This window comes from Rhineura floridana, chromosome 12 (genome assembly GCF_030035675.1).
Source record: "Rhineura floridana isolate rRhiFlo1 chromosome 12, rRhiFlo1.hap2, whole genome shotgun sequence".
NCBI classification, from domain to species: Eukaryota; Metazoa; Chordata; class Lepidosauria; order Squamata; family Rhineuridae; genus Rhineura; species Rhineura floridana.
This window is the reverse complement of record NC_084491.1, coordinates 10068528-10140616: the sequence shown is the minus strand read 5'-3', so window position 1 is coordinate 10140616 and position 72089 is coordinate 10068528. Positions and strand designations below refer to the sequence as shown.

At 42.7% G+C, this 72089-nt stretch overlaps 1 long non-coding RNA gene across 1 annotated transcript; it reads left to right on the top strand.

Moving 5' to 3' along the window:
* The first annotated feature begins 23744 nt into the window (after positions 1 to 23744).
* Positions 23745 to 66845, top strand: LOC133368653 (uncharacterized). Its single transcript, XR_009758723.1, has 4 exons — positions 23745 to 24120; positions 37173 to 37214; positions 38183 to 41870; positions 63987 to 66845. It is a non-coding gene; the product is annotated as an uncharacterized LOC133368653 (long non-coding RNA).
* The last annotated feature ends 5244 nt before the right edge of the window (positions 66846 to 72089 follow it).

The window sequence follows — 72089 nt, the reverse complement described above, 5'->3', positions numbered from 1 at the left end:
AACTGTGTACATTAGTCAAAACTGCATACAAAAATGTGTTTATTTAGGAGAAATTCACACTAAATTGTTAAGGAATTTTCATGAGGATTAAGACACACACCCTGCAAATTGCTGCAGAAATGTGGAAACCTGAATTTAAGGTTGGAAAAATGAAAAACTGAGAGAACCAAAACAGAGAGATTCTTCCATTCCTACCTCTCTGGAGACCTCTTATCCTGATGGTGTGGTGTAACATTTTCCCTTTCTGCCTATCTCTGGACATTCTTGTCAAGAGAAAGGCTTGCTCCCTTGAAGGTAAGGTGGGGTCAATGGGCCTCAGGATTTGACCCAAAGTATCAGGATTTTAGCATTCACTTTCAGGGTCATCCAGAGAGAAGCTTCTATTCACTGTGAGGGGCTATAACCAAGGTGCCAGGATATGTTTTCTGTTTAGCTTCAGAAGGCTGTGCCACTTGAAAGAGTGCAGCTAAATGAATCAGGATGGAATCAAGGAGCTCTGGGGACATGTGCAGAGTTTCAGCTAAAATTAGCACCTCAATAACAGGAAGGCATGGGGGGGGAATTCACTTCAGCTTCTGTTGAAAGATGAATTTACCTAATTGGCACTTTCTGAAACAATACAAGAACCAAAACAGAGCTGTCTTTCAAAATTTGCACCTCTCGTCTGAACTTTACAATCCAGTTCTCCAGCCAAGAAACGTACAAAAAGGCATATACTCTGTTAATCGAGACAATATGGGTGTGGGCATAAATTCTTATTTGAACGAACCAACGTATGCTTCTCTGAACATTGCATTTTGTCATGACCCCTGAATCTAGCAGGGATCCAGACGTGGAGGCTGCAGGGGAGCACCACATGGGCTCTGAGCTGGCTGCTGAAGATAGGGAGACCATTGTGCTTGGGCAATTTGGGCAGGAGCCCTCAGAGGAACCTCCCAGATCACCAGGACCTGTAGGGTCAGAGCCCAGACCCTCACGGGCACCTTTCCTTGAGCAACCAGATGCCTCCCACTGCACATTATCAGTCTGGTGGCACAGGAAGCACACCACGCGGGAGGCTATGGAATGGAGGAGAAATGCCTGTCTTCAGGCCAGAGGTCTGGCTCTTTAAGGCTCTGGAAGAGGTAGTCTGAAGACAGAGGCTTGAAAGGCCTTCATCTCCTCCTAGTCTTTGTTGGAGCAAGTTGCTCACCCAGATCTATCTGTGGTCCGGCAACCTTGACCAGCCTTTCCTTTCCTTTCCTCCAGCCTTGTTGCTTTCTCCATGGGATCTGGCATCAGACCATTTGGTGCTGCAAGTCCCAAAGCCACTGTTGCTTTTTGACCACCATTTTAACTCTGTAACTAAATAAATAATAATTCCTCGTAGAAGCCAAATTGGGCTGCAGTGGTTCCTGTTAAGTCCTCCAAGTAATTTAAGTAATTAAGATAACAGCACAATCTCCCTCGTTGCAAGCAACAAACTCTGAAGGAATGGTCCCAAATATCACACCTTCATGGTGACTTGTGAAGACACGCAGGTCAGTGAAATGTGTAAATCTGGATGTGGGCAGCTTTAGAAACAGCACCGTTGCACCTTTGAAAACTGGGTCAAAACTGCAGAATATTGAAAGTGCAAAAGGGTCCTTTTATATGAAGGAAGCTTCAAATATTTGACTCCCCGTCAAACCTGTCCTGTCCAGAGCCAAATATATATCATGTACATTTTTCTACTGCTGATGTATTATCCTTAAAAACAAACAAACCTGAAATAACAAGTTTAAAAACACAACTTTTCTGGATATTTCCCTACAAACTAGAGGAAGACATAAAGCACAATGTTGCCATCTTGTGGCCTAATTTTTAGCCATCTCTCTCTCTCTTCCCCTCCCCCCCGCCACTCCCTGCCCAATCCCCAGCAAGATATCAAATGTTTTCCCTCAGAATTCTTTTCAACAATGAAATAAGAAAGAGAAAGTGGGAAAGGGAGAAGGGAACTGAATTGTTTCCAGAGATTGTTCTGAATCCATAAAGGCAAAAAATTAAATCTCTCTCTCTATGTCTGTCTCTGGTAGCATCCGCACTATATGTTTAAAGCAGTATCATGCCACTTTAAATAGTCAGGGCTTTCCCCAGAGAATCCTGGGATCTGTAGTTTTAGGGTGCAGTGAGGAAACCTCTGTTCCCTTCACAGAGCTACAATTCCCACAATTTCCTGGGAAGATGGATTGATTGTTAAACCATCTGAGAATATAATATGATACAAACATTACAGGGGCATCACACAGCTCCCATGTATGTCCATGCACAGACGGTAATGCTGAAACATTGGTTCATGTGTGTCTCTCTCTGACTTCTGACTCTGTGTTTTATCAGCTTGCACACAGACAGAGCAGACTTTCTTATGGTTCAGTTGCAATTCAAGCAGCTTTGTTTCATAAGCTACTGTAGTGCCTAGTCATTTTTTTTATTTAAAAAAACACTCCTTCCATTGGCAAACGTGTTTCTTTTTATCCCTATCTTCCACTGTTAGTTTTATTTTCTCCAATAAACTCGGGTCATTCCATATAAGCCCCTCATCTCCAGTCTTAGATTGGAAGCTGATGTTGTGCTGTGCCTGGGGAGTGCAGGGAAATTTAGAACTGTCAGTCAATTAACCTGCTTCCTTTTTGTGACTGACACAAGCCCAGTGAAATGAAAGGAAGCCATATGGCAGAAGGGAGACAAAATCTGCTGAAGATTCTGCACCTTCTCAAGCCCTCGTATCAGAAGCAGTTTGCCTAGCAGGGCAGAGCTATAACACTAACCCAGCAGCAGTTTCCCTAGGGATGTCAGAGAATTCTGAAAGTGGGAACGAAAATTGCCAATGTTTGCTTCATAGATTCATAGAACAGTAGAGTTGGAAGGGTCCTATAAGGCCATCTACTCTAACACCCTGCTCAATGCAGGAATCCAACTTAAAGCATACCTGTCAGGTGGCTGTCTAGCTGCCTCTTGAATGCCTCTAGTGCTGGCGAGCTCACCCCCTCCCTAGGTAGTTGGCTGCATTGTTGTACCACTTGAACAATTAGGATTTCCCCCCTGATGTCTAGCCAAAATCTGGCTTCCTGTTACTTGATCTTGATTCTGTGTTCTGCACTCTGGCACGATCAAGAAGAGATCTCACCCCTCTGTGTGACAACCTTTCAAGTACTTTTTATTTATTATTTATTTATTTCGTTCAATTTATATACCGCCCATAGCAAAATAGCTCTCAGGGCGGTGAACAACAAGAGTAAAATACAGTACATCATAATGATAAAATCACAAAAACATATACTAGACACAAATAGGAAAACAAAACATCACTCAACTAAAGATGAATGTTACATCTCCCCTCAGTCTTCTCTTCTCAAGGTGAAACATGCCCAGTGCTTTCAGTCTCTCCTCATAGGGCTTTGTTTCCAGTCCCCTGATCATCCTTGTTCTCCTCCTCTGAACCCGTTCCACTTTGTCTGCATCCTTCTTAAAGTGTGCTGTCCAGAGCTGGACGCAGTACTCAAGATGAGGCCTAACCAGTGCTGACTAGAGGGGAACTAGTATTTCACTCGATTTGGAAACTATACTTCTTTTAATGCAGCCTAAAATAGCATTTGCCTTTTTTGCAGTCACATCACACTGTTGGCTCATATTCAGCTTGTGAGCAACAATAATTCCAAGATCCTTCTCGCACATAGCATTGGTGAGCCAAGTATCTCCCATCTTATAACTGTGCATTTGGTTTCTTTTTCCTAGGTGTAGAACTTTGCCCTTATCCTTGTTAAATTTCATTCTGTTGTTTTCAGCCCAACACTCCAGCCTATCAAGATCACTTTGAATTTGGTTTCTGTCCTCCAGGGTATTAGCTATCCCTCCCAATTTTGTATCATCTGCAAATCTGATAAGTGTTCCCTGCACATCGTCATCCAAGTCATTAATAAAAATGTTGAAGAGCACTGGACCCAGGACTGAGCCCTGAGGTACCCCACTTGTTACCTCCCCCCACTTTGAGAAGGAACCATTAATAAGCACTCTTTGAGTACAATTCTGTTTAATCATCCCATGTCCAGAATGGAAATCAATCCTGTGAATATGATGAGTATTTGCTGTTGTTGTTGTTGCTTTCAGTCTGCAAATGATTGATAACATTGCATTCTCCCCCCAATTTGCATTTTCTTTCCTTTGCATTGAAATGAACGGGCGGAATAATGCAATGGCAATGTAACTTGGCATTTAATTAAAAAAAATCATGAAGTTATGTAATTTCATCACAATGGACAGTGAGATGAATAACGTTGTTTTGGGTAGAGTTCAAATTGCAGTGGAACGGAAACAGTGCTGTATGGAATGAATACAGGGTGGAATGGAACGTGATCCCTTCTTACATTCCTAGGTGTTGCTGCTACGGGGGAGAGGGGCAAGGAAGCAGGGAGGTCAAGATTGTGCGGGCGCATCATCAGAGACAATCTGATGCTTCTACCTGTGTGCCTGGGCAATCCCAACCTCCCCCCTTGCCCTTCCCTCCCTCCCTCCCTCTCCCACCTGGTAAGAAGCAGGGACCCTGCTAATGGGAAGCTAATGTCATGGCTCTGTCCCCCTGGGCAAGCCACTTCACAAATTATGTTTAAATGGGGACCATGTTTTGAACTGATACCTGAAGGACCAGAAGCATCAGCTCCACCTGCTGGATCATTTTTGAACTGACTTGTGCAAAGGGGTTTTTAACTCTGCCTTTCCCCATGTGAACAGTGACAGAGGCTCTGCTTATTTATTCAACTCAAGTGCACACTCCTGTGATGATTCCAGGATGTCCCTGAATTCCAGTTGCTGGGGTTCAAAAGCAGGGAGTGCTGTTGCACTCAGGTCCTGCTTGCGGGGTTCCCATAGGCATCTGTTTGAGCTCCTCTTGTGTAGATAACTTGAGGAGGCGGCTCTGTCACAGCCTCCATTGCTCTTCATGCTGCAGTGAGGAGAGGGTTAGATAGAGCTTTGGCCTATAAATTACCTGGGAGAAAGCAGTGGAGGTGTGTGTTGGGGGCCATATGGAAAGCCCCCAGGGGCCGGATTGAACCCCTTGGCTACCACAGGTGCAGATCCCTACCTGATAGCAAGGTTGGGCAGCTGAGGAATAAGCAGTAGGGATGGATGATCTACCCCCTTGCTTGGCACACAAACCATTTCTTGTGAGTGCTCTAAAACCTTCAAGGAGAAATCTTGGTGGTAACTGGCGATAGGAGGAAGCGCCAGGCTTCATACGAGGCAGGCAGACCTGCTAGCTGGCTCCAGAACTTGAAATTCTGAGCATGATTTGATTGATTTATTACATTTATATACCACCCCACAGCCAAAGCTCTCTGGGCAGTTTACAGCAATTAAGATGTTTTACATTGTTTTTAGATGTTTTAAACATTCCTGCCTTAGGATAGCCTCTCAGGGGCATCTGAGGAGCCAATTTAACAGAAGTATTAAAAGACTGGATAAAATATATTTTTTCCTGTGGCATTGTAAAGCCCTTAATTTATAGTTAGAGCACCAACAGAAACATCCCAAAGGTGTGGGAAGAAAGTATTTTACAGGCATGAAGACAGCATATAAATATTTTAAATTTAAAAAGAAGTTACATATTAACTATAACATTCCTGAAGCCAGAGACAGATTGAGTGCACCATTCTTGTTTGTGGGCTCCTGCAATCCATCACCCACTTCTATTTTAGTTTAGTATCTGGGGCCCACAGATGAGTAAATATGTCTTCTGAGGGCTAATATTATGCATTTAAAAGACCTCGTACATGCACATTCTCAGATATCAAGAGTATAAGCTTCATTCTCTACTGCATAGGAAAAGAGCTGTCATCTGCTGCCAGGATCAAAGGGTTTGTTGTTTTCTCTGGGCAGGAAGTGCGTTTATCAATCAATGTGATTTTTAATCACATTTTGCTTGAAACACCAGAGAGGCTGGGGGTGGTTAAGTGAGGTCGTTGCATCATACTGGCTAGGACAAGAACTGGAAATGGAATATCCCCAAGTGATTTTGGACCGCAGTGTCTGAAGGACCACCAAATCCTCTCTGAGTCTGCCCAAGCATTAAGATCAGCAACTGAGATTAGAGATGGATGAATCTGTTAATTTCAGTTTCTCATATTTCTTGGGTGGAGCTGGTTCCAGGCATGACTGGGCCCTTGGGCATCAGCCTGCCTGGGCCGGCAGCGCCGTAAGGCTGAACACCCCCTGCCTGATACAGGTGATGTAGGGCTTAAATAAGTCCACCTGCCACACCTACATCAGCATATCAGTGTGTACACCCTGAGTGCTGTGTGGCCACATCTGCCATCACCCAAGATGGCGGCAGGGGTGTCAACCTCTTAAGGATGCCCCCACTGCCATCTTGGGTGATGGCAGACATGTGCTCAGAGTGCATGGGGTGTACAGCTCATGCAACAAGTAGGTGGGCTGGGCTGGCTTATTTAGGTCCTGTGCCTCCTATATCATGGAGATGGGGTGCCTGGGAGTTCTCATAAGCTCCTGCTTTGTGATCCGCAGCAGTGTTAGATCACTAAGTCACACAACCTGACACTGCCACAGATTGCCAAGCGGGATCTTCACCTTCCCACCCTAAAGAAGGGGCCCCTCAGGGCTCTTAGCCAGGGCCCAACCTGACTGCCCTCTGGCACTGGGCCTGTTCCTGGGGATCATACTTTGCATCAGTTTCCACATTTCTGCATCAGTTTGTGATTTTTTAAAACAAATTCCTCAAGAAAATTCATCATCATTTTAGTGCACATTTTCCCTAATATATACATTTTGTATTTTATAATTCCCCTAATATAATGTATTTTCATATGTTATTCTCACTAACATGTATGTTTATGCACATTTTCCTCTAATGTACATTGTTTTGTGCAAATTACTTGGATGAAGAACTGCATCATAAAAGTCAGAGAAGCGTAGATTTCTCAGGGCAGCTGCATTTTGCTTTGTGTATTGTTTTAGAAAGTACAAATTAGGGAGTTCTGCATTAAAATACAGACTGAACCAAATTTCTTACCTATCCACATATTACACTTTGTGGCCTGACAGAAGAGCTGTTATGCTGGTGGATCCTAGGGACAGGGGTTTCTCAGTGGTGGCTCCACATCTTTGAAACACCTTCCCCAAGGAGATACATGTGTATGCATGCACTTTTTAACTTTTGTTTTCATTTGTTTTAAAGCCTTGTAAGCCACCTTGCAGTGGGCAGTGTGCCCTGAAAGTCTTTTTTTAAAAACCAGTTTAAATAAATACACAAAACTGCCAGTAACATAATGCCTTGATATTATTGATCTGTGGTGCAGCCACATTTAGAATACTGTGCACAGTTCTGTTGGTCCAGTCTCAAAACAGGCTATCACTGTGCTGTATTCAGTTTCAGGGACCATGAATTAACTGTCCACTGCCCCCTTATGCACAACTCAGCATCCAGCTCTCCCCATCCTGTTCGCCCCTTGACCTTGCTGCAGACCTTGCTGTTTGCCCCTTGACCTTGCTATGAATAGATCCTTGCATGAAACCTAGTTAAGAAACCTGTTATTAACATTTGCATGGAGCCTAAATTCCATAGTCAAAGTTCAACAGGCCACGTGACCCTTGAGCTAGAAAAAGTGGAGATGAACGTGTCCCAAGAGTCTGGAGAACTGTCTGTAATGGAAAGGCTAAACAGTGAATTGAGATGCAGCTATCTTTTGACATTTGCACTACTCTGAATTTTGTGATGCAGTTCTCTGACCATATAATGTGTATACAAATGCATATATTGTTGATTAAAACCGGTATATATCAGTAAAATGAAACATACAAAAATGCATTATATTAAGGAAAAGTGATAGGAAAAATGTGTACGTTGCACAACATTGCATACAAAAATGTGTTGATTCAGAGAAATGTGCACAAAAATGCTAATTAATTTTTATGAGAACTAAGAAAGAAAGAAAGAAAAAGAAAGAAAGAAACAAATTGCTAACAGATGCAGAAATGTGGAGAACTGAACCTCAGATTGGAAAAATGAGAAATGAAGAGAAAGCAAGTACTTCTTCACACAATGCATAGTTAAACCATGGAAATCGCTTCACAATGTAGTGATGGACACCAACCTAGATGCCTTTAAAATAGGATTAGAGAAATTCATGGGAAGATAGGGGCTATCAGTGGCTACTCAGGTCCTCCTTGTGGACTCCCCATAGATATCTGGTTGGCCACTGTGAGATGATAATAATAATAATAATAATAATAATAATAATAATAATAATAATAATAATAATAATAAATTGGAGAGAGAGAGAGACAGATTATCTGGCCTTCACCTCAAGGTTCCAGGGAAGGTCACCACAATTTAAAATGCAACATTAAAAACAGTTTAAAACAAACTAGTCAAGAGAATAGAATGGGATGTCTGTCTGCTTGTTAGCTGTCAAAGGCCAGGGTAAATAAGATGTGTAAATAAGATTAGGAGAAATTCCTTGCAAACATGTGTATGTTAGTCAAAGATGTATACAAAATGTGTTCATCAGGAGAAATTCACAATAAAATGCTGAAGAATTTTCATGGGAATTTAAAAAAAATCCACAAAATTGCTGCAGAAATGTGGAGAACTTAATTTAAGATTGGAAAAATGAGAAACTGAGAGAAATAAAATGGACAGATCCTTCCATAGTCTAGTCCAGAGTCTAGTCTATAACCTAGTCCATAGTATAGTGGTCTATAGTCTAGGACAGCCTTGTCCAACCTTTGGGCCACAGATGTTGCTAGACTGCAACTCCCATCAGCCCCAGCCAGCATGGCCAATGGTCAGGAATTATGGGAACCGTAGTCCAGCAACATCTGTGGCCCAAAGGTTGGACAAGGCTGGTCTAGGATATAGTCTAGTCCATAGTCTAGTCTAGTCTAGATCTAGTCCAGTCTAAAATGACCTAATTGCACCACTGTGTTTTGAAGGTTCTGGAGCTGTTGGTTGCAGAGCTACAGTTTATCCTTTAACACACTTACCTTACATCCTTACACACTTTGAAACAATCCGGAAGCTTCATTTTACATGTTCTCTCTCTGTCTCTTATTTTTTTCCCCATTCAAGGAGAAGCTATAAAGATGTTACCTTACATCCATATCAGATACACCATGTATCTGCTGCAGTTTGCCTTCTGCCAAATCGATTACATGTCACGTGAGGACTGAAAGTATTCACTGGATTGATTTCTGTTCCAGACATGGGATGGACAAGTAAACCTTGGCCATTTCCACTTCCATTTCTCTTTTTGTTGGAATTCGTTGACATCCCTTGGTGGGGCAAGGGGCAGTGTGAAGAATTTATTTTGATCGAGGGAGCAAGAGAGCCAAAGGCCAAAGACCTGAATAATGCCCCCCCACAAGCTATGTTGCCACACAGTTGAAACAAAGCTCCCCTCCCTGCAATTTTCCAAATTCCCCTCTGCAAATTTTGAATGTGCATATTCTCCAGATCGTGTCTGCCTACGTGAGATTTTGCTGAACGTTTCCCAGTATTTGACATCTGTATTTGATATCTGAAATGAAATGTTATAGCGGTTCATGTGCTTTTCTTTTTGAAATGAATTCAGAATTGGAAAGTATTGGATAGCTAATGTCTAGTGGAGTGGAGTTTAATGTCTGAGAGAATTTGATGGAAAGCAGGCCAGAAATGGTCTTTAGATCTTTGGCTGGTATCCCATGTAAGAAAGTAGAGACCTTCCCCAGCTTGAAGGGCAGGAGCAGCTGGCGAGGCGGTGCATGCCAGGGGAGGGAGGTGCATTGCTCTCCTGACTTCCCAACATTGTTCATTGCTACTGATTACCAAGACGAGGAGGGGCCAGGCATCAGGGAGCTTGGCACAATAGCAGAGCCCATTCAATGCTCTTGATGCTGCGCTTACACCATGCTGAGTTTCCTGCTGCCTTACCCTCCCCTCTCAGTAACCATCAGTGACGCATGGCATTGGGAAGCCAGGAGAACATATCAGTCCCACCCACGCAGCCCCACTGGTTGCTACTGTTGGACGGTGCAAGTAGGGCTGGAAGGATCTGTCAATTTCAGTTCTCTCAGTTTCTCAAATTTTCCAAATTTGGTTCTCCATATTTCTGCAACAACAACAAAAATCCTCATGGAAATTATGCAGCATTTTGGTGTGAATTTCTCCTAATAAGCACATATTTGTATACAGTTTTGACTAATGGGCACATTTTTTGCAAGCAAAGTACCCAAATATAATGAATTTTTGTATCATATTTTCCCTAATGCATTTAGTTTCCCTAATATAATTTTTGTAAACATTGTTTGGTCAGAGACCTGCATTGCAAAATTTGGACAAAATTCCTGACAGGGTCTCCTGTGCACCTCCAGGGGGTCCTCCCCCCATGCTGCTCCCTCCCCCTGTCCCCTTTCTCCCCCGCAGGTTCAAGTCCCTGCTGCAGCCTCAGCCTGACTGGTTGGGGGCATGAGGAGGGGAGCACGGGAGCTGGATGGCAGGATGAAGAGGCTGCAGTGGTGGAGATGATGACTAGGATGACTGGCCCCCACTGCCCCTGAGCCCAGCCCACTGAGGTGAAGGGGTCCAGCAGCACCATATTCCTCCTCTGTATCCACATAAAGAAAGCAAAGCTCCATGGGCCACCAGATAAATTCAACACATACGTGACACTGAAGGTACAAAATGTGAAGAGCACAACTGTTGCTGTTCAAGGGGACCAGTCATGCTGAGAACAAGGCTTCTTTTTTGAGATCAGCCACCTGTACTTGGGCTTGATTGTGGAAGTCTGGAACAAAGGGGTGATCTGGGACACCATGGTTGGGACAGCATGGATTGAGCTGAAGGCCATCAGGCAGTCGGATGAGGAAGGCCCTGGGGAGTGGGCTACACTGGAAGCAGAGGCCTTGATGAAGGGCCACAAGGTCTGTGGCACCAAAAACCCAACACCTCATAAATGATTTTGTTGGATACAAGATTTGACTTACCTTTTGGTGAGTGAAACTGACTAGTAGCAGCACCCCTGAACCCACTGTGAAGGTCAAAGACTCATCTTTTTTCTTTGTTCTCTGATACTGGCATCCATTCTATGGGCCCATTTGTAGTAGTGGTTTCCTATGAACAGTTAATTCCAGTTAAAACAGGCTTCAGATATTGCATACATGCTTTTATTGTAATATACATGTGAATTTTCAGATATATTTTATAATTGTTCTATTCCTTTTTTTGCATGTGGTTCACTTTGTTTTCATTTTATGTACGTTGCTTAGAGATTTATTGTTCAATCATGTTGCTTAAAATATGGATTATTGTTATTCTTATTATTAGCAACTGTGCTGAATGTAGAATTTATATTGATTTTTGTTGAAATGTAAACCACTTCGAGATTTTTAAAAAATATAAAGTAGTATACAAGTTCAATAAATAAATAAGTGTGGATTTTGATGCTGGGTTTGGGTTCCCAGGTTGTTTTGGAAAGTGTGAATTTGATAAATTCAGCTTTAAATGCGATCTGAATCTAATTTCTCCCCCATTCCAAGAAGACAATCTTCTTCCACAGTAATTCACTTTTGTTGTCTACATCAGGTGCACCTGTTCACTTGGGGGTTTGGTACTGCCTGATGCTATGCTACAGTTTTGTATTCTGTTCTCCTGCTGTAAAATGAGTGTGGAATGCATTATCTTGCTGCTGCTTTAGTACAGAGGTGGGCGCACTCCAATTTTATTTAATGTATTTGATCTTGCAGATTATTGTTTGACACTGTTGTATTGTTTTACAATGCGGGATTAACTTCTGAGTAGACATGTCTTGGATGGAGCAGGAAGGTGTCCATCCCTTCACTGTTGACAACAACAAATTTGTAAGCATTTAGTGTTTCTCGAGTTTGGCTTCTGCTTGGACCTGCTGTTGGTGGCCCAACTTCGCCCCTATCTGGATAGGGATGACCTTGCTTCAGTTGTCCATGCTCTGGTAACCTCTAAGCTAGATTACTGCAATGCGCTCTACGTGGAGCTGCCTTTGAAGACGGTTCGGAAACTGCAGCTCGTGCAAAATGCAGCGGCCAGATTGATAACGGGGACCAGGCGGTCTGAACATATAACACCGATTCTGGCCCGCTTGCATTGGCTGCCTATATGTTTCCGGGCCCGGTTCAAGGTGCTGGTTTTAACCTATAAAGCCTTATATGGCGCGGGACCATGATACCTGATGGAACGCCTCTCCCGATATGAACCTACCCATATGCTACGCTCAGCATGCCTACTCAGAGGGAGGCTCAGAGGGTGGCGACAAGAAAGAGGGCCTTCTCAGTGGCGGCCCCCGAATTATGGAATAGTCTTCCTGACGAGGTACGCCTGGCACCGACATTACTATCTTTTCGGCGCCAGGTTAAAACTTTTCTCTTTTCCCAGGCATTTTAGTATGTGTAAAAATGTTTGTTTTTAAATTTAAATTTTAAGCTTTTAAAAATTGTTTTAAATATGTGTTTCATTGTATTTTATTGTATTTTATGTTGATTGTTGTGAACCACCCAGGGAGCTTCGGCTATGGGCGGTATATAAATTTAATAAAATGAAATGAAATGAAATGAAATGCTGTATGCCTATGCCTGTCCCTGTCCCTGAACAACTACTGCAAGAACACAGGAAAATTAATATACCGTAAGCTGAGGAAGATGGTGGTGATGCTGCAATCAATCATGGTGTGTGCATGCAATAATGTCAGCTATCTAAAAAGGATTCAGTGTGAATGTGTATTTAGGGGGTAGCCTTCCAGCAATCCCCTTGGACTGATGTGCTGTTTTTGCTGACCCACTCAATTTTCTGCTTAAAAATAGAAAAGAAACCATAGACTTGGCCGTTAACTGTTGGAGCGAGCAGGAATTTTGTTGAGGCCTCCAAAAAATGAAATTCTACCCTGCGGTCAGTTGGAAAGAATGGATGTCAATTACCCAGCTTGAAGTGCTGACATGTTCCAATTCTCTAACTCATTTCCACCCCCATCCCTAATTTACTCTAAGGGTCTTTTGAATAAATCCACCGAGGGAGGTGTTGCTGCTTTCACAGCAATGTGCCTCAATGTTTTAGTGACAGGGATGGAGATTGGGACAGAGTAAGGTGAGAAGGACGGACAAAAACACAACATGGGGTCTTTATCATAATGGCCCCATGGCTATGGAATGACCTCCCAGTTGAAGTCGGGAGTTATGAGACATTCCCCACCACCACCTCAGTCTGCCTGCAAAAACAACCACTTGAACCTTATTCCAGAGAAGTTTAACAGTCAATCCCTCTTCCCAGGGAACTCTGGGAATTGTAGCTCTACTAGGGGAAGAGGGGCTCTCCTAACAACTCTCAGCGCCCTTCACAAACTTTACAGGTCCCAGGATTCTTTAGGTGTAGCCATCACTGCTTAAAGTGTACTGATATCGTACTGCTTTAAACATATAGTGCAGATGAAGCCACGGGCTATGGAACAACATCCTCAACTGAACGTGAGAACAGCAGACTAGGTCACAGAGTTTGCATTGCCAAAGACAGAGAAGTGTGAATTTCTAAGGAGAGCTGCATTTTGGTTTATGTATTGTTTCTGAAAGTGCAAATCAGGGAGTTTTGCATTGAACAGCAAACTGAACCGAATTTTCTCATCTACCCCTAGCTACTGGGCAAGAGAGGGTTCAAGAATATTTTGCTTCAGTTGTAGTTTGTGTGAGAGTAAAGAAGAGGACAGACCCGATGTGACTGACCCTCCAACCTTCTCTCAGCCATGAATATACTTTCTGTCTGATACAGTTGGCCAGGGCGTAGGGGTTGGGCGTTTGAAAGGCCTTGTTTCATTGTCAGTTTCAAGAGCTGGCATCTCTCTGCATTGTCAATGCACAGATGAAGGGTGTCCATGCCTTTGACTCCCCCACTGACCTTCACCTGTTGATCCAAGGCCCTGCACAGAGCTGATGTGTATACAGGCAGTTCATGCAGAGCCTTCATATATGTAGTCTGTATCCTGGCAGGTTTCAGGGCTTCAACAGAAGTTTTAGGAGTTTGGCCCCATTCTTGATGTCTCAAGGACTTAAATCTCAGAGGAAGAGGCCAGAAGGAAGAACCTTATCAGGCAGTTTTCTCCATGGCCCAGTCTCAGCCTCCTCTCAATAATGGTTTCTAAATAGTACCATCAGGGGCAAATAAGAGTGTTTATTGAAAAACTCATATTATTGAGTGCTTTTGTCTTAGAGCAACCTTAAAGCTGCTTGCATCATAGTTCAGAACAAGGGTGAAGTTAGACATGAGATTAAATACATGTGTATTTAAGGCACATTTTTAAAAGAAAAATAAAATAGTTGTACTAGGTATGTGGGCTGATAACGGTCAGGATTTCACAAGTGAAATTCCTTCCTCTCCGGTTGTCCTAATAATGATGATCTGCTGGTATTTGAAGCTGCTATTTGGATTGGGAGGAAATCCCCCATCAGTGCCAGTGCAAAGGCAGATTACAAAGATGCACTTAATGTCATCCTTGCTTAGGCCCCGAGAAAGGCTGTTACAGAGCAAATGGAGATGGGCTGAAGAGGTTTCTGCAGTTGTAATTAGTGGAAAGCATGGAAACAATAAATTCTTTGTGGGGGGAACAAGCAGGGCTGGCATCAGACTGCAGCGGGCCCTTGAAAGTGGTGGGAGGGGGTGAGGGAAGGAGATGTTGTGTCTACTCCCCCTCCCAGCTTAGAATGGGGTCAATTCTGTGCAGGTTTGCAAGGGACTTTCCTGCAGAAACGCCCCTTGCAAAACAGGGCCCTGCTGGATTGCTCCCTTGGCTCATCAGCTCAACAGCTGATGAGCGGAGGGAGCAATATTGCCTGATGCATGCACCCTTAGCTCAACAGCACCCATGCACCCTTGGCTCAACTACACCCTTGGCTCAACAGCACCCATCCACCCTTGGCTCAACAGCACCCATCCACCCTTGGCTCAACAGCACCCTTGGCTCAACAGCACCCATGCACCCTTGGCTCAACTACACCCTTGGCTCAACAGCACCCATCCACCCTTGGCTCAACAGCACCCATCCACCCTTGGCTCAACAGCACCCTTGGCTCAACAGCACCCATATACCCTTGGCTCAACAGCACCCATGCACCCTTGGCTCAACTACACCCTTGGCTCAACAGCACCCATGCACCCTTGGCTCAACAGCACCTTTGGCTCAACAGCACCCATATACCCTTGGCTCAAAGCACCCATGCACTCTTGGCTCAACTACACCCTTGGCTCAACAGCACCCATGCACCCTTGGCTCAACAGCACCCATGCACCCTTGGCTCAACAGCACCCATGCACCCTTGGCTCAACTACACCCTTGGCTCAACAGCACCCATGCACCCTTGGCTCAACTACACCCTTGGCTCAACAGCACCCATGCACCCTTGGCTCAACAGCACCCATGCACCCTTAGCTCAACAGCTGTTAAATGGAGACACTGATCTTGCTTAGTGCTGCTTTGCAAGTGGCTTTCCTTCAGGAAAACCACTTACAAACTAGCTCTCCTACCCTGCAGACTCAATGTCTCTGCTCATTAACCTGGATTACTTTCAGTCATCCATCTGACCTGGAGCAATCCATGGTGGTCTGAAGCCGACTTGGTTAAGGCTGAAACCCCTCCAGATAAGCCTGATTTGGCTCAGGCCTTGGCTGAATCTGGTGCACAGTCCTAAACAAAGCCTGATGCAGAGACAGCAGCCGGGGCCTTGAAGATGCCCATCAACAATGAGCACCTGGACAGCAGACTGAACAGGCATGGAGATTACCTGGTTGCAGCCTTCCCCACTATGGTGAGATGGACTGTGTTTCTAGTTACATCATAACAATTACTTTGCATCTATTCATGTATATCAGCATATGCAAATTTTATGGAATTCTGTGTCCTCTTCTATCTTCTTTTTTCTGATGAGCTTCTTTTCTTTGGTGATGCATCAGCAGCTACCCTCAGCTAGGTGGTCCAGCGGCCTGACTCTGCATAAGGGAATTCATATGCGTTGGCACCATAAGCACTATACATTTAAACAGTATTATACTTCTTTAAACAGTCATGGCTTCCCCCAAAGAGTCCTGGGAACTGTAGCGTCTTAGGGGTGCTGAGAATTGTTAGGAGACACCTATTCCTTTCACAGAGCTATAATTTACAGAGTGGTTTAGCAATCATTCCCTCTTCTTCCCAGGAAATTCTGGGAATTCTCTGTGAGAGGAATAGGGCCTCTGAACAACTCTCAACACCCTGAATAAACTACACTTCGCAGGATTTTTTTTGGGAAAGCCACAACTATTTAAAGTGGCATAATACTGCTTTAAATGTGTGGTGCAGGTGAAGTATCAGTTTTGGTTCTCATTTTCCCAAGTTTAAGTTCAGGTCTCCACATTTCTGTTATCAGTGTCCGATATTTTTTTTAAAGTCCTCATGAATGAATAATTTATTTCGGTCAAAGACCAGCATATTCAGAACACACAAATTAGATGCGTGCATAAATATGTACAAGAGTAAAGAATTAACCAACAGTAATAAAACCAATAAAACATTTTAAAGTCCTCATGAAAGTTCATCAGCATTTTAGTGGACATTTCTCTTAATATACACAATTTTCTATGCACTGTTGCCTTATGTAAATATTTTCACAACCAATTCCCTGTAGTGTAATGCATTTTTGTATGTTATTTCCACTAATGTATGAATTTTGCTCACATTTCCCTAGTATATGTATTCTTATACTCATAAATTGTTTGGCAAACTGCATCACGAAATTCGGAAAAGTGCGGATTTAAAGGATGGCTGAGTTTTAGATTACATAGTGTCTTGGGAAGTGCAACAAACTAAGTAGATTTACCTTAAAGTGTGGACTGAATTGAATTTCATCCCCATGCTTACTTCCATCTTGGCAGAAGCTGGGTCTGTCAGCTACCTGTGAAAGTTGTTTATATGGTATGGAATGAAAAATGAAGTCAATGAAAAGAGAAGTACATAGATCTTGTTTCCCCCTTGCTATATTTCATTTTGTCTTTATTTATGATACCCTCCCAAGGATCTATAATGAGGAACGGCAACTTCCTTTTGGTAAATCTAATTAAACTGACATTAAGGTGTAGGCATTTGCACCACTACAACAAGGTGGCCTGAAGCTCCTGCTAATTGTTAATAAGATATTCCCTCCCTCCCCGCAACTGCTGTTTAATGGGGAACACACTGGAGCACTTTTATTGATACTGCCTTTAAATTAATACACTTGTTAAAGTGCTTTGTGTCGTACAAAAGACTGAATAAATGTGGGTCTAATTCTCCATCAGCAACAGAGCTTTGTCATGGTCCTCTGTTTACTCATTTAGATGGCTACATGCCAAGGACTGGCTTAAGTGGGAACAGCACTGGCAAAAGCCTGTGGTGCTGAGGCAATCCAAACTTTGAATGAGCTATCCAAGGTGAAGCACCTTGGACAGCTGCTTGAAAGTTCAGACTAAAACCTGGAAGGATTCCATTGCCCCACTGATATGGGGCCACCAGCTGCTACTGATAAGAAGAGCCTGGCTGGATCAGATCAAAGGCCCGCCTAGTCCAGCATCCTGTTCTCACAGTGGCCAACCAGATGCCCATGGGAAACATGCAAACAGGGCATTCATACCATAACAACTCTCCCCACTTGCAATCCCCAGCAAAAGTCTTCAGAGCAGCGGTGGCGGCTGGTGGCCCCATGACAGTAGGGCGGTGGAGTTCACTCTGGGTTTTAGTCCAGACTTTTTTTTTTTACAATAATTTTTATTCAAATTTTCATAAAACATACAAAACAAAATCATAAAACATTCAAAGACAAAAAACAAAACAAAACAAAAATGATTAAACAAAAAAATAAAATGTTGACTTCCCATTTGTCGCAGATCAAATCAGTTATAGGTCTACAATATATAACAATCCTGTCTCTTAAATTATATTATAAAATCACTTTCCTCCAGTAGTTATCTTAATTAATCATCAAATCTTTTTTTTTTACAATAATTTTTATTCAAATTTTCATAAAACATAGAAAACAAAATCATAAAACATTCAAAGACAAAAAACAAAACAAAACAAAAATGATTAAACAAAAATAAAATAAAATGTTGACTTCCCATTTGTCACATATCAAATCAGTTATAGGTCTACAATATATAACAATCCTGTCTCTTAAATCATATTATAAAATCACTTTCCTGCAGTAGTTATCTTAATTAATCATCAAATCTCATAAACATTACTTTATTCTTTCCACAAAAAGTCAGAGAGAGGTTTCAATTCTTTAAGAAATATATCTATCAATTTTTCTCCAAATAAACATGTCAATTAATCCATCTCGTTAATAATTATAATAATCTTATTGTCATAACCATAGTCCAAATAAACATTTCGATTAATCCATCTCATCAGAATCTGTTAGGTCCAATAATTTCAATAGCCATTATTCCATTATCCCTATTAGTTCCATCTTCCATCTTCAATAGTCCTGTTAAGTCCAGTAATTTCAGTGTCCAATCTTCCATTATCAGTATTCCATAATAATCTTGCTGTTGTAGCCATAGTCATATAATAAGAGTCTGATGGGAATTTCCTCTATCCCAAATATCTTCTTGCCATCCATTCTGAATAAGTTGCTGAAATACTGTTGTAAAGTCATATCTGTGTTCTTCTTTTTTACAAAATGCACTGGCTCATCTCTTAAGAGTTTTTCCATTGTCACATGGCTGCAGTTAATTCCATAGATTTTCTCTATATCAAGCTCCATCACGTCATTCCAGTCCAGAAGATTATCCAAGCCATTGATAACTTTATCTCTAATATCTTCATTAATTTCTTCAGAGATAACGTTAAATTCCAAACAGTAGATTTTATTTCTAAAATCCATAAACTCCAGATCTTTTTCCAATTCCACATTTGTTCCAATCTCCAGGGCTTGTATCTTCCCTTTATTTTTTCTTTTCTCATCTCTGATCTCATTCTCCTCTCTCACAAGATCCCCTATTTCTTTAAGCTCCTGCGTCATTTTGCTCAGTTCAATTTTCAGCTCCTTACTACCCTGTCGCAGGGTTTGTTTCGTTATCTCAATCTCATCCATTATTTTCTGAAACATAGTTACTTCCAGATTCTCAGCCACTTTCTTGATTGCCATTTTTAAAACCATGAAAACAAAGCAAAACAAAAATAAAGAAGAACCACTTCTTATTTCAGCAACAATTGGGTTAATATTCCAGGCTTGATGACATCACAGTATAAACAGAACAACCTGCCTTATCTCTCTATGTTCAAGAATGCAAAACAAATTTAGTTCCCAGCATCAAAACAGTTAGTGGCGTCGTGAAGAAGCAGATTCGTCAAAATAAAATAGACCAAAAAGAGAATAGTCCCAGACAATATAATATTCCTCGGAATAGAAATCAGGAATAGAAATCCCTCTTCTGTTTATTATCTTTAGAATGCACTTCCAGGACAGCTTTTTGCGACAGAAACAGAGATAAGCTGTTAATTTCGTGAATAACAGAGAAGAGCTATATCTCACCCAGAAGTTGTCCAAAGCCGATCAATCTGACAAATCTCCTTTTGCTGCAACAATTTAAACCAAGTAAAAAAATAATAGAAAGAAGGGTGCTTGCCTGTTAGTCCGTTCTCTCTTTAAAGAAAAGATAAACGTATCGCTTAAACAGATAGAGCTTGTTAGGAAGTCCGTCCGGCATTGTTGGCTGGACCTTATCTCATAAATTAATGAAATCCAGTCCTCCCAACAAAAACAGGCTTTTGAGGTTGATCTCTACGTTTCTCCCTGCCCGGGAGAAATTTCATCAGTCAAAAAAAAATGTTCTGACTGATTTATATCTGAATAAGCTTCTTTTGAGGCGGGAGCCCGTCCCAAAAGCAGGCACAAGCGAAGTCACCCTTCCCGGAAGTCCTATTAATCATCAAATCTCATAAACATTACTTTATTCTTTCCACAAAAAGTCAAAGAGAGGTTTCAATTCTTTAAGAAATATATCTATCAATTTTTCTCCTAATAAACATGTCGATTAATCCATCTCATCAAAATCTGTTAGGTCCAATAATTTCAATAGCCATTATTCCATTATCCATATTAATTCCATCTTCCATCTTCAATAGTCCTGTTAAGTCCAGTAATTTCAGTGTGCAATCTTCCATTATCAGTATTCCATAATAATCTTGCTGTCATAGCCATAGTCATATAATAAGAGTCTGATGGGAATTTCCTCTATCCCAAATATTTTCTTGCCATCCATTCTGAATAAGTTGCTGAAATATTGTTGTAAAGTCATATCTGTGTTCTTCTTTTTTACAAAATGCACTGGCTCATCTCTTGAGAGTTTTTCCATTGTCACATGGCTGCAGTTAATTCCATAGATTTTCTCTATATCAAGCTCCATCACGTCATTCCAGTCCAGAAGATTATCCAAGCCATTGATAACTTTATCTCTAATATCTTCATTAATTTCTTCAGAGATAACGTTAAATTCCAAACAGTAGATTTTATTTCTAATATCCATAAACTCCAGATCTTTTTCCAATTCCACATTTGTTCCAGTCTCCAGGGCTTGTATCTTCCCTTTATTTTTTCTTTTCTCATCTCTGATCTCATTCTCCTCTCTCACAGGATCCCCTATTTCTTTAAGCTCCTGCGTCATTTTGCTCAGTTCAATTTTCAGCTCCTTACTGCCCTGTCGCAGGGTTTGTTTCGTTATCTCAATCTCATCCATTATTTTCTGAAACATAATTACTTCCAGATTCTCAGCCACTTTCTTGATTGCCATTTTTAAAACCACGAAAACAAAACAAAACAAAAATAAAGAAGAACCACTTCTTATTTCAGCAACAATTGGGTTAATATTCCAGGCTTGATGACATCACAGTATAAACAGAGCAGCCTGCCTTATCTCTCTATGTTCAAGAATGCAAAACAAATTTAGTTCCCAGCATCAAAACAGTTAGTGGCGTCGTGAAGAAGCAGATTCGTCAAAATAAAATAGACCAAAAAGAGAATAGTCCCAGACAATATAATGTTCCTCGGAATAGAAATCCCTCTTCTGTTTATATCTTTAGAATGCACTTCCAGGACAGCTTTTTGCAATAGAAACAGAGATAAGCTGTTAATTTCGTGAATAACAGAGAAGAGTTATAGCTCACCCAGAAGTTCTTTAAAGCTGATTCATTTGACAAATCTCTTTTTGCTGCAACAATCTAAACCAAGTGAAAAAAATAATAAAAAGAAGGGTGCTTGCCTGTTAGTCCGTTTTCTCTTTGAAGAAAAGATAAACGTATCGCATTAATCAGATAGAGCTTGTTCGGAAGTCTGTCCGGCATTGCTGGCTGGACCTTTTCTCATAAATTAATGAAATCCAGTCCTCCCAACAAAAACAGGCTTTTGAGGTTGATCTCTACGTTTCTCCCTGCCCGGGAGAAATTTCATCAGTCAAAAAAAAAATGTTCTGACTGATTTATATCTGAATAAGCTTCTTTTGAGGCGGGAGCCCGTCTCAAAAGCAGGCACAAGCGAAGTCACCCTTCCCGGAAGTCAGTCCAGACTTTCAAGGACCTGTCCAAGCTGCTGAAACCGATCTGCACCTAAGTCTGGGCTCTCCTCTGCCCCCACTGAAGTGGACCAACCTCTTTGCTGTTGCTCATTCATTATTTCTCCCTCTAGGACAGGGATGGGGAACTTTTTTAGCCCAAGGGCCACATTCCCTAATGGACAACCTTCCAAGGGCCACATGCCAGTGGTAGGTGGGGACAGAAGGACAAGTGGGCGGAGCAACAAATGTAACCTTTTTTTGCCTCTGTACACTAGGCAAGTTTCCACACACACTCACACACACCTCTTTATCTTCTATCTGGGAAGTTCAAGAGCACATTCCAGCCAGGCACAAGCTTTTTGGGTACAAAGCAGGATCAATGAGGGGTGTGGCCTGGGAAGAATACTGAGGGCCAGAAAGAGAAACACGGAAGGCTGTATTTGGTCCTCAGGCCTGAATTTCCCCACTTCTGCTGTAGGCCTGATAGACACCACTTCAGAGAGAGAGGACAAGGCGTATAGCTATTCCCATTCTTTGTCTTCCCTCTGACACTACTGCTCACTCATTCAGAGAAGAGAGCTAAATAAGCATCAACAGCAAGGAGAAGCAACAGCAAGCCTTTTAAGTAGAATCCTAGTCTGTGCCTGTGTTGTAATTGCTTTTTGAGATTTTTTTTAAAGATTTTTTAAAAAGATGTTTTAATGTTTTTAAAGAAGTTTTGTTTTCATATGTTTTAAAGTTGTTTGTTTTTAAAATGTGTCAGAGTGCTTTTAGTGTTTTTGTTTGCCATGCTGGGCTCCTTCTGGGAGGAAGGGTGGGTTATACATTTAATAAATAAATAATAAATTAAAAAGCATCAGTGCCAAGATATTCCCAGGATTGCTAGTGGGGCCCTTATTTGGGTGTGGGCAATGGCAGGTGCCCAATGATGTTAACTCCTGGCACCTGCCTTACATCCTTGATGGAACACTACCAGAGAGACCCAGATTCACAGTAGCATGTCGTTTGGGCCTGAGCAACTAGAGTTAAAAAACAACACAGAAATGGTCCGATGAACTAGCTACAGATTTGAAAGGCACAGATCCCTTTGTTTTAGAGCAGGGGTGACTAACCTTCACTGCTAGCATTGCTATAGTTATTCAGAGGCATTATGAATAGCAATAAACATTCACAAAATATGCTATGTACTGTATGTTTCTGTAAAAGTCTAATTTATCCAAGCAAGGGCCCTTTAATCTCCCTGTGGTAACTGTCATGAAATTGTAAATTTTTGTGAATTTGTTAACCTGGTTTGTGTATCATGGCTCAGTTACAAGGGACCATGGGAGTTACATCTTGGAAGGAGACAGGCCTCTGTGAGAGGAAAATTTTAAGTTTTATTTCCAGCTGTAAGCAGTTGGGGAGGCCTGAACAGAAACACCTGTTTATCTCTGCTAATCAGTAGAAGCCTGGTACTCAAGGCCATGCAGGCTTGAGAAGGTTGAGATCAGTGATGGGAGGGGGGCCTGCAAGGCGCGAAAAAGTGAAGAAGCTTCGGGAAGAGGATTACATCAGAAAGCCCCTGATCGGTTAATTCATCCTGGACCGTTAGGTTTCTTTTTCCTTAAGTATAGGGTCTGAGACCCATAGCCTTTGTTCCCCCTGGATGGTTCCCCCTGGATGGTTCCCTGGAATGTTCCCTTGGGTTTCCATCTTGATGGGTGATTATCTATGTGGGGTTCCATTGCTTCTTGTATCCTGATACTATTCTCTCTGAGGAGAGATGAGACCTATCAACATCTACCTCTAAGTAAGTAGATGAGACTAGATAGTTGTTCATTTTCTGTAGCCTAATTTAGTAAGGCATAAGTCTGGAAGTAGCACACCTGCTTGGAGCATTTAAGAAATATTTCCCTTTTATTGCAATGTCTATATTGTTGTATTGTTATGCTTATTTTTTGCTTTTTTCTCTTCGGTGTCAGCGATGAAGCAGAAATGTTGAGTTCCGACATCATCTTCAAGAAAAAGGGGTGTGTCATGAAATTGTAAATTTCTGTGAATTTGTTAACCTGGTTTGTGTATCATGGCTCAGTTACAAGGGACTATGGGAGTTACATCTTGGAAGGAGACAGGCCTCTGTGAGAGGAAAATTTTAAGTTTTATTTCCAGCTGTAAGCAGTTGGGGAGGCCTGAACAGAAACACCTGTTTATCTCTGCTAATCTGCTGGGAGCCTGGTATTCAAGGCCTTGCAGGCTTGAGAAGGTTGAGATCAGAGATGGGAGGGGGGCCTGCAAGGCATGAAAAAGTGAAGAAGCTTCGGGAAGAGGATTACATCAGAAAGCCCCTGATTGGTTAATTCATCCTGGACCGTTAGGTTTCTTTTTCCTTAAGTATAGGGTCTGAGACCCATAGCCTTTGTTCCCCCTGGATGTTCCTTGGAATGTTCCCTTGGGTTTCTATCTTGATGGGTAATTACCTATGTGGGGTTCCATCGCTTCTTGTATTCTGATACTATTCTCTCTGAGGAGAGATGAGACCTATCAACAACTACCTCTAAGTAAGTAGATGAGGCTAGATAGTTTGTTATTTTTTCTGTTGTGTGTTGAACTCTCTTATGTTGTACCTGAACCCCTGGTTGGGTGTGTGGTTTTGAGGAATTGTTTTGCTGTTATATATTAATGTGCACATATTTTTAATAAAGCTACTTCTTATTAACCTGGTGAGTTCATTGAGGGGAAAGGTGGTTCTGAATCAAGTACCTTGGCCATTTGACCACTAAACTACCAAGGAGTTAAGCAGAAGTATATTTTGGTTTTACCAGAGATTTCTGGACAAGGAGTGTAAGTTTGGCTCTTGTCTTATTGGACCTTGGTTTACCTATTTCTGGGCTCTGAGTTCCCTTAGCTCAGAGTTGAACCAGTGAAGGGGTGGTGGCAGGCTATCTTCTACCTTGCAGCGTTGGTGTTAGCTTGCACAGCCTTGGCAAGGGGAATTTGATGATTGGGTTCCAGATCAATTGCCCTAAGGGTGGGAATTGGGTCTGAATCATGCAAATCTTGGCCCTTGGGGGCGAGATTCCTTGACAGTAATGAAATACAAAATGGCATCTAGAATGAAGAAGGAGCTAAAGCCATTTTAAAAAAAGGATTTATTAACCTCTGAAAATAGTCTGCGAGCCACATGCATGACTCCTTGAGAGTAGAGCAAAGCTATGTCAGCAATAATTATGAGTAAGAGAGGGGATTGGGGTGACTATCTCTGCCCTGCCAGGAAAAACTTCCTGTTAATCAAAGAATCGGGGGGACACACGGCATCAATGAGAAAAGGTTTAACCAAGACCTCTCCCAGCTGACCTGCTTTCTTGAAAGTGAGAATTCCAAAATGTGATTTCTTCCACCCACAGCCTGAAGTACTGCAGTTGATTTAAAAAGCATTTTAGCATGCATAGGAAGAACATAGAACACTGCTTTTTACTGAGTGAAACCATTGATCCATCTAGCTCAGTACTGTCTACACTGACTGGCAGCGGCTCTCCAGGGTTTCAGGCAAGGTTCTCTCCCAAGCCTACCTAGAGATGCTTGGGATTGGACCCTGGGACCTTCTGCATGCAAAGCATGTGCTCCACCACAGACCTCTGGACCTTCCCCTAAAAATAGATCCAGTCCTAGCATTGGGCTGAAAACAACAGAATGCAATTCAACAGGGATAAATGCAAAGTTCTACACTTAGGAAAAAGAAACCAAATGCACAGTTATAAGATGGGAGATACTTGGCTCAGCAATACTACATGTGAGAAGGATCTTGGAATTGTCATTGGTTACAAGCTGAATATGAGCCAACAGTGCAATGTGGCTGCAAAAAAGGCAAACGCTCTATTAGGCTGCATTAACAGAAGTATAGTTTCCAAATTGCATGAAGTATTAGTTCTGGTCTCCGCACTTCAAGAAGGATGCAGGCAAACTGAAACAGTTCAGAGGAGGGCAACAAGGATGATCAGGGGACTGGAAACAAAATCCTATGAGGAGAGACTGAAAGAACTGGGCATGTTTAGCCTGGAGAAGAGAAGACTGAGGGGAGATATGATAGCACTCAAGTACATGAAAGGTTGTCACATAGAGGAGAGGCAGGATCTGTTCTTGATCATGCCAGAGTGCAGGATACAGAATAATGGGCTCAAGTTGCTGGAAGCCAGATTTCAACTGAACATGAGGAAAAACTTCCTGTTAGAGCCATATGACAATGGAACCAATGACCTAGAGATGTAGTGGGCTCTCCAACACTGGAGGCCTTCAAGAGGCAGCTGGACAGCCATCTGTCAGGAATGCTTTGATTTGGATTCCTGCATTGAGCAGGTGGTTGGACTTGATGGCCTTATAGGCCCCTTCCAACTCTACTGTTCTATGATTCTATGATTCCTCATGTTTTCAATAAAAGGTTAATTTAAACAGGAATATAGGAAAGTTATTTATATCAAGGCAGACCATCGGTCTTTTTCAGGGTGGGGAACCTCTAGGCCATGGGCCAAACCTGGACCACTAGGCCTCCCCACTTGGCCCGTGAGACTGTCTGGGAAATATATGATATCAGGTTTGGGGCAGGTAAGGGTGAGTGTTGGCTGAAAGGGGTTCTGCAGGTGTTGCCAATTGGCATAGCTTGCAAAGCCCCCTTGAACAGCTTCCAAAGCACCCAACCACCATGTGGCTGTCGAGAGCTCCTGAAATGTTGCACAAAGTAGAATTGTACTCCTGTGCATCTCCTGATATGTCAAGAGGTCAAGCTACCTTGATTTGGGTGCACAAGTGAGCTCCCTGCAGGGAACTTTCTTACACCCTTGCACCTGTTCAGTTTAACTGCACTTGAAGTCCCAAAATCCTGACTTTGGGACTTCAAGCCCCTTGGGTTCAGTTGTGATGTAACTGATTTACGGGTGGCAGCCCCATCCCACTTGTCAAACTTGACCCACGAGGAAGATCCTCATAAGATCTGGCCTGTGGAGTTAAAAAGGTTCCCCACCTCTGGTCTTTCTAGGTTCTCTTCCAACCCTATCTGGAGATGCCAGAGACTGAACCTGGGACCTTCTGCATGCCAAGCATGTGTTCCACCACAGAGCACTGGTCCTCCTAAAAAAAAAAGATTCCAATCCTTGTGTTTTTGAGTAAAGGATTGATTTAAATAGAATTGTGGGAAGCTGCCTTATATTATTGGTCCATATAACTCAGTACTGCACTGACTGGCAGGGTCTCAGACAGGGTTCTGTCCCTGCCCTACCTGGTGGGGATTGAACCTGGCACTTTCTGCATGCAAGGCAGATGCTCTGCTGCTGAGCTATGGCCCTTTCTCATTCTATCACTTCAAAATCTGGCCACCTTGTTTTGCTGTGTGTGTAGATGAAGGCCCTGTTTGTGTGTTAACTGCATGTAGGGCATCATCATGTACATAAGAAGAGCCCTGCTGGATCATGCCAAAGGCGCATCATAGTCCAGCGTCAGTGGCCAACCACATGCTGATGGGAACCTTGCAACAGCACTCCCCGCACCTGCAATTCGCAGCAATGGGTATTCAGAGGCATGCTGCCTGTGACAGTAGGAGTGGAGAGAGAGACACAGGAATGGGATTGTCCTTTTTGCCCCACCCCCTGATGTGTTGAGCATGGTTGTTGCATGAATAGGGGCTATGCATGATCAGAGCACCCACACCATATGTGTCCCAATCATAAAGAGCCCTTCAGGCCTCTCTCTGTGGTCCTTGAGGCTCTTCCCAGACCATACCCCCTTTCCATAGGCCACACACCCCCAAGTCACATTGTGGGGGGAGGGAGGGAGTGCTGGCTGGTGACCCATGGGGGAGAGGAAGGGCTGTTGATCTGTGGGAAGGAAGGAAAGAAGGAAGTAAGGGAGGGCTGGTGACCCACGGGAGGGGGAGCACTGGTGACCCATGAGGGAGAGAGGGGGAGAGGGGGAGTGCTGGTGATCCATGTGCAGAGAGAGAGGTGAGAGCACAGGTGACCCATGTGGGGTGTGTGCTGGTGACAGTAGGCAGGGTTGGCAAGCAAAGCAAGTGGGGCAGAGCCCCTAGTATAGAAATACAGAGTATATAGATCAGCAGGTGAGACCTTGTTGGTGGTGCCTCAATCGGGGGCTGCCCAGTTAGTGTCGACCCATTACAGGGGCTTTTCAGTGATGGCTTCCCATTTGTGGAACATCTCCCTCCCTTATCTCATTATTGACTTTCAGGAGGAATTTTAAAATATTCCTGTTTACCCGGGCACTGGATGACTGTTCCTGGCAATTCTGAGATCACTGATGAAAGAATCTTTTTAGAAAGTTTTTAACTGTAACTATTTTTGAAGGTTTTTCACTGTTAAAATGTTTTATAGAATGTTTAACTGGTTTTAGAACACTTTAAAAAATTGTTTTTATGTGAATGTGTTTGTTGCCCTGGGCTCCTTCAGAAGGAAGGTTGGGATGTAAATTCAATTCAATAAAACAAAACAAAACAAATAAATAAAGGCTAGCAAATATCAAGTCTATCGGAGACATGTCCTGCTGGGGTCTTAAAGACAAGGTCTTAAAGAGACCTCTTCTTATCCTCCCAAGATGGGATCCCCCGGATCTAACATTCGTTTGACACTATCAACTTTGACAAGGCCTATCACCCATTTTTGAAGTTGGCAGTGGCAGGGGAGAGAGAGAAGAGAGGTGCTGCAGGAATCAGATCCACCAAGCCCAAACCAGAGATATGCTAATGATTTTCTTGCCATTCTCTTTTGGCACAGCATGGCATTTATTTATCATTTTATTTATACCCCTTCCTTCCTTCCAGCAGGAGCCCAGGGCAGCAAACAGAAACACTAAAAACACTTTAAAACATAATAAAAAGACTTTAAAATACATTAAAACAAAACAATGTTAAAAAAATTAAAACAAAACTTTAAAAACATATTTTCTTTAAAAAAAGGTTAAAGACATTAAAAGACATATTAAAAGCAATTCTAACACAGACACAGACAGGGATAGGTCTCAACTTAAAAGGCTTGTTGAAAGAAGAAATGTCCCTCCCAATGTCAGAGTGTTTTTATTCACTGGCAAATGATTTAATCTCCTGGTCAGTTTTACTGGAGCCTGGGTTAAGGCTCTGGGCTGCAGGAACATCTTTAACATTTTTCCTTTGACCAGAGCCCTGCCTGTGGCCACAACACCTAGGCGTTATCTCTTCAAAGTTTTGCTGCTTCATTTTCTGCAGTCTTTGTGTTGTTATTCTCTGCTAAAATGTCTTTTTAATGGCCCCCTTTGTATTAATCTGCTGGCATTCAAGATATATCTCCGGTGCCTGTGGAAGACCCCAAGACTAATTAAGCCACATGGCCAGGTCTTTGAGCTGCTATTTATTAGTATCAGAGGGATCTATTATACCATGCTGTTGAAATGTTCATTAACAGCCATCTAGGGAGGAATACAGTCAGTTATTTTTGTACATGTGATGGAAGTGTCTGGATAGTGTGCCAATGCCATCAATCAAAGACAGAAAGATAGGGCATGCAAATAACATTTGCTACAAAGAGACTGGTAAGCAAGAAGAATAGTGCATTGACAGATGGAATAAGGTCCCATCTGCACTACACATTTAAAGCAGTATCATACCACTTTAAACCGTCATGGCTTTCCCCAAAGAATCCTGGGAACTGTAGTCCACTAAGGGTGCTGAGAGTTGTCAGGAGACTCCTATTCTCCTTACAGACCTACAATTCCCAGAGTGGTTTAACAGTCAATCCATCTTCCCAGGGAATTCTGGGAACTGTAGCTCTCTAAGGGGATAAGGAGTCTCCTCACAACTCTCAGCATGCTTAACAAGCTACAGTTTCCAAGATGCTTTGGGGGAAGCCATGATTGTTTAAAGTGGTATAATAGGTCTTAAAATGTATAGTGCAGTTAGGACCTAAGCTTGTTTTACACCCTGATTCCTTGGAGCTACCAGGTGAGCAGTGGCTAATTGGCTCCAGTGGCTAATGTGGCTGCAACACCATTGGGAAGGGTCTAATTCTCAGTGAAAGGGCACAAAAGTGGGGCTTGCAACTAGAGAAGAAGTTCAATTCAGTTCCTACTTATAGGTGAACCTACCTGAAATGCAGCCATCCATCTATCTATTTGCACTTTTCCAATTTTTGCAGTGCAATCCTCCAGCCAAGTAATGTGTACCAAATTGCATAGACTAGGGTAAAGCATGGATAGAAATCCATATACTGGTGAAAATTGCATACAAAATTGTATTATATGAGGGAAAATATGCTTTGCAAAAATGTGAATAGCAGATAAAATTGTATACAATGATAGGCATATTATGAGACATTTGCATTAAAATGCTGCTAAATTTTCACAAGACCTCTTTTTTAATGCAAACTGAGGTAGAAATGTGGAGTACTGAACTTAAGAGTGGGAAACTGAGAAATGGAGAGAAATAAAAATTGACAGTTTGCCCATCCTTACCTGCACCAAAATGTTGCTGTGTGAACGTCTCTTTTTGAGGGTTGAAGCCAGCCAGCCAGCCCTGCTCTCTTCCATGACACTCCATTCCATTTCCTCTCCCCTCCTCCCATGGTTTTCCATTATTCTCCTGCTGTCAGTCATCATTATATTTTGCAAAACTTTACTGGACTTATGTAAACCTATCCACCTATGTGGTATCTCCCTGATGTGTGGATGATGCTGTTTTGACTGTATAAGAAGAAGCACACTCAGATAATGAACTTGCTGTTTCTTGCTTACTCACATTTATATCTCACCTTTACTCCTTGAAGCTAAATACATGCCTCACCCCACACACACTACAATTTTATCCTCACAACAGCTCTGTGAAGTAGGATAGGCTGAGTGATGGAGACTTTCCAAGGTTACCTTATGAATTACATGGCTGAGTGGGGATTTGAACCCTGGTCTCCCAGGTCCTAGCCCAGTGGTTCTTAACCTTTTCCACTGCCAGCACCCCTTGGATTTCCAAAATATGCTCTCACACCCCTGAAAAAATACTTTGCATTTTTATTTTATTTTATTTTAATGTTTGTTTTAGCCTAACTTAGCTAAGATAAATGAATTTTTAAAATTTCTTGTACAATGCCTCACAGCCCTAGAAAAAGTGTCTCGCACCCTGAGGGTGCATGCACCCCAGATTAACAACCACTGACACTCTAACCCAGGGGTCACCAACCTCTTTGGACCAGGGGATGCATTTAAATTTTTTGAGGGCACCAGTTACAAAATGGCTGCCACGGGCATGTTGCATGATTTAAAATGACTGCCATGGGAAAGTATAGCATAACACAAAATTCCAGAGAGTACTGGAATCAAAATCATTGCTGATTTTCTATCCTCACCCCCAGACAACTGCATATTTACCATGGGAAGTCTGCTGTGTTCTGCTGGTCCTGATTGAGGAGATACAGCTGTTAAGGCACAAGAATCCTCAGTCCCAAACCAAAGCCTAGGCTATCATCCTGTACTCATTTACCTGGAAGTAAGCCCCATTAAACACAAAGAGACATGTATTGATTAATTGATTGATTGATTGCATTTGTATACCGCCCTATAGCAGAAGCTCTCTGGGCGGTTTACAACAATTAAAAACATTAAAAACAAATATACAAATTTAAAAACACATTTTGAAAAAAACAATTTAAAATGTATACTGTCATGAAAACCTGCATCCAAAATGGTTGTGTAGCAGGGAATTGTGGGGTTACATTTGACAGTGTGGGAACTTCACAGGTTAACATTTGGCCACTGCATTAGCACCATGAGTTGGCAGTTTTATTTCCTAGCTGCGGATAATCAGAGGGGCCCAACCTAACACCTTCTTATCAGAAGAGGCCTGGCTCCATCAAGGTCGTAAAGTCTGGGAAGCTTCAGCGAGGATGTGCCATTTGGCTGGTGATTGATGGGCCCTTACCTCATGCAGAAGCCCCTGATTGGGTAATTGTCTCTGGTCTGTTGCTGGGGATTTTGTCACAAGTATGGGCAGAAATTTTGGAGTTTTGTTCCTCTTCTGGGTCCCATCATGCTTACTTGATGTTGCCCGGTGATGTTCCATTTTGCCATCAACTATACCATTATCTCTCTGAGGAGAGGTGGCAATGCAGCTGGAAGCCTTTATGTAAGTATTAGACTAGGCTAGATAGCTTTCTTGTTTTTCTATTGTGATTGTACTCTCTGTGTTTTACCTTGCCCCTTGTGGGTGTGGATATTAAGGAACCATTTTGCTGCGCTGCTATAACTGTGCACCTCTTTTATTCTTTAATAAAATTACTTCTATTTACCAGTGTGTGTTCATTTCAGGAGAAGGTTAGTTCTAAACCTGGTACCTTGACCACTGACCAGGACTAATGTGTAAATTGGGTGTTTGCCTAAGGCTCCAGAGCAAGGAGTGCCTCCTTGGTTCTTGACTCTTTGGAATCCCTGGCAAGTTTTCCCCTTGGCTCAGAGCGGTTAACCAGTATAAGGGGTGGTGGCAGACTGCCTACACTGCAGGGCTGTTGTGAGCATGCACAGCCTGGGCAGGGAAGGCTATTTTCCAGGATCAGTTGCCCTGGGTGGGGGATTGGCTCCTGAGATGGTGAAGGGTGCTAAGGGATGGCACCCCTTCATCACATATACCATTGTACTGTAAGTTAACTACATGGTGAATCAGATTGGTACCTGCTGCTTTTGCTTGATAACTTTCTTCCTAGGAGGCAGTGGAGGCTATGTTTCAGCACCTTGGACAGCTCCTGGAAAAACCCAGAGTGGATTCCACTGCTTCACTAACATGGAGCTACCAGCCTCCATTGCTAGGAGGGCTAAAGACTCAGACTCTGGGTCCCCTGCCTGTGAGTGCCAATGAATGCATTCACAGGTGCTGGGTTGGTGCCCCTTCTCTAACAATTACACAACATTGGAAGTTTTGCCTGCAGGAAGTTCTAGATTGGATCCCTGGCATCTCCGCTTGAAAGTCCGGTTGCAGGTGGCGGAAGGAATCTCTGCCTTGGAAAACTGCCGCCAGCAACCATCAAGCTGGTGCTCTCCCAATCTGGACTACAACATCAGCTGATGGGAGTTGCAGTCCAGATATCCTGGTTCCTGCCCCAAACCAGACCACATATGTGTTTCATTGTAAGTAGGGATTTTGGTTCTGTCTGTTTTTCAGTTTTCCAATGTTAAATTTGGTTCTCTACATTTCTGCAGAAATTTGCAGTCTTTTTAAGCCCTCACGAAAATTCTTCAGCATTGTAGTGCAAATTTCTCCTGAAAATCCTCACATTTTTTCAAGCAGCTTCTCCTAATTTAATGCATTTTTGTAGGTTGTTCTCACTCATATATTTATTTTTGGACAGACTTTCCCCTAAAATATGCAATTTTGTAAACATTGGTTGGTTGGAGAACTGCACTGCAAAATTCAGATAAGTGTGCATTGTGAAGGAGGGCTGTGTTTTGGTGTGGAAAAGTGTGAATTTGATAGATGCAGCTTTGAATGCAAACTGAATAGAATTTCTCCCCCATCCCTACTTATAAGTAAAGAAGTAAACTTTTATTATAGCTGTCTAATGGTACAAACTCAATGGCTAGGAAAGATCAGCCTCTAGTCCAGGTCCTCCTACAGGCAAAGGAACGCCAACAATAAATCCGGTCCGAGAGCAAAGGCTAAGGTTCGAGAGTCCCAAATGAGTAGCAAGAGTTCCAAGACTGCAAGGGAACTGCAAAGTTGTTCCAGCAAGTTCTCCCACTTACCTCTTAAGCTTTTAAACAGATCTGGGGAATGCTTAGCTACTTGCGGGAATCCCTGGTGTGAAGGTGGGTGCTTCTCCAAGGGAGACGAGTCTCCTCTTGATGGACCACCTTTCTGCTTCCTGCTCTGAACTCTCCTCCTCTGTCACAGTAGGCTGTGCCACTGAGCCCTTGTCCTTCACAAGTTGGGAAGGAGCAGCCCCGGACCTTCAACGTTGCCAGGTCCTGGCATATCCTCTCTAAATGTTGATAAATACCCACCAGATATTCCCCTCCCCACAGTATGCTGTACATTTGTTATTGACGGCCAATGGTATTGTATTTCAGTAGCTGATATTTGACAGTAGAGACTGGACAGATATCATGCAATGGCATTTTGCCTTTGACAGTATTTGATAGCTAGCATTCTAAAGCATATAGTACTTTGACTGCATTTCATAGAATCATAGAATAGCAGAGTTGGAAGAGACCTATAAGGCCATCAAGTCCAACCCCCTGCTCAGTGCAGGAATCCAAATTAAACCATACCTGAAAGGTGGCTGTCCAGCTGCCTCTTGAAAGCCTCCAGTGCTGGAGAGCCTACCATCTCCCTAGGTAACTGGTTCCATTGTTGTATTGCTCTAACAGTTAGGACATTTTTCTTGATGTTCTGCCGAAATCTGGCTTCCTGAAACTTGAGCCCATTATTCTGTGTCCTGCACTCTGGGACGATGAAGAAGAGATCCTGGCCCTCCCTGTGTGGCAACCTTTCAAGTACTTGAAGAGTGCTATCATATCCCCCCTCAGTCTTCTCTTCTCAAGTCCGATTTGTCATTTGAGAGATGACATGCAATAGCATTTGTTAGATGACTTGCAAGACCATTTTGTATTTGACAGTAATGGACACTTATAAATGATTTCCTATCTGTAGTGTGAGTGGGTGGTGGGTGGGATAAAACTCTGTACGCAGAATGCATTGCATATTCACACTGGAATCCACTCCCAGCATATTTCAAATAGGAGTGGTTCCATGGCTATGTTCTGTTCCTTCCATAATTCATTTCAGCTCTGTGAATTTTCTTCCTGTGAGCTTGTAGCTGAGTGTTATTGAGTTTCATTGTTAACCGAATTTACCTTCCCAGAGAGTTAAAAGAAATATGTTGGTGAGAGGAACAGATAATGTACTAGTACAATGTAAGACTAATGAGATGTCCTCCAATTACATTCAGTGGTGATACAGTGGCAATCAAATTTGCAGAAGGGCTATGCTACGCCATTCAGATTACAAGGAGGCGGTGACTTAACATTTACATCCACCCTGTAGATTCATTTAAAGGCACTCACTTGGCTGCCCCTGCTGGCCAAAGTCATTTGTAAGCTGAAAACAAGGTTCATTAATGAAGCAGCAGCAGTAGCAGAAAGCTCTGCAGGTATTTGGGTATATCTTCCATCAGTGGCAGTGGAATCCACTCCAGATTTTAGTCTGAACTTTTAAGGAGCTGTCCAAGGTGTTAAGAAACAAAATCACAGTTACGATAGACCATATAAATGCAAATGCAATTCAGTGTAAACAAATGTAAAGTGATGCAAATCGGGGCAAAAAAGTCTTAACATATGTGCTTCACATACTCATTGGGTCTGAAATAGTGGTGAGTGAACAGGAATGAGACCTTGGGGTCATAATGGATAGCTCGACGAAGATATCAACCAAGTGGGCAACAGCTGTGAAAAAGGCAAGCTCTATGTTAGGGATTGTTAGGAAAGGCATTGAAAATAAAACTGCTGATATAATGCTGCTATACAAATCTATGGTGAGGCCACATTCGGAATACTGTGTACAGTTCTGGTCACCTCACCTTGCCTCAAAAAAGATATTGTAGAGTTGAGAAAGCTTAAAAAAAGGCAACCAAAATGATCAAGGGGATGGAGCAACTCCCGTATGAGGAAACATTGCAGCATTTGCGGCTTTTTAGTTTAGAGAAAAGGTGAGTCAGAGGTGACATGATAGAAGTGGATGAAATTATGTACGGCATGGAAAAACTGGATACAGAAAAGTTTTTCTTCCTCTCAACACTAGAAGCTGAATGTTGGAAGATTCAGGAGAGACAAAAGAAAGTACTTCACACACTGCATATATACTATGGAATTTGATCCTACTAGAGTCTGTGATGGCCACAAACTTGGATGGCTTTAAGAGAGAATTACGAGAATTAGACAAATTCATGGAGGGAGAATAATGGCTACTAGCTATTAAGGCTGTATTCTGCCTCCACAGTTGAAGGCAGTATGCTTCTGAATATCAGTTGCTGGAAACAGCAGGAGGGAACAGTGGATGCCCATTAGCCACTGGGCTAAGTTGAAGGTCCGGGTTTTGGTGTACAAAGCCCTATACAGCTTGGGACCAGAATACCTGAAAGACCGTCTTATCCCGTATATACCCAGCTGATCACTACGCTCTGCAGATACCATCTTATCAGGAGGTCTGTTCTGCACAACATAGGAAGCGGACCTGTAGTGTAGTGGCACCTACCCTGTGGAACTCCCTCGCCTCAAATATTAGACAGGCACTGTCAGGCCCATGGGCCCCTCAAGGTTCCAGAAGTCATGCTTCAGACCCAATTTCCACCCTTGGGCAATTGATCTGGAAACTCAATATCAAATTCCTCCTTGCCAAGGCTGTGTAAAACTAACACCAACCCTGCAAGGTAGAAAGTAGGCTGCCACCACCCCTGTTACTGGTCCACTCAGAGCTAGGGGAACTCTGAGTCCAGACAATAGGTAAACCAAGGTCCTAAAAGACAAGAGCCAAACTTACACTCCTTGTCAGGAACTTCTGGTTAAATACCACAAATTAGAAATAAGCCTTTAACTTCTTTTTCCCGCTTTGGTAGTTGCGTGGCTGAGATGGTCAAGGTGCTGAATTCAGAACCACCCTTTCTCTCAATGAACACACCAGGTTAAATAGAAGTAGCTTTATTAAAAATATATAAGTGCACATCAAAATATAGCAGCAAGTAATCCTTTAAGACCATACACCCAAACAGGGGTTTAGGTACACACAAGAGAGTTCATACACACAACATGAAAATAACAACCTTTCTAACTAATACTTACACATGAGGTAGATGGTTGAAGTGGCGTCTCCCCTAAGAGAGAGTGGCATCACAAAGCAATGGAACCCTGCACAGGTTACCTCCCATCTGTACCAGACAGAAGGAACTGTTCAGAACCTTCCTGAGGGAACAAAAGCTATGGGTCTCCAGCCCTATACTTAAGGAAAAGAATCCCAATGGTCCAAATTTAATTCACCAATCAGGGGCTGTCTGATGTAATCCCATTCTAGATGTTTCTCCAAATTTCCGCGCCTTCCAGGCCCCCCTCCCAAACGATGTTTCAAACTTCACAGGCTGGGATGACCTTGAGTGCCAGGCTGTGGCTAATCAGCACAGATAGCCAGGTGCTGCTGTTTAGGCTTCCCTTAACCGTCTTCAGCTGGAAACCGAAACTTACCATTTTTACTCATTCAGAGGCCTGTCTTTCTAACAGTCAAGACTCCCAGAGTGCTTTGCACAGAGCCAGGATGTTACCTATAATTTTAATAACTCATGAACATATCCAAGTTCATGATAGGCACCATCTCTGTTGTCTTTTCAGCGCCTACTAAAGACCTTCTTCTTTCAACAAGCCTTTTAAGTAAAAACCTTATCCCAGTCTGTGTCTGTGTTGGAATTGCTTTTTTATTTATTTATTTATTTATTGCACTTGTATACCACCCCATAGCCGAAGCTTTCTTTTAATATATTTAATTAATATGTTTAATATGTTTTTAAAGAAGTTTTGTTTAATATATTTTAATGTCTGCTTTTAATATGTTTTATAGTGTTTTTGATGTTTGCCATGCTGGCCCCTACCGGGAGGAAGAGTAAGATATAAATTTAATTTATTATTACTACTACTACTACTACTACTACTACTACTACTACTACTACTACTACTAATAATAATAATAATCAGTGCTCTTGTGCTTTGGTGCTGCTGTCAGGCTTCCCATGGGCATCTGGTTGGCCACTGGGAGCACAGGATGTTGGACTAGATGGGCCACTGGCCTGATCCAATGGGCTCTTCTTTTGTCTTTATATTCTTAATGATAAATTAATCAACACATAGATTAATTGACAACAAATCATAAAGAATGATTTTACAGTGTTATAGATCATATAATAGATCCTTCAACCCTACAGCTACTTACCTCTAGGAGCAGGTCCCATTGAACTCAATGAAGCTTACATCTCAGTAGATATATATTGGATTGGAGAAGGCTGATATAAATTGCAGTGGAGACTGGTGACCTCAGTGTCAGTGAGGCAGTGAATCCACACTGGGTTAGGGCCACATTCACACCAGACATTTATTCCATTATCATTCCACTTTAAACAGTCATGGCTTCCCTCAAAGAATCCTGGGAAGTGTAGTTTATAAAGGGTGCTGACAGCTGTTAGAAGACTCCTGTTACACTCACAGAGCTATAATTCTCAAGAGTTTTCTGGAAAGAAAAAATGACTGTTAAACCACTATGGCATATTATAGCTCTGTGAGGAGAACAGGGGTCTCTGAACAACTCTCAGCACTCTTCACAGACTATATTTCCCATGATTCTTTGGGGGAAGCCATGACTGTTTAAAGTGGAATAGTAGTGGAATAAATGTCTGGTGTGAATGTGGCCTTAGTCTGAACTTTCAAGGAGCAAAGCACCTTGAAGGTTCAGACTCAAACCCACAATGGATTTGCTCCTTCACTGACATCGGAGCAGCCAGTCTCCACCGGTAAGCTGTCTACCACCTCTTTTCATACATTGTGATATCTGCCTTTTTCTTTCCTTTTTGCTTCCAGAATTGAATATATTGGAAGAGAAACAGGCAATGGAAGGCAATACACTAAGCTTACCATCAGAAACAACACAGAAAAGATCTTGACAGTTTCTTGGTGCTGAGTTGAAGAAGATAAATGCTTTTAAATAAACCTCCTCCCATCAGCTGAAGGTCATCACCATGTGGGCACTTGGCGTTACTAGATAATAAGATGGGGAAATATATTGAGCCTAGTAAAAATTTAATAGGTGGTTCACAGCAGTAATGAAAAACTCCTCTGACTGGCAGGCACAAAACAAGACATGGAGAGCTGATTCTTCTAGTGTTCACTTTATCACCCAAATATCATTGCTTGTGTATAAACTCTGAAGCTGTTGGGATATCCCCAGCAGCTTGATTCTATCAGCAAACCAAGCCAGTAGGGCAACAACATTCTGACAATTCATCCAGACTGTTTTGGGCTTTTTTTGCTTTTTTTGTGTAGTGTATGAGGGTGGATGAATTCTGTCCATTTCAGTTTTTCTGTTTCCAATCTTTTCAGTCTTTTAAGTTCAGTTTGCCATATTTCTACATCAGTTCCTGAATTTTTCTTTTCAACATTCCTATGAAAATTGATCAGCATTTTGAGTGCAAATTTTTGGATGCAATTTTGCTTTAACATCTTTTCAAATAATTTTCCCATATGGAATGCATTTTAGAATATGAATGTACAAAACCGCACACAGCATTTCCTGTCGCTATATATAGTGCTGCAAACTTTCAGAAAGCCCTTTACACAACTCCTGACAGCAGCCTTTTAGGAAGAGTGAGATAAAATTAGACTGCAAATGTTGCAACAGATGTCCAAGAGCACTTTTGCTGAGGACATAAAGTGTGTCTATTTGAGGGGCCTTTCCACACCTGATCAGGGCTTGAAGGTGAAGTGGAGTTTTGCACAGCAAACGCATCCCTTGTGGATGCACATTCCACAGGTTTTCTCTCAAGGTTGTCAAAGGGTGACATGCACGGAACTTGAGCCTCACAAAGTGGTGACTATTGTGGTGGTTATGATGAAACCGCTCTTAATTTATATGCTTCAACTGTCCCTAGTCACCAGGTTTTTTCTGGTAACTGGTAAAAAACTACCCCTATTTATTTTGCCTTTTAAAAAGTTTTGTTAGTGTGTGGGCTCATGACGTGTACAAAAATTTGCGTCCTCTCCTTCTGTTGTTTAGAAAGCATCAATGCAATCTTAACACATTTTGTCAAATAATCAAACTAGCATCAGGGCACTGAAAAGAAACAGACTCAAGTGACAAAGTGTGATGGGGCTATGTGATCTGCTTCTCTGAAAATTGATAGCAGATCATGCACTCCTAACACACTCATCCCTCAGAACTGGGATCAGTTCATGTTATAATGTGAATTTACTCTTCCCAAAAGAATACAAGAACTAAAACACAACAATCCTTTGAAATTTGCACTTCTCTAAATTTTGTAGTTCAGTTCTGCAACCAAAAAACATTTACAAAATTGCATATATAATGGGAAAGTGTGCATAAAATGCTTTTTTTGTGTGGGGGGGAAACATGTTGTCCTGAGTTTTTTGCTTGTCATCAGGCTGTCTGTGATTTAATTTCCACTTTCCAAGAGAAGGGGAGGAAAGGAGGTTGCTGCAGAAAATGTCCTTCCCTATGTCTTAAAAGATGTACTGGTTTAATCTGCTGCAGTACGATCAATTGTTTCAATATACAAGTGAATTACTGAAGTGTCCTGAAGACAGTGGGGAATAGTGGTTAGAGTGTCAGAAAAGGGCCTGGGAAGACTAGGGTTCAAATCCTCATTTGGCCATGAAGCTCACTGCACCCAGTGAGCCATTCAACAGCTTGAGCCATTCAACAGCTCTCAGCCTGACCTACTTCACAGGGTTGTTGTAAGGATAATATGGAGAAGAGGGAAGAACCATGTATGCCACCTTGATCTCCTTGAATCAAAGGTGGATTACTAAATGTAATAATAACAAGAATAAGAATAAAATACTAGAACTTTGTTGTCAACTATATTATGAGTGGGCAGAGAGTAGCTCAGGATCTTGTAGTAGATCTGCAAGAGTTTCTGATTCCCAAGGATTTAATAACAGCAACAGCAAAATGGCTTTTCTTTTTCTAAATTAGGTTGCTGAAATAAAGAAAACTTAGTGGGTGGAGAGAGGAATCCAGGAGGGATTTCTGTCTGAAAGAGCTGTGAAATCATTTCTGGTCCCAGAACAAATTTCTTGGCTAAGTGTGTGCTCAGAGGCACCTTGGTTCAAAGTTATAAGCTAAGGGTTGTGAACATTTATTTATTTTATTTTATTTATTTAAAACATTTCTATGCCGCTCTATCTTCGAAGAAGCTCAGAGCGGCGAACAATTCCGTGATAAAAAATACAATGTAAAAACAACAGTAGCAGCTAAGAATACCCATTTAAAACAACGTTAGATAGTAAGCCCTATACAATAAAATGATCCTAATCATCTCATAGGTAAAAGATTTCCTAATCCTTAATCCAGGTTAAAAGCAAGATGAAAAAGATATGTTTTAACCTGGCGACGAAATGCAGAGAGTGAGGAGGTTAACCGTGCCTCTATAGGCAGGGAGTTCCAGAGTCTCGGGGCGATAAGTGAGAACGCCCTGTCTCTGGTTCCTACCAGATGAACTTGGGTGGAAGAGGGTATCTTAAGGAGGGAGTTATCGGAGGACCTAAGAAAACGGGGAGGGTTATAAAAAGACAGTCGGTCGGATAGATAGACAGGGCCCAAGCCGTAAAGGGCTTTAAATGTCAACATCAGCACCTTGAATCCGGAAGCAGATCGGCAACCAATGCAGATGTTGCAACAGAGGAGTTGTGTGAGCACGAATATCGGCTCCTGTTAGCATTCTTACAGCTGCACGTTGGACCAGTTTAAGCTTCCGAACTGTCTTCAAAGGCAGCCCCACGTAGAGTGCGTTGCAGTAGTCGAGCCGGGATGTAACTAAGGCATGAGTTACCCTCGTCAAATCAGATAACTCTAAAAACGGGCGCAGTTGGCGGACCAGTCTTAGCTGGGCAAAAGCGCTCCTGGACACAGCAGCAACCTGTGCTTCCAGGTTCAAAGCCGAGTCCAGAAGCACACCCAAACTGCGGACTTGGGTCTTCAGGGGGAGTGTAACCCCGTCTAACACAGGTACATTCCACGTTTCCAGGTTAGCCTTGCGACTGACAAGGAGCATTTCTGTCTTGTCTGGATTTAATTTCAACTTGTTCTTCTTCATCCAATCCGTCACTGAGGACAGACACTGGTTTAGGGGACGAACGGCTTCCTTGGCTTCAGGGGGAAAGGAGAAGTAAAGCTGAGTATCATCAGCGTATTGGTGGTAACAAACTCCAAACCTCCGGATGACCTCACCTAGTGGCTTCATATAAATGTTAAATAACAACGGAGACAGGATGGAAACAGGAGACAGGGCACCAATATGCGCATGAGTACCCTCTATGGTGCCCACAAAGATCTCTGTAAATATCCCCTCAAAAATCCACAAGGCACAACAGACTTTTCTCTTCCTGCTCAGCTCCTGTTTGCACTGGCTCAGCTTCTTCTCCTACACTGAACATGTCCCCTGAAAGATGACCATGTTTCATTGGATGCCAGGATTGGATACCCTCCCTCCCATTTGTTCTGAACAGAGGAGGGGGCAAAGACCTTGTCTCTGTGAGTAAGTGTGGTGGTATCTGATGTAGGTGCCTTTTCCTCCGTCTATGGGGAGGTTGATGGGGGGCATGGCCATACCATTTTGTGGTCTTGTATCTTTTCCTGTTCTGGATTTTTGTGCTATGCCATGTCCCAAGGCAGCCATTTTGTGTTTTCTCATGCCCCCACAGCAGCCATTTTGTGTTTTCCCATGTCCGCAAGGTAGCCATTTTGTAACTGGTACTCACTACACTTTCTTAAAGCTGCATATGTGCCCACTAGCCCCCAAACCTTGGTAACCCCTGTTTGAGACCCTCTCCCTCTGTGGACTCAACTGACATCAATATGCTGTAAGTCCTAGTACCTCAGCATAAAGAAACTGTTATCTCTTTTGGGGGGTGCGGGTGGTTCCATTTAGCTTCAAAATGGATAGATTCTAAACCACCTCAGTGGTGGTTATGAATTTGAAAATGTTGTATATCATGTTATTCTGGTTGAAATAGTGCGCTTTAAAAACCTTGATGATATGTACCAAAGGAAGGTGGATTGCTATGCAATGACCACATTTCCAGAACAGTGGGGTAACGGTAGAGTTTACTGGAATAATAAGAATCTCCAAGAGAATACACTATATTTGCTTAAGGATGTTATCATGCAGCAATTTGCTTGGCTGCTAATAGGTGGTGCTGTGAACCCCAGTGTAATGAGAGACTTCTGAGACCTGCTGGGTCAGTAGAAGAAGGAGACAGAGACAAAGGCAGGCAGGAAGGTTGAAAGGGAGAATGCGTTGTCTTTGGTGGCCTGTAAAGGAGGGGTGGCTTGGGTGACGGGAAGTGGTGGGGTTTGTGAATGAAGCAAGCATGGATACAGATACGCACACACACAGGGGTAGCCAATGTGGTGCCCTCCAGATGTTCTGAACTTCCACTTCCATCAGCCAGTCAGGGATGATGGGAGTCATAGCCCATAAGATCTGGAGGGTATCATGTTGGCTACCCTCGGTGTAACTTGTAGTGCACTTCTAGTGGGCTGATTTACAGAGCACATAGTTCTATCCTGGGGAGTCAACATGGAGGTTTGAAGAGCCCCGGCTTATCCATGAAAGGCCAAGATCCACCAAATCCAAACGTTTTCATCCCAATTGATCTTGGGTTTAGGTTGCACTATTAGTTTATAATATATCTTGCTTTCATTTTTAAAAAATCTTCCCTTTCCTTTTTTGTATGATATTGGCTGATTGTGTGTATTGAAATAAGCTTGCTGTATACTTATTTATCCAGTTAAATTTATATTCCACTTAATCTGCAAAGAGCTCAGGGTGGCATATATGGTTCTCCCCTTCTCTATTTTATCCTCACAACAACCCTGTAAGGTAGGTTAGGCTGAGAGACTATGACTGGCCCAAGGTCACCCAGTGAGCTTCATGACTGAGTGGAGATTTGTACCCTGGTATCCCAGGTCCTAGTTCAACACTCTAACCCACTAGGCCATATACTGTAAATATTTCTTTTTAAAAGAGGTTTAAAATAAAATAAATTGCTTGCATTAGATAAATTCAAGCAATGTTGCAGGAATTAAAGTTTTATTTTTTTTTGCCTATCCCTCATAAATTATCCTGTCTACATAACGCAAAATGGAAGACTTAATAAATCCAATGTAGATTAATCACATTTAGTGCTATGGCCAATTTAGGTTCATGCTCTACTTTCAACTTCATTTAATTCATTACCTGATAGCTGAACCTGATACAGAATTTGAGGTAGCTGTAAGACAGCCAGTGCTGTGACTGGGCTGACTTCTCTTTTACACTCACTTGGCCTAATCCAGAGACGTTTTGTTGTGTTGTTTGAAATCAGTGAGAATGAAGTTGGTCACAATTAATTTGTCCCATTGATAGGAACAGAGGAAGCCGCCTTATACTGAGTCAAACCATTGACCTATCTAGCTCAGTATTGTCTGCTCTGACTGGCAGCAGCTCTCCAGGGTTTCAGGAAGGAGGCTTTCCCAGGGATAGGTGCCAGGGATAGAGCTTGGGGTCTTCTGCATGAAAGGCAAATGCTGTACTGCTGTGCTATGGCCTTTCCCCTACATTGCAGTGGTGCAGAGCTTGGAAAAGTTACTTTTTTTGAACTACAACTCCCATCAGTCCCACCCAGCATGGCCACTGGATTGGGCTGATGGGAGTTGTAGTTCAAAAAAGTAACTTTTCTAAGCTCTGATTTCTGCCCACCAAACTTCCAAAGCCAGAGGCAGCTGAAGAAATACGCCAGACAAAGATCTGATATGATCTTAACTGACAGCAGTTTCATAAGGGAGCAGACAGCGCTTCAGATATTCTGGTCCCAGCCTGTTGAGGGCTTTATAGGTCAAAAACCAACACTTTGACTTATACCTGGGAGCAGAGTGAAAATCTTTGAGGTACAGAAGATTTGTCCAGCTTTACAACTGACCCTTATGCAGTTCTGCTTTGCAATTCCACCTACTCTCACCACCTCCCAGTGACCAGAGCAGGCTCAAGACATTTTGCTGCCTGAGGCAGAGGACAAGATGGTGCCCCCTTCCCCTTCCACAGAGAAAAGCTTCAGCGTTGGTAAAAGGACAGCATCCTTCACTGTACCTTTGGCAGCGGCCTAGTTTAGGGGGGACAGGCTAGGCCCTGTAGCTAATGGTGGCTGGTGCCCATCAGGAATGGTGGGGCGGAAGGCAGGGAGGCCAATGGTAGGCGGAACCAGAGCCAATGACAGGCAGAGTCAGAGCCAATGACGGGCAGAGCCAACTCATTCTAGTTGCACAACCCCACCTCTTCCTCCCTGCTAAGTTCTACAAGGGGCAACCCGGAGACTAAAGAGAAGGAAGCTGACAGGCAAGGCCACCCTCTGGACTCGTTGTAAGTAAGAAAGCAGGCAGGCATGGCCTGGTTGAGGTTCATGGGACCATGCCCCTTTTGCCCTTATGGAACAGCCTTCATTGTGTGTGGCACACACCCTCCAACAGAGGGGAATGGTTGGGGGTGGGGGCTAGGGTTGCCAGGGGTCTGTTTTTTGCCCAGAGACTCTGGATTTTTGGGGTCCCCTCTGGGTCTCTGGGTGAGTCAGATTAATCTCCGGACTCTAAGCTTTCATGAGATATACACCAAAACGTCAGCCACCCCCGCTCCATAACTTCCTTGAAATGCTCTAATCCTGCCCTTTCAGGCTTGTAGCCAATAAGTGAAGTCAGGGTTGTGATTGATAAGGGATTCTGGGCCTCCAGGCAGTACCTAGACTCCATTGCAAAGTTAGAAAACTATTGTTTTTTCCTGTTTGTCTGAAAATCTCATAAATTGAGTAAGTATATAGCTTTCAGCAGTACCAAAAGTACTTTTTTTCTCTTATATTCAGGAGTCAAATAAGTTTAAATTTTCCTGGGCTGTTGAAGATGGCAGTGTTTTTCAAAACCTTCCCAATATGAAGCTTTAATCCTATATTCGCTTTTCTGGGAGTAAAGCTGCAATGCTAATCCCACATACCCAGAGTAAACCCCAGTGAATTCAGTAGGACTTACTTTTGAGTAGAATGGTTAGGATTGTGCTGTAAATTAATGGGACTTTTGAGTGAACATAGCAAAGGATTGTGTTTGCTAAATCTTTCTATCCCTCTCCAATCCTATTTTTTAAAGCAATTAGGCAGGGCTTACATAGATATCACTGCTTTTATTATGTAGGAAACTAATACTGATTTTATTTAAAAACAATGCTCTGCAATTACCAACTCATTTTGACAATAAACTATTATATGGGGTCTATGTATTTTTACATCTCCAGTGTCTGTGTGTATATGGAGTCTTCCCAACAACCCTGTGAAATAGGCTTGCCAATTGAAAAACAAGGCAACTCACAACAAGAAATAAATCCCTTTAAAATCCAATAGCCATAAAAAGTATAAACAGTTGCAAAACAGCTTAAAGTGGCATGATTCTGAATTTTGAGTTGGGTGAGTGTTCCCTATCACTTGAGGCTGCAGTTCTGCGCACACTTCCCTGTTTGAGTAAGCCCCATTGAATACACTGAGACTAGCTTCTGAGTAAACAATCATAGGATTGCACTACAAATATTTATTATTATTATTATTATCTTTATTTATGCCCCGCCCTTTTTCCAAACTGGAACTCAAGACGGCTTCCAGATAAAAATAAGTACATATCATTAAGAACCTATAAAAATATAAAACATATAAACATATAAAATCAACATTAAAACAGGATTAAACTATTAAGATGTTTACAGGTTGTGTGAATAATAAACATCTTTGACAGTCATGCTTACATAAATATTTCTTCATACCGTGTTCCAATAAGTATCTGATTTCACACTATGGTTGTACATTATTATTTCCTCTACATTTTAAGTGTGCCCTTCTTCCTTGGGGTGCTCATGGTTCCCCTCTGTTGTTTTCATCCTGAGGGGCTGATTAGGCTGAAAGATGGTGAGTAGCCCATGGTCATCCAGTAAACTTTATAGCTCATTTCCATTTTAAAAAATTGATTAAAACGATTTACATGCAGGCAAAGTTTATTAAGTAGATCCACACAATACATTTAAAGCACACCCAGCTTGCATTTAAAGTGCATGACTTCCTTAAAGAATCCTGGGAAGTGTAGATTCTCCCTCACAGTTATTGTTTTTACCACCTTTAACAAACTACAGTTCCCATGATTCTGTGGTGGGATTCATGTGCTACAAATGTGTGTTTAATGTGCTTTAAATGAAAAATATGGATGTGCCCTAGGTATGCTGTGCATTCATTAGTGAATTAAAAAGAAATAATTTTAAAAAATACTTTTTTTAAACGGGAAGGGCTGTAGCTCTGTGGCAGGGCATATGCTTTCCATGCAAAGGTCCAAAATTCAATTTCTGGAAAAGACTATTGCCTGGAATCCCGGAGTGCCAATGTTTGTCCATGTCATCAGTACTGAGCTTGATGGTATCAAATGCCCTGAGTCAGTATAAGGTAGATTCCTTTGTTCCTAAAAGTAGAAAGAGACCCAAGGGCCACAGTGACTCCAAAAATTATTTATGTATTTTATTTACAACATTTATATACTGCTTTATTGTAAAAAAATCTCAAAGCGGTTTACAGAAGGAATTAAAGCAATAAAATTATTGGCAAAAACAGTTAAAGAGATATTTATTTATTATTTTATTTATACCCCACCCTTCCTTCCAGCATTCAAAATAACAAAACCAACAATGATTTAAAAACAGATAAAAAACACAATTAGTTCTACATGCAACAAAATGTTTTTAGCAGGTGCTGAAAAAAGTACAATGACGGTGCCTGGCTGATGTCAATAGGGAGGGAGTTCCAAAGCGTAGGTGCTGCCACACTAAAGGACTGATTTCTTATAAGAACAGAACAAATGATATGTGACCCCATAGCATGGAAAGCACACCTTGAACTTGGCCTGGTAGCAAGTCGGCAACCAGTGCAGATTTCAGAACAGAGGTATTATATGCTGATAGGATCTCACTCTTGTCAGCAATCGTGCCGCAGCATCCTGCACTAACTGCAGCCCCCAGGTCATGTTGTGCTGCATGGGGATTTCTGTGACCTTGGCTGACTGGCTGCCAGGATTTGTTTTAGTTTTGGTTTTTGGTTAGGAATCCTGGCTGGTTGTGGGATGCTGAGTTTTCTGCCTTACTCATAGGAATTTTGTTGTTGTTGGTATGGTATTGCATTTAGGAAATCATCACTGTCTTTTGTTTTCTTTTTCTGTTTGCATTTCATTTACCTTTAACCCCATTCCCTTACATCCATTGAACCAACAACAGTGGTTCCATGCTCTCAGCTCAACCCCCTTAAACCCACTGATGATGTGCCTTGGTGGTTGCATGATGGTTTGTTTCTTGCCCAATAGTGGTAAAAAAGAATTCAGATATTGGGAAGCATGGCTGCAATTGTTGTTGTTTCCAAGCTGCTGCCTGTGAACGTAGATCAAACCATGTGTGTTTTCTCTCTGTCAGTTATTACTCATTGGAATTGGGTTGTCTGTCAAAGTGAGTTTATAGCAGCCCACAAAGTAGACAGAAACGGGTAGAGAATCTTCTTACTTTTATTTATTTCTCAGACCTCTTTCTGAAGTGAAGGGTCAAATCTATGAAGAAGTTTGGAGCAGCCATGTAATCTGGATGTGGGGAGTTTTACATCCCTCCCGTTGTCATGGACAGATCACTGCTTGCTGAAGTTTAGACTTTCAGTGGCCTCTTCCCTCTGCAAAGGTGGGGGACCTATTAAATTGGTCCGCCCCTGGAGACTTATGAATCCTGAAGGTTTTCTGAGGGCTCTGGGGGATTTCCCGGCTGATAGGACTGGCTCTCCTGCCGAAGCCCTGGCTAATCTGTGGAATGCAGAGATGACCCGGGCTGTTGACACGATCGCTCCTGCGCGCCCTCTCCTTTGTAGAGCTCATACAGCTCCTTGGTACACGCCAGAGCTGAGAGCGATGAAACAAGATAGGAGATGGCTTGAGCGGAGATGGAGACGAACTCCCGACGAATGCAATTATGAGCTGGTTTGTGCTTCTACCAAGCTGTACGTAGGAGCGGTGAGGGTGGCGAAAAAACAACATTTCGCCGCCACTATTCAGTCATCTCTCTCCCGCCCAGCGGAGCTTTTTAGAGTGGTCCGAGGTCTACTCCATCCAGGCCTACAGGACATTGTAGATACATCGGTGGCCCGCTGTAATGAGTTTGCTGAGCACTTCCAGCACAAGATCTTCTGCATTCGCCGGGACCTAGACTCCCATTTAATAGCAGTTAGTCCTAATGAGGTGTCCAGAGCACAGTCTTGTCATGTTTTGATGGATGAGTTTCAGTTGGTTCAGTTCGAGGATGTGGACAAGGTGCTTGGACAGGTACGTGCAACCACTTCGGTACTGGATCCTTGCCCCTCTTGGCTAATAAAAACTAGCAGGGATGGAACAGTTGGCTGGGCCAAGGAAGTGATTAATGCCTCTTTACGAGAGGGAGTGGTCCCTGGCTGCCTGAAAGAGGCGGCGGTAAGACCACTTCTGAACAAACTTTCCTTGGACCCAGAGGATTTCAGCAGCTACAGAACAGTGGCAAATGTTCCATTCCTGGGCAAGATCTTGGAGCGAGTGGTTGCTGACCAGCTCCAGGTGCTATTGGATGAAACCGATTATCTAGATCCATTTCAATCGGGTTTCAGGCCTGGTTTTGGCGCTGAGACGGCCTTGGTTACCCTGTTTGATGACCTATGTCAGGAGAGAGACAGAGGGAGTGTAACTCTGTTGATACTCCTTGACCTCTCAGCGGCTTTTGATACCATCAACCATGGCATCCTTCTGGAGAGGCTTGTGGAGTTGGGAGTTGGAGGCACTGCTTGGCAGTGGTTCCGCTCCTACTTAGCGGGCCGTCTCCAAAAGATAGTGCTTGGGGAACATTGCTCGACACCGTGGGTTCTTCAGTGTGGGGTCCCGCAGGGTTCAGTTTTGTCTCCCTTGCTTTTTAACATCTATATGAAGCCGTTGGGTGCGGTCATTAGAAGTTTTGGAGTGCATTGTCATCAGTATGCTGATGACACACAGCTCTACTTCTCCTTTTCATCTTCCTCAGGTGAGGCGGTCGATGTGCTGAACCGTTGCCTGGCCGCGACAATGGACTGGATGAGAACTAACAAACTGAGACTCAATCCTGATAAGACTGAGATGCTGTTGGTGGATGGTTTCTCTGATCGGATGGTGGATATATACCCTGTCCTGGATGGGGTTACACTCCCCCTAAAGGAGCAGGTTCGTAGTTTGGGAGTCGTCTTAGACTCTTCCCTTTCACTTGAGGCTCATGTAGCCTCGGTGGCTCGGAATGCGTTCTACCAACTTCAGTTGGTAGCACAGCTACGTCCCTATCTGAGTAAGGAAGACATCAGTGGTACATGCTCTGGTAACCTCGTGTCTGGACTACTGCAACGTGCTTTATGTAGGGCTACCTTTGAAGACGGTTCGGAAGCTACAGCTAGTGCAAAATGCGGCAGCCAGACTGCTAACAAGAACTAAGCAGTCTGAGCATATAACACCTGTCTTGGCTCGCTTGCACTGGCTTCCAATATGCTTCCGGGCCAGATTCAAAGTGTTGGTATTAACCTATAAAGCCTTATACGGCGCGGGACCACGATATCTGTCGGAACGCCTCTCTCGATATGAACCCGCCTGTACACTACGGTCTACTACGAAGGCCCTCCTCCGGGTCCCGACTCATAGGGAGGCCCGGAGGGTGCTGACAAGATCTAGGGCCTTCTCAGTGGTGGCCCCCGAATTATGGAATAGTCTCCCCGAGGAGGTGTGCTTGGCGCCGACACTACCATCTTTTCGGCGCCAAGTTAAGACCTTTCTCTTCTCTGAGGCATTTTAATGTAATTTAATTTAATTTTAAATTGTTGTAATCTGATTTTATATTGTACAGTTTTTATATACTTGTTCTATTAGATTGTGTAATTTTATTGTATTTTTGATGTTCACCGCCCAGAGAGCTATTGCTAGTCAGGCGGTATATAAATTTAATAAATAAATAAATAATAAATAAATAAAGATAAGGGCAGGCATTCCAGGCAGAGGGTTGCCAGGTTCAATCACTGAGACTGATCCTGTATCTTTAGGAGAAAAGAAAGTCAGCCAAGTGCAGGTGTTCTTGCAACCCTGTAATGGGAAAAACTACAAGATGGAATTCTCTCTCTCCCCTGCACAACTTTTGAAGATACAAAAGATCCCTTGGTTGCCAGGCCCGGCCTCCAAGAGGTCTTTTGTATCTTTCAAAGTTGTGCAGGGGGAAGTGAGAATTCCACCTTGTGGTTTTTCCCATTACAGGGTTGCAAGAACACCTGCACTTGGCTGACTTTCTCTTCTCCTAAAGATACAGGATCAGTCTCAGGCATTGAACCTGGCAACTCTAGTTGTGTAAAACATCATTACAAAATGTGTATTTTATGGATGAATAAACTGAAACATGTGTATTTTATGTAAAAACTTGATATTTTACAAAAAAAGTGCACCCAAAATGTGTATAAAATGTGTGCAACAGGAAAGGGCGGAGCTATGAGTGGGTGCCAGCAAGCCTGAAAGGGAATGGAATTAGCTGCTTATCCCATTCCTAAATTGAAGCAGTCACAGAACCTTTTTTCTCCTCCTTTCTTCAGCTGTGGAAATTTTGGGCTCCTCTGTGAAGGTTATTTTATTTGACAAGGCGCTTGTTTTAATGCAAGTGGATGTTGTGTCTCATAATCCTCCTGGCTTTGAGTTGGCTGCCTGGGACTCAGCTGCTTTCCCCCTGGCATTTGCTTTCTCCTGATTAAAGCTTCCAGCAGATACCGATTCACAATTAGGCAGCCTGATTTTGATAAGCAGAGATAACTCAGCAAAGATGGAGAGATCAAAGGAGATCAAATTGGGTTAGGCTACCTACTGGGATACAGAAAGTTGCTGCTGTTCTAAAGATTTGCTGGAACACTTTCCCATTTGAAATACCTCCTGCAACTTGATTGCCTTTTTCACAATGCTGCAGATATGTTGGTGACATATTGGCAATGTGGGGAGATGTACGGCAGTGCCTGGTGCCCACTGGGTCCTGGTGGGGCAGAAGGCAGGGAACCCAACAGTAGGAGGAGACAGAGCCAATGACAGGCAGAGCCAACTCATTATAGTTGTGTCCTCATCCTCCTCCCTCATGAGTTGTACAAGGGCAACACTGAAATGGAGGAGGAGGAAGAAGCTGGCAGTTGGTACCATCCCCTGGACTGGTTGTAAGTAGGAAGACATGTTTGTGGGGATTGATTGGGCTCAGACTGAAGTTGGTTGACCTACCTCTACTAAAGCTGTGAAAGGGGATGTTCCCACACTTGCCCAGGACCAGTGGTGTAGCCATCTAGGGTCTCAGGGTGTGTGTGCCAGACTCCTTACTTTTGGGGAGCAAGGTCCCTATGTCTCCAGCATCCTATGAGTCAATCAGCATGAAAGAGGAGTGTGTTAGCCACTGAGAAGAGTCTTCTAATGTACTTCTTTGTCCTTTCCTGCTGATAGGAGCCAATCAGAGTGAAAGGAAGTGAGTCAGCCACAGAGAAGACTCTTCAGTAGCTAAAACTCTCCTCTTCCATGCTTATTGGCTCCTAGGGGCATCTGTTGTTGTGGGAGAAGGCATTAACAAAGATCTCATTCTCAACCCACAACAAAAAAGGGGGGCATGACTGTGACTATCATGAAGGGAACCTGCACTTCTGAATTTGCCACTACACTACTGTTCAGGACATGAGTTCATACGCACCTGTAGATTACTTTTCAGTGTTCAGGGAGCAGCCCATCCAAGATTTATTCTCCATACACTCATTTAGTCACATTTTAAAGCCATCTATGTCTTGTGGGAAATGTTGGTAGATCAGCCAGAGGTAACCCCACATCTCCTTTCCCATTTGGCTTTGCCCTGCCTTTCTTTCCCTAGTCGTTGATTCCTTGCATTCTCCATCATGTAGGATTTTCACCTTCCTTACTCCTTGCATCCATCCTTATCTCAGTGGTTTCTTTCTCCATTGACATTTTGTTCTGTTCTACTGTAGCCACAATAGTGTAGTGGCAAGTTCAGAAGTGCAGGGTCTCTTCATTATAGTCACGCCACACCCCATCACAGCCACACTCCCTTTTCCACTTTCCCTTGCCCTCCCTGTCATCTCAAGAGTCACTTCAACAGATGTCCCTAGCAGCCAATCAGCATGGAAGGGGAGGCTGCGTGTTATCTACTTGAGAAGAGTCTTCTCAGTGGCTGGCTCACTTCCTGTCACTCTGATTGGCTCCAATCAGCATGAAAGAACAAGGACTCTTTTCTTTTCACTACTAACATTCTTCCTTCTTATGCTGATTGGCTCATTCATAGGGACCTGCCTGAGACTCTGCTCCCAGAAAAGTAATGGGTCTACGACCCCAGATGACTACACCCCTGTGTAGCCACCCGTCATGCTAGTGAAGTGCACACTTTATTCTTCAAACCATGGAGAATGCATCCCTCGCTTGTGTTTCCAGAGAGTAACTGTTCTGGTTGTTGCTCACTGCTGGATTAATTCTTGATCATTGCCTTCTAAGCCTGTTAAGCATGATAAACTTTGCTCCATGGTTGCTTGACTTACTAATATGTGTGAGATGAAGATGGAGATTGGTGCAAAGGGTAGTCATGGAACAATAGAGTTGGAAGGGGCCTATAAGGCCCTTGAATTCAACTCCCTGTGATGTCACTGAAGTACTGATGGTCTCCCTTAGGCAGAGGGATGCCATGTCATTTCCCTTGGGGAAAGGGATTTTTGGGCAGTTCTTTCCCAGGGGAAAGGTTCCATGTTTCCCCAAAGCATTTCACTACTTCCCCCTTCCTCTCATTTTTCAAACTGAGTTTCTCTCTTTCAAACAGCAAAGTGATAGACTTGCAGAGTTATGAGACTTACCTTACATTATTGAGATAATGAATGCAAAATGCTTTGGACACCTCTGAAGTGCTACATCGCTGCAAAGTTTTTTTATTATACATAATCAAATAGATAATAATAATATCTACTTAAAGGATTCCAAGTAGGGCAAGAAATGGGAAGCACTTCTGTCTAGGGCTGAAATACTCTGCCCTATTCTCTTGCTGTCAAGGCCACAAATGGAGCCGCAGTCTGGAAGGCAGCAGCCAAAAGGTCAGTGCCTAACAGTGTTGATGGTTGTGTTGACACCAAAGGGTAATGGCTAAGGGCTGCATTTTTTGCGCTGACACAAGGAAAGACAGAGCAGAGGATTTGCACAGATGGAGCAGAGGGCTGGTGATTTTGATAGGAGACCAGTCCATCCAGCCACCCTGCAGACTATTTGTTGACAAGCATGTCTTTGTTAAACCGCCATCACTGGCCACAGAGACCCTCTAGTAACCAGTTAGTGACCTCCATGGCTCCTCTGCTTTCAACACAGATTTGTATTGTGAGGAGTGGCATTCCAATGTGCTGACAGTCCGACAGAAAGGTGAGCAGGCTGGACCAGGAGTGATGGAGTGGAAAGAGTACACTATAGATACAGAGATGGCCCACCAATTGGTGGGAGACACATCCAGTGTGGGGCTCAGTCACTGCAACCGAGGTGGGAGGACAGGAGGAGCTAAAAGGGAAGACATAAGGAAGAGATAGAGAGAGCTACAGAGGCAGTGAGAAAGAGAACAATGGCAAATGAAAGCGAGTGTGAGAGAGTGATAGAGGGTGTATTTGTGAAGGTTAGGGTGAAGACTGTCATGAGCTCTGTGGAGCGGTCCTGGAGTGATGAAGAGGAAGAGGATGAAGCCCCAGAATGGGACCCATGGAAGGTCCTAACACCTTGCAACCAGGAAGTACTGACACAGTAAGCTTCAGTACTCTTGACAGGGACAGCTCTTCTCCCCAAGCTCCAGTTACAACAGAGGGAACGCTAGGCTGATCACGAGCTCATCCCTTCTCCTCCCCTCCATCCCGTCTTCTCCCCGCTGTGCACACCTCCTCTAGAGGAGGAGGATCTTGATGAAGTGCCACTGCCCCCATCACCATAGACCTGTAGACAACTACGTCAGCAGGCTAGGAGGAGAGCTTGTTTGCACACGCATTCCCGTTCTGTGACACCTTCCTCACCCAAACAGAAAGTGCCTACCCACACCTATTTAAGGGTTGTAGAGGGGTATGTCTAATTGCTATGACAATGTCTTTGCTTTGAGTAGTCATGCCTAGTTATGCTGTGTAGAGATGCAGAATCTTGTGTGACCTGTAAGCTGATCCATGGAGTGCTCTAAACTGAAGTTTTTCATTAAAGTTACTGGAGAAAAACACACCAGCAAGTCTGAGTCTGATTCCAGTGGGCTAGGCCAGGACAGAGATAAGCATGAAGGGGAGAGAGTGAGAGTGTTTGGACTGGAATATAAGCAAGGAAGTATGCATGAAAGTGAGAGGGAGGATGCAACAGAGAAGGAAGGGGACCAGTCTGAGAAGAATTTGGCAAAACCCAAGAAAAGCAGCAGGAGTTGAGGATGAGTCACTGCCCACAGATGGAACAAGGGGAAAGAGCATTGCAAAGGGTGAACACAGGGAGGAAATACTGCAACATAAATGGGGCAGGTGGCAAGCATTTCCAAAGACGGATAAGGCAAAGGAGGGCAGAAGGGCATTTGGACTGTCTGGGGCAGCATACTCCAGTGGTGAGCCAATTATGAGGAGCACTAATAAACAAATTATAGAGACTGCCTGCTGATGAGAAGAGCTCTGACCTTTTAAGAGGAAGGGGCTCACCAAGTGTTTCTGAACATAATATACACAATGGGGCCCTGAAGAGACTTGGGACCTGTAAGACAGATAGGTAGGCATCCTCACACATATCTATATTTAAAACCCCAGTGAAGAGTGCATAACCTATGCACTCATCTGGGAAAACATTCAAAGTAAATGTTCCCTTCAATATGGAACTCAAATCTAACATGGCAATTATTTTATACGTCCTCCATATTTTCTCTTTTCTTTCAGTAGCTTGTTCCTTTAAGAGCATCTTCTCTGGCAAACATAACAAAAGGAGGGATCAGTGCCCAGCATCTGAAACAACAACAAACAGCCTAGCCTCCTCATACAAACGTAACTGCCTCCTGCATTATGCAGAAGAAGGCATTAAGCCCATACTTGCCATATTGGAATTAGACAGAAAGGTGTGAAGATTTTTCTTAGCAGTCTTCTTTGAAAGACCATGCACAAAAACATCCAGCAAGGATTCTTTTAATATGCCTTTACACAAGCTGGAGAGCAGCTATTGGATTTCAAGGTGTCCTTGGCCATAGCTCAGTGGCACAGCACACGCTCTGCATGCAGAAGATTTTAGCAGGTTCAGCCTCCAGTTGAAAGAATCTCAGGTGGCAGGTGATGGAAATCCTTTCTCTGCCTGAGATCCTGGACAGCTGCTCCTAGTCAGAGAATAGGCTAGATCAGACTTCCACAACATGGTGCCCTCCAGATGTTTAATAAGCTTAGAATAAGCTGATTTTAATAAACGTAGAACAATGGCAAGCGACCCTAAGGAGCCCCAAATGGGTGGGGGTTTCTAAAAAAGAAAATTCTAAAGGCACAATGGCAAACAATTCTAAGGAAAAAGGTGGAACGCAGCAGAAGAAGCTGATGTGGCTTCACAAAAAGCTTAGAGATGACCTGAAAACAAGAAAGGACACATACAGGAAGTGGAAGGAAGGCCAGGCCACAAAGGAAGAGTACAGACAGGTAGCACGGAATTGCAGGGATGGTGTCAGGAAGGCTAAAGCTGAGAATGAGCTGAAGTGAGTGAGAGATGTTAAAAGCAACAAAAAAAAGCTTTTCCCCCCAGGTACATCCATTGTAAAAGACAGAGAAAGGAAATACTGGTTCAGTTACTCAATGAGGATGGCAAAATGGTAACAGATGAAAAAGAAAAAGCAGAAGTGCTCAATTTCTACTTTATGGCTCAGTCTTCTCCCAAAAGAGGGTCTATGATCCTCCTGGGAAATGTGAAGTTGAGTGGGCAGGATTGTAGCTTGAAACTGATAGACACATGGTCAAGGAATACCTAATCACTTTGAATGAGTTCAAATCTGCAGAGCCCAATGAAGTGCATTCTAGAGTAATGAAGGAACTGGCTGAAGAACTCTCGGAACCACTGTCTATTATCGTTGTGAAATCATTGGAGGATGGAAAGTGCCAGATAACTGGAGGATGTTGTCCCTATCTTCAAAAAGGGGAAAAAGGAGGAACTACGGACCAGTCAGTCTGACATTAATCCCTGGGAAAATCCTGGAGCAGATTATACAGTGGTCAGTCTGTAAGCACTTTGAAAACAATGTAGTGATTACTAGAAGCCAGACAAATCCTGTTAGACTAATCTAATCTCATTTTTTTGATCGGGTAACCTTCCTGGTAGACTGTGGGAATGCTGTGGACATAATATGTCTCAACCTCAGCAAAGATTTTAACAAAGTGCCCCATGATATTCTCATGAGCAAGCTAGCTAAATGTGGGCTGGATGGAACAACTATCAGGAGGATCCACAGTTGACTACAGAATTGTACTCGAGGAGTGCTTATCAATGGTTCCTTCTCAAACTGGGCAGAAGTAACAGGTGGGGTACCACAGGGCTTGATCCTGGGCCCAGTGCTCTTCAACATTTTTATTAATGACTTGGATGAGGAGGTACAGAGCATGCTTATCAAATTTGCCAAAGATACAAAATTGGGAGGCATAGCTAATACCGTGGAAGATAGAAACAAAATTCAAAGGGACCTTGATAGGCTGGAGCACTGGGCTGAAAACAACACTGGTTAGGTTTCATATTAAGTACTGCATCCAGTTCTGGACACTGCACGTTAAGAAGGATACAGACAAACTGAACAGGTTCAGAGGAGGGCAACAAGGATGATTAGGAGACAAGAAACAAAGTCATAAGAGGAGAGACTGAAAGAACTGTGCATTTTTAGCCTTGAGAAAAGAAGACTGAGGGGAGATAGTGCTCTTCAAGTACTTGAAAGGTTGTCACACAGAGGAGGGCCAGGATCTCTTCTCAATCATCCCAGCGTGCATGGACACAGAATAATGAGCTAAAGTTACAGGAAGCCAAATTTCTGCTGAACACCAGACAAACTTCCTAACTGTTAGGCAGCACGACAATGGAACTGATTACCTATGGAGGTGGTGGACTCTTCAATACTGGAGGCATTCAAGAGGCAGCTGCATTGCTGCACTGAGCAGAGGGTTGGACTTGATGGCCTTATAGTCCCCTTCCAACTCGTCTATTCTTTAATTCTATTAGCAGTTTCCATCCTCTCAGGCCTCAACTTCATCGATTCATGGTCCAGTAGACTCTGGAGGTGGGGCATCATTAATTTGCCAACTTGATGTACCAAATAACTTTGTTTATTTAACAAAATTTGTATATCACTTAATTGTAAAAAAAACCTCTAAACAGTTTACATACAATAAAAGAAATGTATTCAAAATTATCAGTAAAAGTCAGACTCTTTGCAAACTGACCTCAGGGTACAGATTCTGTCTCTAATTTGCTGGATGATCAGAAACCATCTTTTATCAATTTTGATATCATGCCAAACCATAGTTAAGCTTTAACAGTGAATGTCTGAATTGTGTCTATACTGTATCTTTAACATACCACTTCCTGGCTGCATACAGTCTGTCAGTTTTGCTTTTAGGCTACTGATTTATCTCCTGATGGTGAGCTTGGAGCTTGGAGTGGAGGTTTAGCTTTGTTATAAGGAAAAGAAAAGAAAGAAAAGAAAAAGAAGGTGGCAGGAAGACAACCCTCAGCCACCTTATCAAATTATAAGCATCCCCACCTTATAGGCTCCTTCCAACTCTACTATAGTATGATTCTATTCTATGTGGGTCTTCTGTTGAGGATGGTCCGTAAGCTGCAGCTAATGCAGAATGCAGCGGCTCACCTGATTAAAGTCAGTCACCACCAAGATCATATTACTCCAGTCCTCAGGGAGCTACACTGGTTGCCGGTGGTTGCTCGGGCCAAATTCAAGGTTCTAACTTTAACCTTCAAGTCCTTATTTGAAGCCGGCCCTCTCTATTTAAAGGAACGCCTCCACTCTCACCTGGGCGCTGTCGAACAAGATCGTCTATGAATGATTCTCTCCTTGTTCCCCCAACAAAAGCAGCTAGACTGGAGAGGACTAGGTCAAGAGTCTTTTCTGTAGTGGCTCCTTCGCTATGGAATGCCTTGCCAACTGACCTCCACCAGGCACCCTCCTTGCTGTGCTTTCGACGGGCCTTGAAGACTTGGCTCTTTATCCAGGCTGGGGAGGGGACTTAGGTCATTAGTCTGCAGTTCTAGGGGTAGTTTTAATCTTTTGTTTATGTTTTTATGGATTGTATTTGCATTTTATTGTATGTTGCCTAGAGTGGCAGGATAATCCCTACCAGATGGGTGACTAACAAATTTAATAAATAAATAAATATGTTGATGAACTACAGTTAGGGATGGAAGGATCTGTTGATTTCAGTTCTCTCAGTTTCTCATTTTTCCAGTCTTAAATTCAGTTCTCCACAGCTCTGCAGCCATTTGCAATTTGTTTTTTAAAAAGAAAATCCTCATCAAAAATTGTCAGCATTTTAGTGCACATTTTCCCCAACACACTATTTTTGTACACAGTTTGGATTGATGTACATATCTTTGCAAGCAATTTCTCCTAATAGAAATGTTATTGTCTGTTATTTTCACAAATATATTCACTTCTATGCAGTTTGAACCCTGGCTGAGGGCGCCTGAAGTGCCCCACCTTAGGGTGGGTGGGTAGTACTTCTTTCCACGATCTGCAGCACCATTGGCTCCCGACCCTGCCATGGATCACAGAGACAGAGCTCCCAGGCACCCCCCCTCCACCGTGCAGGCCCACAACGCCTGCCTGCACGCCCCACCTACCTTTGGTAGATACAAAATTGGGGGGCACAGCTAATACTGTGGAAGACAGAAACAAAATTCAAAGGGACCTTGATAGACTGGAGCATTGGGCTGAAAACAACAGAATGAAATACAACAGGGATAAATGCAAAGTCTTGGAATTGTCATTTATCACAAACTGAATATGAGCCAACAGTGCAATGTGGCTGCAAAACAGGCAAATGCTATTTTAGGCTGCATTAACAGAAGTATAGTTTCCAAATTGCATGAAATATTAGTTCCCCTCTATTCAGCACTTTTTAGGCCTCATCTTGAGTACTGCATCCAGTTCTGACCTCCACACTTCAAAAAGGATGCAGAGAAACTGGAACAGGTTCAGAGGAGGGCAACAAGGATGATCAGGGGACTGGAAACAAAGCCCTATGCAGAGAGATTGAAAGAAATGGGCATGTTGAGCCTTGAGAAGAAAAGACTGAGGGGGATATGATAGTACTCTTCAAGTACATGAGAGGTTGCCACACAGAGGAGGGCTGGGATCTCTTCTCAATCATCCCAGAGTGCAGGACATGGAATAATGGGCTGAAGGTTCAGGAAGCCAGATTTCGACTGAACATCAAGAAAAGCTTCCTAACTGTTAGAGCCATATGACAATGGAACCAATTACCTAGAGAGGTAGTGGGCTCTCCGACACTGGAGGCATTAAAGAATGCTTTGATTTGGATTCCTGCATTGAGCAAGGGGTTGGACTTGATGGCCTTATAGGCCCCTTCCAACTCTACTGTTCTGTGATTCTATGAACTCCATATATGCTGCCCAGAGCTCCTTGGAGGAAGAATGCAATACAAATATGATCAATAATAATAAATAGTTTGTTCACATATTGACATTAGGCTGGTTCAAAGGTAATAATCTTGTCCCATGAAATCGCTTGTCTCATGTGTGAAACCACAGTTTCCCCTTATATTCAAATCAGGGAACTGTTGTGTAATTTCAGACCACAACCCAGGATCTGAGAGAAAGGAAAGAGGGAGTACATGGACACAGTGCTCATTCTTATTTTATTTATACAGTATTCAACAAGATTTTATACCACTTGATTGTAATAGAACCTCTACGTGGTTGACAAAAAATATAAAACATTTAACATTATCAGTAAAAGACTGTTCAAAACAGATATTTTAAAAACTTTCAAAAGTTAATTAAAATCAACAGTAAACTAAAAAGACATGGATTTTAATCTGTGTGTCTGGATAGGCTTGCCTAAAGAAAAATGTTTTAAGCAGGTGCCAAAAAGAGTAAAGCGAAGGTGCCTGCCTGCTGTCAGAAGGCAGGGAATTCAGCCTTGGTCGCTCTGGTAGATGATATGAGGAGGGCATTAGATAGGGGAGAATTTACCTTCCTTGTCCTCCTCGATCTCTCAGCGGCTTTTGATACTGTCGACCACAGTATCCTTTTATATCGCCTAGAGGGATTGGGAATAGGAGGCACTGTATTACGGTGGTTCCGCTCCTTTCTCTCTGATAGGTACCAACAGGTGGCATTGGGGGAGGAGGTTTCAGACCCTTGGCCTCTCAATTGCGGTGTGCCACAGGGTTCTATCCTCTCTCCCATGCTATTTAACATCTATATGAAGCCGCTGGGGGCAATCATCAGGAGATTTGGGCTGCAGTGTCACCAATATGCGGATGACACTCAGCTCTATCTCTCATTTAAATCTTCACCAGAGTTGGCTGTGGAGACCGTGTCCAAGTGCCTGGAGTCCGTGAGTGGATGGATGGGAAGGAATAGGCTGAAACTGAACCCCGACAAGACCGAGGTACTGCTCGTGGGGGACAAGAGAAGGTTGGGAACCGTTGACCTGAAGTTCAATGGGGTGAGTTTACCCCTAAAGGACCAGGTCCGCAGCCTCGGGGTTGTACTTGATTCCAAGCTGTCCATGGAGGCTCAGATTTCGGCTGTGAGCCGGGCAGCTTGGTACCAGCTACACCTTATACATAGGCTGCAACCCTACCTTCCTGTTCATCAGCTCCCACTGGTAGTACATGCCCTGGTCACCTCTCGATTAGATTACTGTAATGCGCTCTACGTGGGGTTACCCTTGAAAACGGTCCGGAAACTACAACTTATTCAAAATGCGGCGGCTCGATTACTCACAAACAGTCGTCGCCGGGACCACATCACGCCAGTGTTGTTCGATCTACACTGGCTTCCAGTTGTTTTCCGGGCCCAATTCAAGGTGTTGGTTTTAACCTTTAAATCCCTACACGGTCTCGGCCCAGTTTATCTAAAGGAGCGCCTACAACGCCACCAATCATGCCGCCTGACAAGATCGGCCACACAAGGCCTTCTCTCAGTCCCACCAACCAAAGCAGCTAGGTTGGCGGGTACTAGAGAGAAGGCCTTTTCAGTGGCGGCCCCCACCCTCTGGAACTCCCTCCCACAAGATCTTCGGCACATCTCTTCCCTGAATATGTTCCGCAAGGCCTTAAAGACCTGGCTTTTTCAGCAGGCTTTCGGGACTTCTGGGGAGGCTTAATATTCTTCTGTTTTAAATGCCTCCTATTATGTATTGTTTGCTCTTATAATTTATATATTTCACTGTATTTTTATATTGTATTCTGCCATATTTATTGTATGTACGTCACCTAGAGTGGCCACTGGCCAGATAGGTGACACATAAATTAAACTTATTATTATTATTATTATAATTCCAAACTGTAGGGGCTGCCACACTAAAAAATCAATTTATTACAAGTGCAGGACCATTATTATGTGGCACCTGTAACAGTGCCAGTTCTGTAGACTGAAGCAATCTAGTGAGCATCTTAATAATTATTATTGGTTTAATAGTTCATGGCTTATTAAACTAAGAACATTACACCTGAACTGGGCTATTATATATGCAAACATAGTAAACCAGATCTGCACAACTTGCGTCCTACCAAATTGAAAAGAGCCCACCAGCCATGAATGGTTCCATGCTGGATGCTTGAGAATCACGTTTGTTTTACAGCTCCAGGCAGGCAGCAAAAACTGAAAGTGTATTGAGCCTGTGATAGGCTAATGTGTAGACTTGTAGTAATTCTTTTTTCTCAGCATTTAGGAATATAGGAAGCTGCCTTATACTGACTCAAACCATTAATCCATCTAGCTCAGTACTGTCAACACTAACTGGCAGTGGCTCCACGGGATTTCAGACAGGGGTGCTTCCCAGCCCTAGCTGGAGATGCCAAGGATTGAACCTAGGACATTTTGCTTTACCACTGCGCTTACAGCCCTTACCCAATTCAGGATTCCTACATAATCTTTGAACTTGTGTTTACATAGTTGCTCTGACTCTGTAGATCTGGGATGCCAAATTGATGGACCAGTGGCTAGATTCAGCATATGATGCAATTTCATAGGGTTCCTGGTGTTGTTTATCAAATGTTAGGCAAGATCTGCTAAAAGGTTTTTTTGCTGGTTGGGTTTTGTATACAATACCCTGGACTCTCATTATTATTGTTGTTGTTCATCTTCATTTTCATTTGTATCCCACCTTTCCTCCAAGGAGCTCAAAGTGGTGTACATGGTTCCCCCCTCTCCATTTTATCTTCACAACAACCCTGTGAGGTAGGTTAGGCTGAGAGATAGTCACACCCGGTGAACTTCATGGCTGAATGCGGATTTGAACCCTGGTCTCCCAGATCATAACCATTACACCAAACTTTCAATATTAATGAGAGTATTATTTTTAAAAATAAAATAAAAATTATTAAATGTTTATAGGCTGCCTTTCAGGACAGTGTCCTCTCAAGACAGCAAACAGTAGGGATGGTAGCTTTTATTTATTAAAATGAAAGTTATCTTACACTTCCTTGACTATTTAACGTTAGGGATGGGGACCCAATAGCGGCCCTCCAATTCTCATGAGCCCCAGCTGGCATGGCCCCAGTGGTCTGGGAAGATAAGAGTTTAGTCTAGCAATATTTGGAGGACCAGAAGTTCCACACCCCAGTCAAGATTTATGGACTAGTAAATAGATAGTATCCTATTGCTCAAGCATATGTATTTAAATACATGTGCATTGGGCAAGATCCATTTGCAGCCCATTCAAAGATTTAACTCCTAGAAACTTGGAGGATGGATTGATTCACAAGAATCATAACTCTAGTGCTCATATATGTACACTGAGGAGGGTTTTTTTTCGAGGCATCACTACCATCTCCCCCAAAAGCAACATAGGAACAGTGATTTACCAGGGTCAAGAAATCTGAACTGTTATTGTTCTTTATTCATAGTTTTACTGTTATAAGTATTTTATGTGTATTTTATTATGATGCATTTATTGCAACTAAATTGTACGTCGCCTAGAGTGGCCATCGGCCAGATAGGCGACATATAAATTAAATTATTATTATTATTATTATTATTATTATTATTATTATTATTATTATTATTATGGACTATAACAGTGCTGGGGAACCTGTGGCCCTCCAGATGTTGCTGGACTCCAACTCCCATCATTCCTGGTCATTGGCCATGCTACCTAAGGCTGATGGGGGTTGGAGTCCAACAGCATTTCAAGAACCTATCCTTCCTTTCCAGTTTATAGCAGCCATCCTCAACCTGGTGATTTAAACGTAACTGGTGAAAAGGCAGGTGATAAGTCAACAAATCAATTGATGCTTGACTCTCCATCTCTTGTTGCAGGCCTCCGCCCCCAGTGCTGAAAGCCACGAAAACTCAGGAACAGATTTTCCCTTCTCGACCTGCACCGTTGCCTCCCGTATAAACTGCCCGTTTCTTTTTCATGAGCCGCCGTGTTCGCGGGACAGAGCCGCACCTGTCTTGCATCAAGTGGCCCTTGAAACTTTTTGTTTTCCCTCAGCACTGCATCAGGAACAGAACAAAGGCAAAATGCAAAACCAAGGAATGTAAACTTAACGAGCAAATACCTCTACCAAAACTCTGGGAGCTGAAACCACCGAGCCTGTGAAAACTGTCTCTGCAAGTTGTGGTTGGGCTACACTGCTGGAAAAGTGGATCACTCTGAAATATAACAATTTTTTGGTCTGGCCTTTTGTGGTTAGATTTAATCATAAAAGTACTTGGTTATGTGGGTCCTCCCCACTCACCCAGACTATTTTTATAGAGAATAAAACATTGAGTGAAGACAGACATAACATTTTTGGAGATCACTGGGTCAAATCAGAAGGCTTTACTGTTTAATCCAAGTCTTATCTTTTTTAAAAAAACACTCTACAAATCTGCAACAGAAGCCATCTTATGGAGAGCACTGATTGGCTGGTGCCCATTATGTCACCCAGACACCCCCTCCAAATTTCCAGAACAATTTTGCATTTTTAATTTTCTCTCTTTTTTAAAGTGAATAAGGTTAATAGTAGGCATAATATATAAGTACAGATGTTGCACTATAAAAAAACAGAAAAGGACAGCCTGAAGCATGGCAAGATGGCAGCTGAGCTGGCATTTGATTCTCTGGTGTGTATAGCAGTCATTCAAACTGCAAAGCTGGGAGCAAGCCAGGCTCACATTTTGACTGAGTTTTTTAAAAATGTTACATCTGTCTTCACCTGTAGTTATATAGAGGCAGGTGTTGAAGAACTGCAATTCAAATTGGACCAATTGTTTATAAGAACAAAAAAGCTTCAGGTTGGAGGTACTTTGCTTCTGAATCTCAGTTGCTGGAAACCGTAAGAGGGGAAAATGATCTTGTGCTCAGGTCCTGCTTGAGGGTTTCCCATAGACATCTGGTTGGCCACTGTGAGAACAGGATGCTGGACTAGATGGGCCTTTGGCTTGATCCAGCAGGCTCTTCTTATGTTCCTATGTGTGGGAGTCCACACAAAACAATTCAAAACTTTTGTTGGACTTTGGAGTTTCTCGCTTGTGTGCATAGAACTGCAAGGCACAAGGTGAAAACACAAAGAAAAATGCCATTGCAATCCTATATGTCTTCTTAGAAGGAAGCCCAGTTGGATTCACTTGATCATACTTCCAGGTAAATGAGTATAGAATTGCAGCCATACAGTGCAAACCTATCCAAGTCTACTCAGAAGTAAGGCCAAATGAGTTCTGACGGACTTATTTCCAGGTGAGCAAATATAGGATTGCAGCTTTAAATCTACTTCTCAAGAGAAGATGAAATGTATCATTAGCATGTTCATAGGTTTTAATGGTTTGTGAGATATTGTGTGTCTGCATGTATATTATTAACACATTTTAAAACATGGACAATTTGAGCTTTGTGCAGGCTGACACTAAACTGTAGATAATTTAAAAAGATGTTGGGTAAGTTTAACTTAACCATTTTTAATGAATAGCAGTACAGCAAATTCTTCTAATTTACCACTAACTCTTTTTTTTTCAAAACAAAGTTGAGAAAGTCACCTTTTTTAATCTAGGCTGGTGAGTGGGCTGCTTAAGGCTCACAAGGCACTTATATTCAGCTCTCGTGAATTTTCTAGAACCCTAAGTATTCTAGCTTTAAACTGAAAACAACCACACTAATAGAAGTGCAGAGAGATGCTTGAGAATGTGATGACAACAATCAGTGCTCAAAGACTGGGAGTGAGGAGGGAAATAAAAGGCACAAATTCGCTATGTGTTCATTCCCATATCCTTGGTGTCGGTCTACAAAAATGTGTCTGCTGGCTGAATGAGATTTTCATATTTGAGAATAGGAATCTGGATGGGAATATTGCAGAGATGCTACCTGTCCTTCTTCCACCACCACCAGCCTGCCGCAACTACAGTTTGGGGTTTGTCAGGCTCAAAGATGCTATGCAAATACTGCTACTGACATGCAAATTAGTGGCAGGACTTCCAACTAATGATGTTGTTAAAACATGGCCTTCAGACACCCATGCCAAGCTGATCAGAGCTGCTGCTGTTTCATATGTCTCTATATAGGTAAATGTGCAATGTTGGGAATGTGAACTCAAAAACTGCTGACTGTATTAAGTCAGTATGCACACTCTCCAGTTACTTTGCACACCTTCCGACTGCACACTTGTCGCAACATCTGTAGTGTGAGAGCACCAGCCTTGGTGCAAAATCTTATTTTTATTTAAGCCCATTGAAAATGTTATGAGCACTTTAAATGCTAGCAGCCTACTGAAAAATCCAGTACACATATTTTTCATAACTTTTTTTTAAAAAATGTTGCTTTTTGTGTCAGTCAGGATGTTTACATTGGCTAAATCTTATTGGATTGAATTGCATCAATCTTTGCACCGTTGATTAAGCCAAATTTTTAAAAAGTTGTACCTGTGCTAAAAAGATTCTTGTAGACCGGGAGTTGTAGACTGATTATTAGCTGAGGTGGTGGGATATCCCGGTGTGCGTAGATAGTATATTGTTCATAATGGGTAAGGACTGTTACAAAGACACGTCTGCTACAAAGGCTTCAGAGAGCAAAACATTTCTTGTTAAATTATGTTAAGAATTATTCCCACATGGCAGTAGCTATTCAACATACGCTTGTTTGGTAAATTTCTCCATAATTTTTGCCAAATTTTTTTTAACAGTGTTTGTTTATATTCATATACAATGATATGTCTGCATCTGCAGTAATAAAATACTTGAACTATTGTGGTCTCCCAGATATTTGCAAAAGAGTAGTGTGGATACCATATACTGAAAAAACTACCTACAGCCAAAGATTTGAATGGCCATTTCAAGTCAATATGTCAACACCCATCTTAGTCACCTCTGCAGTTCCTAGCCACTAGCATCACTTGTCATGTCCCTGTGTCATTTTTTCCCTGGTTTTCCTTCTCCCCTCAAACGCCTCCTCCTGGCCACGTTCACATTTATTTTTCTAGAACACATGCTTTCCTGACTGTCCTGCGTTAGGCTTCTGCCTGCTCTGTCTCTTTCAAAGGCCAAAACATTCTTGTCAATGGCCAATTGGGGTCAGAACAGTTCAACTAGGGATGTTTTTCTAATCTTAAATCCAGTTCTCCACATTTCTGCAGCCATTTGCCATTTAAAAAAAAAATCCTCATAATTCTTCTGAATTTTACCACTAATTTTTTCTAATAAACATTTGTGTATGCAATTTTTACTAATACAGTTTGCAAACAATTTCTCCTTATATAAAACATTGTTGTATTTTTTTTACTAATATGTTCATTTTTCTGCATACTTTCTCCTAATATATTCATTTTTGTAAACACTGCTTGGCTGGGGGAACTCCATTGCAAAATTCAGATAAATGTGAATTTCGAAGGATGGCTGTGTTCTCATATATTTTATTTATTTATTTACATCTATATCCCGCCCTTTCTCCTAGAAGGAGCCCAGGGTGGCAAACAAAAACATTCTGAAACATCTTAAAATCAAAGGACTTGAAACATATTAAAACAAATCATCTTTACAAACATATTAAAGCATCTTTAAAACATTAAAACAAACATTTTAAAAACATATTTTCTTTTAAAAAAAAGCTTGGATAAGGTCTCTACTTCAAAGGTTTGTTTAAAGAGGAAGATCTTCAGTAGACACTGAAAATACAACAGAGACAGCGCCTGTCTAACATTTGGGGGGGAGGTTCCAAAGGATTTGTGCCACAGCACTAAAGGTCCTCTTCCTATGTTGTGCAAACCTCCTGATAAGATGGTATGTGCAGGAGGCCCATGTGACGTCCTTCCCCGGCACCACCTGTGAAGCTCTCACTTGTGGCTACCAGCAGACAGGAACGTCAGGTTTTCTTCTTACCCTTTACAGCTCTAGCACAGTTCTCAGAAGATCCCCCTGTTAGGTCTTACTACCCAACACTCTATATCTCTTATAACCTTTAGACTGTGCCTTAGTGTCTGCCAGGCTATCTCGATACCTTGTGTCTATGGGTACAGGTAATTCCCAACCCCCCCTGCAGCCTCTTGCACTGAAGCTTACAGCCCTGGGTTTCTCTGTGGTACTGGATACAATATCTTTTCCTCCGCCACTGCCACCATTTGATACAACTGTTCAGCCTTGGTTACTTGCTATCCCCCCTGGTTTGTGTTTCCCAGCTGCAGGAATCAGGCTTTTATTTAACCAAGAAATATTTATTAAGAATTAGAAATAACAAGATTACTTAAGGAATGTTTCACAAGCGTATGGTTGCATCTATATTATGTTATGTACTTGACTTCTTACTAATTGCCTCAGAACTCTGACTCACTCTCAACAACAACACCTCCAAACACCACCTCACAGCCACCACCTCAATTCACCACCAAACCTCCACCCAGATTCAACTGTCATGCTTCCATTTATACTCCCAGCCATTCAAATGCTCAGCCAATCATTCAGCATTCTACTGCTCATGTACTCCCCTCCTCTTTCACTCCACTTACCATATATCTTCTATATAACCAGCACTTACCATATTTACAATATAAGCAGGAACATCACAGAGAACTGCACTGTAGAATTCAGATATATGTAAATTTTGAAGGATGGATGTGTTTTGGTTCACATACTGTTTTGGAAAGTGCAAATTTGATAGATTCACCTCTAAATGCAAACTGAATTTAATTTCTCAATCATCCCTAACTACAACTCCCATCATAGCTGATCATTTATTATTTATTTATTTATTTAAAATATTTATATCCCACCCTTCTGCCCCACAATGGGGCACTCAGGGTGGCATTACAATAAAATCACACACACACACACACACTTAAATTATACAGAATAAAAACACAAGAAAAAACAGTAAGTTAAAATACATAAAATACAATAAAACACAATAAGCATATATATACAGACAAACCAAGAAACCTACATGTATATATATGAGTACAAATATGGGGAGATAATAGTAAAAACACAAGATAAAAATTAAAAAAGAGAAAATAAAAAACAAGAAACATAGAGACAGTGTCAGACTCACCCGTCAGACCCTCTCAAAAGCTCTCTGGAACAGGATAGTTTTTACAAGTTTCCAGAAAACCATCAGGGAGGGAGCAGAACAGGCTTCTTGAACCAGTGAATTCCAAAGCCTAGGAGCCACAACTGATAAGGCTGTTTCACATGTGCCTGTCAGTCTGACCTTTAATTCTAGGCACATGGAGGAGACCAGTTGTAGATGATCTTAAATCCAGGGTAGGAGAATATAGACTCAAGCAGTCCCTCAGATACACTGGTCCATGGCCATTTAGGGTTTTAAAGGTCAAAACCAGAACTTTGAATTGGGCCCAGAAACAAATTGGGAGCCAGTGGAGTCGGTAAAGCACAGGGGTGATATGCTCCCTGCACCATGCTCCAGTTAACATTCTGGCTGCAGCATTTTGAACCAACTGTACCAACCATTTTTAGTTTCTGAACCATTTTCAAAGGCAGCCCTACGTAGAGTGCATTATAGTAGTCAAGCCTCAATGTCACCAAAGCATGTCACTGTAGCCAAGTCAATTGCTTCCACGAAAGGAAGATGGCCAAAAGTACTCCTAGCCACCGCAGCCACCTGAGATTCAAGCAGCAGGGCAGGATCCAAGAGAACTCCCAAGCTGCGAACCTACTCCATCCAGGGGAGTGCAACCCTATCCCTGGCGCTGTTTTCCCCTTGGCCAGCAACACTTCCATCTTATCTGGATTAAGTTTCAGTTTGTTTGCCTACATCCAGCCTTTCACTGCCTCCAGGCACTCCCTCCCTGCAGTCACAAGGTAAGGAATGATAGAGTTGAGTGTCTTCAGCATATTGATGACATTGTAGTCCAAGTCTCTGGATGACCTCTCCCAGTGGTTTCATGCAAATGTTGAAAAGCATGGGTGACAGAATGGAACCCTGCGGGACCCCATAGACCAAAGGCCAGGAGGACGAGCAGTAGTCTCCCATCACTACTTTCTGGGTCCTGTCCATCAGGTAGGATCAGAACCACTGCAAAACAGTGCCTCCCAAACCCATCCCAGCTAGACGGCCGAGAACGATACCATGGTTGATGGTATCAAAGGCCGCTGAGAGGTCCAGCAGCATCAACAGGGATACACTCTCCCTGTCTGATGCCTGGCGTAGGTCATCAAGCAGGGCGACCAAGGCAGTCTCTGTCCCATGATTGGGCCTGAAGCCCAATTGAAAAAGGTCTAGATAATCTGATTCCTCCAGGAAAACTTGGAGTTGAGCAGCCAACACCCTCTCAATCACCTTGCCAAGAAAGGGGAGATTAGAGACTGGGCGGAAGTTGTTAAGATCTGCAGGATCTAACGAAGGCTTCTTTAACAACTGTCTTATCACAGCCTCCTTCAGCAATCATTGGCTATGCTGGCTGGGGCTGATGGGAGCTGGAGTCCAACATCATCTAAAGGGCACCAAGTTGTGGAAGGCTGGGTTAGAGGGCTCAATGGGCTGACTCAGTACAAGGAAGCTTTATAAACTGGGAGGTCAGGGAAAGCTGGCAATTCATCTCTCTCTCTTGGGTTTTAATCAAATTCCAGAGCATATAAAGTTCACAGCTCTCTGTGAAGTGGTACTGACTGTTAAACCACTCTAAAAATTGTAGCTCTGTGAGGGGAATAGAGGGTCTCCTAACGACTCTCATCACTGTTCATGAACTACACTTCCCAGGATTCTTTGGGGAAAGCCATGACTGTTTAAAGTGGAATAAACGTATGGTGTGAATGTGGCCTTAGCATGACAACCAAGAAGGGAAACTCAGCAAAGGAAACTCCTTACCTTACAGTATCTTGGTATATTTGTCCATGTACATGTACAGAAAATAGTAGATCTAGCTGAAAGGCAACACATGGAGATCTGCACTGATCATTGCAATGCATCAGTAAGGGTACTTACTCCAAAGTTGGAGACTGAAAGCTCATTTATTGTATAATCTTAGAAGGTTGTATAATCTTAGAAGGGTGTGTGGTTGCATAGGGGCATGGTTGTGAGGGGGCATGGCAGAGCATGGAAAAGTTACTTTTTTAAACTACAACTCCCATCAGCCCCAGCCAGTATGGCCACTGGATTGGGTTGATGGGAGTTGTAGTTCAAAAAAGTAACTTTTCAAAGCTCTGGGGAATGGCATGAATATCGTAATGTGTGTGTTCCTTCTAACCAGTATTTGTAGTTCATTTCAAATCTTGCAAATATTACAACTATCATGAAGGGACTTTGCACTTCTGAATTTGCCACCATGCTATGTAATGTTATTTTGTCCGGAGATAAATAGAATCCAGCAGTTTGTTCTCTTTAATGCACAATCTGAGCCTGGATGGGTCCTGAAACTGCTTAAAAGTGGAGCTGTGTAGAGATGTATTAGTTAGCTTTTGAAAATCAGCTGTGAACTTTCAGGGAAGCTGACAGGGAAAGCACAACAGGAGGTCAAGTATTCCTTCTTGATTAGATAAGTTGCACAAGGGTAGCCAGAGGTGACTCATGCAGAAACCATCCTTTGACATAGACAGGAAAGAGTAGGTGCCTTATCTGTATGTTATGTCTACGGCAATGAAGATTGTGAGACTCTGTAGTAAACAACTAGAAAGTATTCTGTGAGGTGGCAGTGCCACCTATTGGCCATTTACAATACTAGAAATGGTCTATAATAGCTATTTCTGCCAATAAAGGAAACACAGAGGCACACAGGGAACAGGCAGACACAGAGGAGTCACAGAGACAGCAGATATCAACCATTGTACATCAATGGTACAGACTCTGTGGAAGCCTAGGGAGGGCTGCTGAACTGAGCCACTGGAGGCCCCTTCCCCTGAAAGATAGGAGACAGTTGTACGGCCTTTGTTGAAAAAGCCCTCCCTGGATCCCTCCATAATGGGAAATTATCAGCCAGTCTCCAACATTCCATTTTTGGG